This window comes from Mugil cephalus, chromosome 18, assembly GCF_022458985.1.
Source record: "Mugil cephalus isolate CIBA_MC_2020 chromosome 18, CIBA_Mcephalus_1.1, whole genome shotgun sequence".
NCBI classification, from domain to species: domain Eukaryota; kingdom Metazoa; phylum Chordata; class Actinopteri; order Mugiliformes; family Mugilidae; genus Mugil; species Mugil cephalus.
In genome coordinates this window covers 7,133,520-7,194,467 of record NC_061787.1, presented here as the reverse complement: position 1 = coordinate 7,194,467, position 60,948 = coordinate 7,133,520, and the positions used below count along the sequence as shown (strand labels likewise).

The 60,948-nt window shown below is 42.0% G+C and overlaps 3 protein-coding genes across 8 annotated transcripts; 1 reads left to right on the top strand and 2 right to left on the bottom strand.

Moving 5' to 3' along the window:
* Positions 1 to 689: 689 nt before the first annotated feature.
* Positions 690 to 33,250, bottom strand: zbtb47b (zinc finger and BTB domain containing 47b). Its single transcript, XM_047568363.1, has 6 exons — positions 33,007 to 33,250; positions 10,625 to 12,016; positions 9,642 to 9,789; positions 9,027 to 9,142; positions 7,038 to 7,182; positions 690 to 6,540 (listed from the first exon to the last, which is right to left on the bottom strand). Exons 1-6 carry the CDS (start codon positions 33,007 to 33,009, stop codon positions 6,077 to 6,079), a joined length of 2,268 nt encoding a protein of 755 aa, XP_047424319.1. The 5' UTR covers positions 33,010 to 33,250; the 3' UTR covers positions 690 to 6,076.
* A 2,306-nt stretch (positions 33,251 to 35,556) lies between these two features.
* On the bottom strand, positions 35,557 to 53,541 carry nktr (natural killer cell triggering receptor). 6 transcript variants are annotated; one of them, XM_047567938.1, is made up of 17 exons: positions 53,442 to 53,541; positions 49,743 to 49,815; positions 49,062 to 49,136; positions 47,598 to 47,705; positions 46,618 to 46,662; positions 45,201 to 45,288; positions 44,332 to 44,361; positions 43,398 to 43,543; positions 42,048 to 42,270; positions 41,781 to 41,948; positions 41,589 to 41,676; positions 40,802 to 40,950; positions 38,036 to 40,702; positions 37,845 to 37,928; positions 37,698 to 37,757; positions 36,584 to 36,688; positions 35,557 to 36,306 (listed from the first exon to the last, which is right to left on the bottom strand). In XM_047567938.1, the coding sequence occupies exons 2-17, from the start codon at positions 49,798 to 49,800 to the stop codon at positions 36,237 to 36,239; spliced, it is 4,164 nt and encodes a 1,387-aa protein (XP_047423894.1). In that variant the 5' UTR covers positions 49,801 to 49,815; positions 53,442 to 53,541; the 3' UTR covers positions 35,557 to 36,236. The 6 variants fall into 6 exon arrangements, with proteins under 6 accessions (XP_047423894.1, XP_047423892.1, XP_047423893.1 ...); XM_047567936.1 differs by having other exon boundaries at positions 38,036 to 40,726; positions 53,442 to 53,540; XM_047567937.1 differs by having other exon boundaries at positions 36,584 to 36,685; positions 38,036 to 40,726; positions 53,442 to 53,540.
* Positions 53,542 to 54,881: 1,340 nt separating this feature from the next.
* Positions 54,882 to 59,844, top strand: sec22c (SEC22 homolog C, vesicle trafficking protein). Its single transcript, XM_047612079.1, has 7 exons — positions 54,882 to 55,137; positions 55,854 to 56,065; positions 56,217 to 56,380; positions 56,525 to 56,704; positions 56,835 to 56,953; positions 57,584 to 57,649; positions 57,731 to 59,844. The coding sequence occupies exons 2-7, from the start codon at positions 55,884 to 55,886 to the stop codon at positions 57,929 to 57,931; spliced, it is 912 nt and encodes a 303-aa protein (XP_047468035.1). The 5' UTR covers positions 54,882 to 55,137; positions 55,854 to 55,883; the 3' UTR covers positions 57,932 to 59,844.
* Positions 59,845 to 60,948: the final 1,104 nt, after the last annotated feature.

The window sequence follows — 60,948 nt, the reverse complement described above, 5'->3', positions numbered from 1 at the left end:
TCAAGGTTGGTCACATTTGGGGCTCCATAGATTTGGCCAAAATATGGGTACATAACAGACAAAATAATAAAAAATACAAATATAACTCTTTCAAAGAACAGAGAGAGAAAACATATTTCTTGAAATTCTTCCATACAATACTTTCGCTCAAATAACTCTAAGGAATTTTAATATTTGTTTCTAAAACTCCCAAAAACTTTTCTCGAAGGTGAAGGCCACAGAATTAAATAGAATTAAATTCTTCTGGACACACACGACAGCTTTAGCAGCTAAACACGAAACCGAACATCATAGCAGAGTAACCAACTCATCAGCACTCCGCTTTGATCCAAGTGCCATTTCCTAAGCTTTATTATGTGGCGAACGTTTGCCTTGGGTGAAGTGCAGACTGCACCGTCACCGTGGCGTTCCAGGCATCCACTTAATCACCAACAAAATCCCTCATTTAAGGACAAGGGCAGGTCCACCTTTTCCTAATCTAATACAAGCCTTTGGCTGCTAGCCTTAGTAAAGGAGAGTTTGGCTAATTAAAAGACATGCAGACCACCTGCCTAGAACCTAGGACTCATGTGCACTGTGCAAAAATTTCCCTTCTCAGTTTGTACAATCTCAGTTTTACTGCCATTTAAACACATGGTTGAAAATCACTTAAACAAGAAACATTTGATGCAATCGTTTTTTTGGGGGGGGGGATTTGACAGCTGTCAGGGACATTGAACGAACTCACTCGTGTAGCAGGATGAAGTGTCGCTTTAATAATGCTACAGATGGGTTTTGTCTTTGCGGATGGGTTTAGGGAAGACTGGTTCAGTGAATAATCCAAGACGAGGATTAACATACAAATTCTGCTTTCTAGGCTGGATTTAGAGTTTTAAAGCCATATTCTGCGGTTACCGTGTCCTGCGCTACACATGTAACATAGTGTGTAAAGAGGGCTCAAAACTAATAATACATCTATAGTTTAGACATGTGTGTAGATACGTTTGGCCTTAAATAAAAAAAATCATCTGCCTAGTGTCATTCACTTCCAGTATGAAGGGTGTGATGCGGTTTGTTTGATTTATATTAATACTACACTGGTTGGAAGCCCGTAGTCAGAGCAGATCTCTTGATCTGTTTCCAAACAGGTACATTTAACAGGAATTATTTTTGCAGGGCCTGAACAAACACTTTTGATGTCCCTTTTGTTCAAATGCTGTTTCAGAGGACTGAACACCTGCCAAGGACACATTTTTTTGTCAGAAACTGCATTTGGGTAATTTCCTATGATCTTTTGCCAAGCTATAAAAAAAAACCACGTGCCATCAGCAGATTTGATTTGAATAGCTGCCACTGTATCAGCCTTCAAACCCTACCACAGCTGAATTGAAGTAAAGTGCTCTTAGAATTAATACCTTTCTCATTACTCAATTTGGCAACCGACACCTTCCTTCACTAGCATGAAATTTAACAGTCTCACGTCAAAGCTCCTTCTTCAGGAGCAAACTGCAAAAAAAAAAAAAACTGCAAAAAAAAAAAAAAAACCTCAAAGTGGCTTCTCTCTTGATTGTGTTGGTGATCAGAGAACTAACCAGGTGAAACTGATGGAGCAGCAGCTGCTCTGAACGCACCCTCAGGGAGGAGTCACAGATAGCTCGTGAAAGAGTGGGACAGTGTAAAACAGGCCGGCTGAAACACAAGTTTAGCTTCTAAGTCACACACAACTGACTCCTCACGGCCGAGTTACCCTCAGCGCAACGCATTACAGCAAGCGAGTTATTCTGGGATGCAAAAAAGCGCCGCGCGGGCTCCGGTCTGACGCCTCTGCAAGTTACGAAACTCACTTTTAAGCAAATTGCACAGAAATTTACTGCAGTTTTAAACGAGTGTCGGTGGCTATGTTTACATGGACGATACTTCTTAAATCTGATTAAAATGGTTTTAACCAGATTACAACTGAACTGTTTACATAACTTTAATGAAATTATCCGTGTTTAAAATGTAACGTTTGTGGCATGTGCTTCACTCTCCCAGAATAATAACAACAAGAAGACAGACCCACAAAGAACCACCTTTGCAGCAACACTGCTCACACCGATGCCAGCTTTGTTCATTTTTTCACATTTGTTTGAACAAGTCGTTGTTTTGCCACCTCCAAAATCTACTCTCCACAAACACCAGGCTGATGTTTTTTAACTCTTTAACTGGGCTTTTATTCCTTTTTATTTGTCCATGTAAACACAGCCGATATCTGTGTGTGGTACATTAAAAACCATAAAAAATACCTTTGGATTACGTTTTTTTTTCTTTCCTTTTTTTCTGTAAATATTTAATCTTACGGACATAATTTTTCTTTCAGTACACTTCATCTCCGCCATATATTTTCACCTTGTATATCTTCACGGCCCCATTTGCGGGGCCAGTGTGGCAAACTAATTCAAAGTGCATAAATCAGTAGCGTTCACTACTATTCCTCCTGCCACCTCTCACCACCAGCTACTATCACTACCCACGACACACAAAACACATTCAAATCTCTCCATTTATAAGGCAAATACACAAATTACCAACACAGTATCTCAGTATTGTCTGTCAGGTTAGTGCTTCTCGCAACAGGGAGGCGGAATTTATTTAGCTTTTTCTCGTTTCCAGGCTGCTATGGGCTTAGCCGTGACAACTAGAGACACTCTATGAATGATAAAGTACTTTTTTTTAAGGGACCATCTCTTATTAGTGTAGCATTTCAGACTTCAGGTGCCTCGTGTGTGTTTTTTGTTTTTTTTGCATTGTGCAATTTTTTGTCATTTATTATAGTATAGTGCTACATCAATAGACATTTTGCACATTTAACTAAGAGAAATGCCATTATGTTCAAGTCCTTTGACAATTTTGGCAATTACCTCCTCATTATAGCCCGTTTTCAACCTCGGAGGTCACAGGCCAGTAAGACTAAATTGGATTTAATTTCAATGACAATACAATCCAACAGCTCTACATGTTTCATTTAAAGGGCAGTCTCAAACTGGACCCTGTACAAAAGCAGCAAATCAAACTACAAAACATGTGTCTGACACATTGAAAAAAAAAAAAAAAAAAGAAGAAAAGAAAGAAAGAGAAATGTACCGCAATTAAATAAGTTTAGACGTGGCCGTGGCAGTCGAGTACAATATCTTGGGCAAGCTTAGACGTAAGACTACACGAAAGGTGCTTAAATCCGTCTTTTAAATAAAACAATTAACAGCCTGTTACATTTACAAAAAGCATATCCACAAACTTTCCGTAGTACCAGCCAAGACACATTTCGGGGGGCGGGAGGGGGGACATTCAGCTGACTCTCCAAATGTAAACATGAGGAATTAATCACGAGGGAGAAACACGTCTTAACAGTATTTACAGGTTAATGCTACACTACAAGTACACAGAGATAAAGTGAGCTGGAGCGCGTCGATAGTGCACAGAGACTCTTCATCCGAGACGAAACCGGTTGAAATGCAAGAGAGGAATTTCTTATCTGCCGTCGCGTGCGGAGTTGAAGGAGAAGATTGATATTTTTAGTTGGTATTTGTTCAGTATAAAGCCGGTTAGCTTAGCTTAGCATGACGACTGGTAAGCAGCAGGAAGTGGGGGCAGTTACGCTCCATCTATCGTCACCTCTAAAATAATTCTACACACTAAACATATTCCCATATTACACAACTTTGTGTCTTCGTCAAGTTAAGGGAAGTTTCTCTCATTGGCCACAAGAGGCTACAAATCCAAGTTGCACTGATCAGCCACATTATTAGAACCACTTACAGGGGAAATGAATAACACTGGGTTACAATGCAACTTTCAGCTGACAAAACCTTTGGTGAAGGATTCATGTGGATGTTTATTTAAACTGATACCACCCACCTAAACACTCCTTTATGGCAGCAGGACATTTGGACCTCCCACACTACAAAAACAGCTAAAAATCCCATCACCGAACATCTGCAGGATGCACTGGAATAAGTCTGATCCTCAGAGGCTCCCACTACCAATGTCCTTGTGCCAATGTTGTTAATGTTGTGGCTGTCAGTGTATTGGTGCACAGGTAATAAAATGGAAAGTGTCGCGAGGAAAGAATGATGAAAGAGGGCCTAAAGATGCCGTTTTACCTCGGTTCATTGGCTGTAGGTTGTCCCTGCTGAACATATTTCACTACATTCATAATTTGGACTCTACGGTGTATTAGAGTTTGAACCTACTGAATATCTCTGGTCTGCGTCACAACTCTCAGATTATGTCTTTTAAAGACGCCTTTGAGTGACCATTGCTCTTTTCGTAGGCGATCTCCAAATTCAGTCACTGATAAATTGGGCCTAAAGTTGTGTTGCGTAAACTCAGCATAATTAGCTTTTTCTTGCTTATTTAATTCGTGCAAGAATTATTTTCTTTCTGAACCTGGTTCACTACTCCCAGTCCGTTTGCAGACAACATGTGTGTTCATATTTAATTGGAGCGGCATCAATTTTCTCCTTAACTCTCGATAAGAAGGCAAATAAGCACATTTCCAGAAATGAGAGATTTTTCCTAACAGAGCTTTGATTATGTATTTTTTTTCTTCCAGATCTACTCTTGTAGATTTATGACAAACGCTTTTATCAACACTTATTGAAATAGTCTGCTACAGATAATCGTTTGAACAATAACAACAACAACAAAAAAAAGAAAAAGAAATCACATTTAAACAGTGATATAACAGTAAGGTGCCTTTTTAGTAACAAGTTCCGTTGTGCCAAAAGTAATCACTGTCATTGCTCTTTAAGAGATTTGGTTAGATTTTACTATTTAGCCATATTTCACAATATGGGTTCCACCTTTTCAAGATGAAATGTGCCCATGTAATTCAGCTACTTAAGTTTGATATTCCTACACTCGTATAATACTCTGCGAGACTAATCACACAGTTTCAGTTTAGTCAGAACAAAAAAAAAAGCAAAAAAAAAAAAAAAGCAATAACGTTAACAATAACATTAGATTTAAACCTACAAATATACTGTAGGTCGGAGTACATTAGGTTTTACTAACAAGTCACAGAAAAAGTGCCGTATCGTCACAAAGCCAGATCTGCAGGAGAGGAGCGCGCTTTGCTTAATGTAAGCAAAAGATGAGGGGCGACAAATTTCTCCATCTCCCGACTCGGGGGGGGGTGGGGTTTGGGTGGGGTTAGGGGGAGCTCAAGCTTAGCTGAACATAAGATTTGAGGATTCTCAGATCCGGTCTCTTGCCTCGCATCTCACACGCACACCGTCACAAACACAACGCACTGCCTCCCCACGCATCGCAACTTCTCCTGTGTCCACAGAAAACCGACGTAACGTGCCACGAATCACACACGATCACATATTATAAAAAAAAATGAAGACGGTTAGGAGTACACTTTAAATATCACTGGAGTTAAATGTAAGGTGCAGGATCGATTATAAATGCTGTATAAGGACGTCTAGCTAGAAGCGGGTGAGCTAACAGGATTTGGTTATTGGCGACGCCGTACACACGTAATAAGCTCGAAGACAAATCAGCATTTGGTTATTGCTGGGGTCAGGCCAGAACCACTCGCTACATCTTGGCGGAGAAGAAGTGGATCTTCTCAACGTGGTGTGGTTCAACTGATGACCCCTGACTGACGTGAGTGAAGGTTTTTAGGAACACTCCCACTTTGTAAAAAGTCGCTACAATCAACGCGTTGTGCAAGGCTCTGGAGAGATGCTTGGGGGAAGTTGGAAAATCTCAAATGAAAACCCGGGGGAAGAGTTGTGAAATTCATGAGTAGAAGAGTGATCACGACACGTCCTACTGGACTCTGAGGTTATCTATTGTATTCAACAGAGTAAAAAATAATTCTTTCTTATTGTGGTAGGTGTATGTGTGTGTTTTTTTTTCTTTGTTTTTTTTTTTTTCAGGAGGCCTCCGTGTAGCGTGTTTTTTCAGTTTTTTTTTCCCCTTCAGTGGAAATGTCACCGAGGTCTTATCACTCTCCCGCTGCAGGAGTCCTCTTAAAAGCTCAAAGAAAAAGAAAGAAAAAAAAAAGAAGAAGAAGTAACAAAGTGCTTTGAATGCTACAGAGATTTCGTTAGTTGTTGGAGTTCATCCTACCAGCAGAGAACAGGGGAGGCGGTGGGGGTAAATGCGGAGTGGGAGGCAGCCCCCCCATGGAGTGCAGCAGGGGGAGAGACAGCTGGGTGCCGTGGAGCGGGTGGGGGCTGGAGGCAGCGGCGGGCGTGGTCACAGATGTGGCGGGGTGCGCCGTCCCCAGCTGCGCCTGACCGGAAGAGTCCACGGCGGCAGCGGCGGCGGCGGGGGGGGGCGCCAGCGGCCGGTCCAGGCCGAGGGGGTCGCTGCCGTCGGCGACCATGGGGTTGCTGACGCGGAAGCACTTCTCCCTGTGGGCCTTGAGCATGTTGGAGAACCGGAAGCGCTGGCCGCACACCTCGCACGGGTACGGCTTCTCCCCGGTGTGGGTGCGGCGGTGGCGCTTCATGTTGGGTCGGCTCGTGAAGCTCTTCCCGCAGATCTCACAGATGTACGGCTTCTCTCCTGCAGCGGGAACGCAAACACACCTGCCTGACACACTTTCACACGACATTCATCGTAAAACGCAAAGCGGCCTTAATATATTTTCTATTGGCAATACATCAAATGACCACGTCTAATGTGGAAGGGGATGCTAATGGTGTGAAGGGCAGTGAATTATCACCAGCTGCATTTCTCCTTTATAGCTTCCATCAGAACATAAATTTGATTTATGGCCTGCGAGTTTATTGTTTTCATTTACTCTAAATGTTCTCCGTCAGAATTCCTTCCAGCTGCAGCCTGCGACCCGGGAGATAGAATGAGTGAATATAGTGGAGAATTTACCACTTATTTTGTTTGGAGATGAGCAAAACAAAGCTAAATCAAAAGTGAATGTTGGTCTTGAAATCACGGGGTCACAAACCGAATTCTTAATCTCTTGAGCTTGCCAGCAGGCCCGCCATATCGGCTTCATAAAGCTTAAAGTTTAAAACAGGTGGCGGTGACATGAAGACACTCACCGGTGTGCGTCTTCATGTGCTCGTCGAAGTACTGTTTCATGTTGAAGTCCTTCCCGCACCACTGGCACATGAACTGCTTGTGTCCGATGTGGATGCTCATGTGGGAGCGCAGCTGGTATTTGTACTGGAATCGCTCGCTGCAGTTCTGAAACGGGACACATGCAACACATTTACAGTCTCGTTACAAACAGTGGTTCAAAGAGCAAATGAAGGGACAAGGAAATGAACAATGAAACCTATAAAAATCATTTCAATCTTAGCTATAACACAATGTTTTTTGTACAAACATTGCGAAAATTGCCAGTTCAAAACTCCTTATTTTTGGCCCTGCAACGAAATTAAAACGTATAAATACTAAAGTCATTTAAATTTCCAACTCACATAGCCGAATAACAGGATTTATTCAAATTAAATGAAGTCAATTTCTTGCATTTTCTGTCATGCTTATATGCCAGGTGTCTTCCACATTTGTATGGGATTAGAATCACACCATAATTTAAAATAAATATAAGTTTTGAAAGATTGAAATATAAATAAAGAAAAGCTTGAATATTGCTTTGAACATCTGAAAATAAAATTAAAATCTCTGGAATTATTAGATACTGATGCCCCAGTCATTATTTTCTAAAATACTCCGCTTTTTGCTTGCAAAAAATAGTTAAACTGTATTTTGTATTTTTGTCTGAAGGACGTATGTTTTTACTCGCGCTGCACGGTTCTTTCAGAGATGACTTTACAGCCTCTTTTAAAGATTTGACCACAAAGTTATGAGCTTCAGAGCCTTGTGATTTTTGGCAGCGTCCTCTCGCTCCTCCGGCCTGAAATAAATCCGGTTTAGCGGAGGCAGGGTCTTTTGCTTTTAACCTTTCGGTAACACTGTGTTGAAGTGAAGTCCAAACACATTCGTGATTTACAAGGACAGGTGGGATTGACAGACGAGCTGCTCCGTCAGCGACTGACGGGAAGGATGTAGAATAAGGTCATCAACACTTTGAAACTAAAAGACCTAGTACCTCACAAAATACCCAAAGTAATTTAACGAAAAATCTAGCGTGGTAGCGTAGCATTTAGGTGTTTGTTTTCAATATACAGTAGTAGCTTCTATCAATATTGATTTCAACACCTAAATTTACAGTATCTCCATCACAACATATATTACGCCACCAGCCATAAGTGCGGTTATTATACTGTGCTGTTGTTAGCATTGAGCCTAGCTTAGTCATTATGCCATTCCACATCACCTTCGTACTGCATAGGTCTTCAACAGGGGGTCTGCGACCCCTAGGGGGGCCGCACAGGTACTGCAGGAGGGGGTCGCAAAATCTTTGGTTGATTACACGTTTTTGTGTATTTTTTTTAATTATTTTTTTCCAACTAATTTAGCAGTTTGTTGGTCCTTGGCCTGAAAAACGCTGAAGACCCCTGGTCTAGTGGATGTGTAAGTAAGCTACACTGAATGCAAAATCCATATTTCCAGTTATTTTAGTGAAAGTAGCTTAAAAGTAATGCAATAGTAATGTAATGCCTTACAATTCAACGATAGTAATATTATAATGTAACTAATTACTTTGACATTACAGTAACAAGTAATAAGTAATGCATTATGTTTTTGATGTAACTTTACAATGTAAAACTTTAAGCATCACACAAACGCAGCAAAAGCTAGAACCAAATTCAAAAAGTATACGAAGACTATTCAGTTAGGAGTTAAATGTGCCGCGGCAGAAAGAAAAACCATCAGAGCCATCGATATTCAGTTTACCTTCTCGTTATTTGCCGAAAGTCGGATTTACGCCGCTGCACGTCTTCCTCGTTAGGATTTGTTAACCCTGACACGAGCATTTTACCGTAGAAGGACGTAAAAACACCAGATACCAGTAATTTGATTGGCACTCCTAACACAAATATACACAAATAAATGTCGGGCCCAGACTGAGAGCCTTCATGCGAGTGAAGTGGAGAGCAGCGGCGCATAAAAGGAGCTCAAACCTCACACTTGAAGGGTTTCTCTCCCGAGTGCTGCAGAGAGTGAACCTTCAGGGACATGCTGCGCTTGAAGGACTTCCCACACGTCTCACAGGTGAACGGCATGTCCTTCGTATGGGCTACACACACACACACACACACACACACACACACACACACACACACACACACACACACACACACACAGTACAAGTTTAGTTAGAGCGGTTCAGTATCGAGCCACTCTTCTAATGACTAAATGGCTGCAAGAGGATAAACAATCAACAATAAGATGCTTTTTTCGTTGGCTAATTACAATGCCAAGCACAACGGAGGCCTCATCCACTAAATAATTAATTTCCTCATACATTGAACTGTCAAGGAGACACAAACAGGAACAATTTGACACACAGCTCTTCATATAAAAACTTTCTTTAACTCTAGAAGCATCAGTGCACACAAGGAGTGATGTAAGCCCTCCGCGGGAAATAAGATGCTTATCTCCACAAAAAGTGGGAAAGGAAAGCAACACCCATAACAAATCCTGCACAACAATCAGAGGGATGTGGAAGAGGAAGCTTAAACTAACACACGGGAACAGAGTGGCCAATCGGGAGAGCTGGTTCCTCTGTCACTCACCGACCATGTGCTTCCTGACGTGAGCCATGGTGTAAAACTTCTTCTCGCAGATCTCGCAGGAGAACTTCTTCTCGGCGTAGCCGTGCACGATCTTGTTGTGCTCATGCAGCGACCACAGCTTCTTGAAGGCCTTGCCACAAGTAACGCACTAAAACACAAAAGATGGCAAAAATATAGTGAACACTGGAATGTTTTAGGTATGCATTTTGGTATAAGATAAACTCGGCCTAGTGCTGTTTAGAAATATACATTATTATCATCATTTTGTGAATTTATATATATATGTATATATATTGCAGCATGTTTTGGATTTCACCTGTGGATTTAACAGACTCTCTGCCAACTGTGGGGAAGCTGACAGTCAGTCTGTAATATGTGGCCTTGTGATTGGCTCTGCAGCGAAAGGGGCGGGGCCTGTGTACAGGAAGCTTAGATTGACAGGTGTGTGCTGAATGAGTGAAGGGCTGAACTAAAATATTAAAATTAATCACATTAATTTGTATTTAAAAAAATATTTTGTGGGGGGAAATAAAAAATTAATAATAATAAAATATATATAAAAAATATCTAATCAACCAAAGATTTTTTGACTCCCTCCTCTCCAGTACTTCCACGGACTCCCTGTTGAGGACCTTTGGTTTATTCAAATCAAATCCAGGTGTGTGTTTACACAGACACTTGAACATGCGCTGTAACAAAAAAGCAATTAGAGGCAGTAGATTAAAGCTGCAAATGATGTTCAAAACCACAGCGGGGGGTCAGCGTCTCGGTGCAGAGGGGGTGTGCAGAGGTAGTGAGACATATCAGAGTTGATTATGACTGACTGAGTTACTGGCTGGTGCTAATGACTGCAACTGTGCTTCTACTAATTAGAAACTAAATATTGAAAGATGTTCAATAACAGGATTTGTTGTACGTGCGCTGATCCAAGCAAAGCTCGCAAATTCACGCGGGCGTCTCAGAGCGTCACAGGCGAGTCGTACCTGGATGCTCTTCTCACAGTCGGTCTGTTGGTGCAGCAGCAGCTCGCTCTCCAGCAGGAAGCGCTTCCCGCAGTTGTTGCAGATCTGCATGCGGTTGTGGGTGACGTTCATGTGCTTCTCCAGGTACCAGCGGTTGTTGAAGATGCGGGGGCACTTCTTGCACGGGAAGTGCTGCTTCTCCTCCAGCCTCACCTTCTGGCCCGGGCCCTCCGCCTCCAGCGTCCTCTTCCCGCCCTGCCGCTGGTTGGCCAGCGTGGCCTCTGAGAGAGTCTGTCGCATGGAGGCGGTGGTTCCCGCCACGGACAGGGCCCTGGTGCCCCGGCGCGGCCGATCCACCATGGCCGGCTGCTCCAAGCCTGGAATGTTAAGGGTGTTCTCCTCCTCCTCCTCCTCGTCCTCCTCCTCCTCGTCTTCCTCGTCGCTGCTGCGCCCCAGTATGTCGCTCCTCTTCAGGTCCTCGTCGTCATCGTCCTCCTCGGCTGCGTTGTCGTTCTCCGCCTCGTTCTCCTCGTCGCCCTCCGAGTCTTGCTCGTCGTCGCGGCAGCGGCCGAACATGGCGGCGGCCTCGGCGCCGGTGGCCGCTTTTCCCTCCGACCCCTTTGACACGTTGAGGGTCTGGTTGTTGAGGTTGACTTCAACGATGATCTGGTTTCTGTTGAAGGAGGCGTGACCATCTGTCGTCTTGGACTCCTCACCGTTGCCCTCCACTTTGCACAGGGCGGCCACACCTGTGCCGCCCCCGCCCCCCGAACCCTCCTCCTTCTGGTAGTACTGCTTCGCCTGAGGCGCCGTCTTGCCCGCTTCCTCCACGCTGACAGAGAAGGGGCTGCTGCCTTCTCTGGTGTACACCCTGCCCAGCTCCGACTCCTGTTTGATCTCCCGGTACAGCTGGCCGGGGGGCATCGCTACAGCAGCTGGGTCACTGCCGCCGAGCCCTTCGTGATTGGCCATGTCGGCGCAGGTGGTTCTCAGCGAGTGGCTGCTTATGAGGTCGCGACAGGAGGCCGCGATGTCGCTCATCTGAAGCAAGGTAGCGGCGTTGAGCACGTCGCGGACGGTGCGGCTGCTCACCAGCAGTTTGGAGGTGTAAATGAAGTTGAGGATTTGCTGCAGGCCTTGAGAGGTCAGGGCATCGAGGGACAGGTCCACCCGCCGCAGCTGTTTGCTTTGGGCGAAGAGGGAGTGGAAGAAAGGGCTGTAGGCAGCCAGCACGCCCTTGTGCGCCGGGAACGTGCTGTGCTGACGCACCAGAACGATGTCAACGTCGCACAGGTCAGGCTGGAAGAGGCGCTGCTCGTTCAGCCTGTCCATCAAACAGGTGAAGTGCAGAGCCACATCCTCCACCAGAGAGAACTCAGCAGAGGGGAAGTCTGTGGTCTTCTCCACTATGAGCTGGAAGAGAGACAGAGGGGAAAGGGCTGAGACAGGGACTTTCACATGGCAATAAATACTATTTGCTTATCAAGTCTCACCACTCGCCACATTCTCGAGAGGTCAGATTAGGTCTGAGGCTCAAACCTCATTCTTGAGCTTGGAACCGGCAATTGAAAAAACAATCCGAAGGCCATTTAGAAGCATTTCTGGAGCCTTTTCATCACACTACATGATCTCGATCAGATAAACTTTTGCGATGGAAATGTGGATTTCAGCCAACATGTACAAGAAGTCTTTAAAGTGCCCAAGGCTTCCTCAACTAAATCCACAAATAACCAAAGAAAAAACAAAACAAACAAAAAGTCTGACTTCTGTGTTGCTCAGTGACATTGAAAAACCTTCTAGGGTCTTTCAACCTCTGGGTGGGCTCTTAATGGGGATTTGTGTTTTCATAAAAGCGCCTCTGGACAGACGTTTTTACTCTTTTCGGCGGATCAATACGCGCAGCTCCTCAGCCACAGAACTAAAAAATCGATCATTAATGGGATCGTTTAAAACTCAAGGTGAGAGAGCTTTTGAAGAGGGATCAAAAGTGTAGCCGCGGGTCAACGAGTTTCCATGGCGTCTTTATTATATTGTGTGTTTTCTTGCCGAGCTTGTGTGTATTTGCATAAAAGCCAGCGTTGGGAGGGGCAGCGCAAACTATTTGAGGCTGCAAACGCCGTGGTATTTGGCACCGGTCGATGTAATGCATTTTTTCATTGTTTTTGTTATTTTTTGGTAAGATTTAAAAAAAACAAAAAAAAAAACAGAGTTACTCATTAAGAGCCGAGAGCACAAAGTTACGGACTGCACGCACGCTGCGCAGCACTAGTCGGTGCAAAATCAAAAAGGTGTAACACTCGGCGCTCTGTGCAAGGTCCTCAACTTCCCAAGGTGGGTTTATTTTAGCACAGGAAGGGCAAGGTTTCGATCCAGACGGGATGTGAGTGGGGACAGAGCGGCAAACAGAGAGCGCACACACACACACAAATGCATGCATGTGAGGTGCAATCATGCACAAAACACACACACACACACACAACAAACACAAACACGGTGTCTGGTCTCTCTGCAAGGACTGACTGGTTTGTGCATTGGTATTCAATGCCATTTCCCCCCTATTAGCCGCCTCTCTCAGCACACCCACTCAGCTACACTGTCCCCGAGGAATGACGAATTATGCACACGACAAAACACGTCCAGAGAAATAATTAGGGAAACCATGCTGAATAAATACTAACTAACCCTCCAAACAATTAACGGAAATTATCATTCTGGGCGTCTTTTGAAGGTTCGATGCGAGGCTCCTTTTGGCTAATATGTAGCCGGAGATGATACAGCTCTCAGCAATAATTACATATCTACATCTCTTATTTTTTTTTAAATTACTTGCAGTTACATGTGCAGGGCCAGACATGCAACAAAGAAAAGGTTAAGCAAATATATTACAATTGCAATTATGGTATTAGGTCGAATTTGAATGGATCTGATTCACTTAATTTAAATTTAGAAATAAAAAATAATGACGTCCCAATGTATTTTCTCTGTAAGATAGATGAAAATGAGTCTTCATTGTTCAGGCTGGAGAATGGATTTGCATCTGGGCCTAACCTTGAAAATCTGGTCTGTTTGAAGAATTCAATTATGGGGTGTTAGATTTATTCATAGTTTTGAGCTGCTAAATTGGACTCTGGAGCTGGAGGAGAGGAGATCGGGTTATCTCTCGCCGTGCAAGGCTACAGACATCGCCCAAGGGCAAAACGCAGCAGCCTTAATCAGATCGAGTATAAGTTGCAGACTGGAAGTTATGCTCTTTAAGCGATAGCAATCTGCTTCTTCATCTGGGACTGAAATAGGACAACGCAGTCAAAGATTACATTCTAGAGGATGAGTATAAACAGATTCAAGACAACCCCCCCCCCGACTCAAGGCAAAAGGCCCGACGACACGTTCTTTTAATTTGCGGGTTCAGTTTGTGTTCCTTTAAACAAAACCAGCCTGTCAGCAGCTTAACTTCACTTTTCCTGCGTGTTCAGGATCAGTGTCTGACCCATCATTAGTGAGTCTGGAAATCTGTTCCCAGGGATTTGTACACTGCGAATTCAAATGAAAAATAATGATGTTGCGCATATGCACCTATAAAACAGAACCTAAAATGAGTTCCCCAAAGAATTCCCTACCGTCTGCACAAGTCAGTATGCTGCATGGTTGCTGTGCTCGTTGACTTAATAATAAAGAATGTGCAAAGAGTCGAGAGCACAAAAATGTTTTTGCACACAGACTTATGTTATCCATACAAATGCACAGCATGTGCTATATTTTTACACATTTACTCTTTCTCGACATCTTAGCACTCTTAGAATTATATATATATATATATATAGTATAGTATATAGTACATTGGTAACTAGTTATGGTACAACAGACTGAGCTATTGTTGCTTTACTAGTTTTGAATGCATCAACTAGTGAGGAACTTCATGCACACTTGCCATTTCGGTTGTTAAAACGAATCTGATGGGCGCATTGAGAACACTCAAGAAGGTAGCACTAAAGCAGCACCATGTCACCATTTAGCAGCATCAGTATCCTCTGGTATAGTTGGTCAGGGCTCCATCCTCATACAGCAAGATAATGACCCAAAATTTTGTCCAAGCTCTACCAGAACCAGAACTCCATGGAGCTGGTTTGTAATGAACTGGACAGAAGAGTGAAAGCAAAGCACCCAACAAGCGACACACATCTCTGGGAACTTCTGCAACAAAACTGCATTTGATTTCCATTTTAGGAAGAAACAATGTCCCAAGTGTGTTCACATGTGATCGTCAAAGGTTCAGAATGCATTTTGGGTTATATATTGATCCCATGTTGTTTATTTGGTCTATGTTTTCATTCAGAGTAAAATAAGACATTAAACAAGACATTAAAGAATATAATATAATATAATATAATATAATATAATATAATATAATATAATATAATATAATATAATATAATATAATAGACCCAACAAAAGTCTGGACAAGACAAAACCCCAGACTGGCTTTCGTCATGTGTAATGGCTTCATAAAAATACAGTTGCAAACCAAAAAGGCCATGTTCACAAGAAATGCCCCTCTTTAGGTGTTCACAACCTCAAAGGTGTAGAATTTTCTGAAAGCTTAGAGTTCGGCAGCGTTTTCTGGCATTGTCAGAAATAACAGGGGCTGTTGATGTTCCTTTTTCCGCAGATCTCATCTCATCTTCTAACGCAGGTCGCCAGCCAATCGCAGGGCTAACACAGAGACAAACAACCAATCGCCTTCTCGCTGGGAGGCATCAGTGCTAACCACCGAACCGCTGTGCCGCCCCTTTCGGCATGATTAATACGTTAAATTTTAAAAACTTTCTCAAAATGCTCCTACTCCCAAATCCCTCATCCTCCTCATGTCTTTACATTTCCTTTATTACCTCACTAACTGCTAAACTGTTAGCATTGTTGGCTTCTAGGAATCAATAGCAGCGTTATTCTCTCAACTCACTATTTGACGGATTATACCATTTGCCATTTAAACAACAAGAATTTCCATTTGAAGGCAGCATATAGCCAGTGAGTAATATTATCTGGATAGCTATACGTTGTGCTGTAGCATTTGCTTCATGCACGGTAGTGTCATGGGTTTAACTAGCTGGTTAAAGCAAACTGTATGGAGTTTAATGCCTCTTTCTAGGGTGAAATAGGGTGAAAACCTTCAAAAGTTCTCCTGGAGGCTGCTGAATGACAGATGGGTTGCAGTCAGAGAATAATGACATAATTTCCATCCAGACAGATGCTTCATAACTATTTAATCCGGTAACAAACAGCTATAGTTGCCATGCAGCTGCTGTAGATGTCACATTGCACATGAAAGACAAAGCCACTCTGTCACATTTCATCATACTTGAAGCCAAACAAACCGAGTGAGCACTTTGGATTGAAAGACTAATCTGACTCCCCCCACATCACCTCATTACACCCCCTCCATCCTTTCCTTGGAAATGTCACAGAGAGCTTGTTTGCTGTCATTAGACGGAGCGCCACCTTTAACCAGCCTCTCAGTCAGATGTCTCTCAATACATTATTCATATGTGGCCTGACCTGTGACAAACACACCGCGGGGGGATTACTGACGCACCCAACAAGAGGCGTCATTTAAACTGGCTTCAATCAAAGCTGTGCGCACCCTTTACACGCGGATCATTTCATCAGCTTCCAAACACAACAATGTGAGGGCACACTGCTGCATTGTAGAGACCTCAGTGGGACACTGCCACGAGGCAGATCTCAAGGTTTCAGTTGCATAAGAATACTTCGCTTTACTGTACAAGATTGAAATGCCTTTTACATGAGTCATCGTTTTAACTCAATGTTGCTTTTCATACCACATGTTCGCCTTATGATACCTCGAAGTCAGAGCTTGTTGGCTGGAATACTTGTGTTCAACACTTAATATTAAAATGTCTCTATTCATAAATACACAGGATGAGATGTTACAATCCCTTGTGCCATGATCCGAGGCAAAACACATGTAGAAGCCCAGTCCAAATGAAAAGCCAACAAGCAGGCTAGCAGTCAGCTACTAGCTAGCATCCAACAAGAAGACACCAGCTAACTAGCCTAGCCAACAGCAGCAGGTAAGAATTGATGGGATATGCGACTACACTTCAACCAACAAATCTAAATATCAAGGTGGATCCTCAACTGAATTTATTGCCTATGTATAGTAAATAGAATCATGATCAATATACGTTAAGAAGTTATCCTCTTTACTGTCATAGTGAAAAGATATTTCTACACAGCGATGTCAGTTAATTAGAAACACATAGCGCATTAATATTGATCCTTTTAAAGTCAGTATTTAGTATCACAATCACAGCACTGACTCTTCTCAATCAAATTGAATCTTGCACGACTGGACACTGCAATTTCATTCCATTCTTCTTTGCAAAACTGCTCAATACACTAGCTGGGTTTACATGGAGCCAAATAATACGATTACAATTGGTTTAGAAGCCCAAACTGAATGAAAATGCTCCATATAAACACCTCAATCGAATGAAACTTCATTCGGTTTCACAGGGCTAGAATATTCCTTTCTCCAAACTGATGTAAAGTCGTGTAAACGGTGAATCAGAATGAAGTCAGGCTCCGTTCTGTCTGCACGTGCTCTGTCTTGACGTAAATGCGCAGTGACGTTCGAGAGAGGTTTCCTCAGCTCGTCTGAGTTTGTTTTTAATAACAACTCTGAAAGAACTAGACATTATTGCACGCTTAGACGGCAAAAAAAAAAAGAAAAAAAAGAAATAGAAATATCTAAGGTCCATCATAAATTCACTGAAGCCAGGACAGACTGAATCATGGAACAAATTCGGAAACCGCTGGAAAACCTTGAAGACCGGCTACTACAAGGCAAACAAAATAGCAAAAGTGGATACGACCCCACGAATGTTGTGAATCACTGTAAAAACAATAGCAACTACTGCTGATTAGACGAGAGACCTCCATCTTTGATTGGTCACATTATGTTTTAAGTAGAGGCACGCGTAAACATCAGATCGGAAAAGATCTCCTCACATGTAAACAGTTGACCTGAAGACCTTCAATCGGAATGAGAAAAAAGTCTCCATGTAAACATGGGCTTTTCAAATCCAGCCACAAATTCTCTACTTTCTATAAAAGCTTTGATTTGGCCTTACGAGAATATTCGCCATTTGTCTTTGAGCCAAGTCTGTGTAGATTTCAGTGTATGCTTTGTTGTCCTACTGGAAAATAAATCTTCTCCTGAGCTGTAGTTCTGCTGTAGGCTGAGTTAGAGACTGTCCACCAGGATTTGCCTAGATGTCCCTGCGTTCGCTTCCAGGTCCTGCAGCATGATGCTGCCACCGCCATGCTTCACAGTGGGAATGCCGTTTGTAGTGATGTGCAGTAGAGCCTCATTTTGGTCTCATTAGACCCAAGAACCTTCTCCCACATGCCTTTCAACAATCTCTAATCAAGGTTTAAAATGACCCTTTGCCACTTTCCCACAAAGCTTTGACTGGTGAAGAACCTGGGCAAAAGTTGTTATATGCAGAGCCTGTCAGCTGCTCAACCACTTAACACATTCAGAGTGGTCATAGGTGTCTTGGTGGCCTCTCTCATTAGTCTCCGTCTTGCACTTGTCGCTCAGTTTTTGAGTATGGCCTGCTCAAGGCAGATATAAGCATGTGCCATGTTCCTTCTGTTTGCTAGTAATGAATTTAACTGAACTCCAGGATATGTGTTGCCATTTTTTGGTATCTATCCCCTGACTACTTCTCAATAACCTTCTCTCTAAGTAGCTTGGAGGGGTCTTTTATCTTCGTGGTGTAACTGTAGCCAGGAATAATGATTAACCAGTGACTGGACCTTCCAGCCAAAAGCTCATGCATTTCACTTCAGTTTATTTCTTGTTAAATGTTGATCAATTAAGCAGGTAAAGGTCGTGGAATTGATTTAAAGTGTGGCATTTGGAAACCGTTTCAGTGAACTTGCTGGAAACTTTGGTGGATGATTGCAGGATCTTTTCCATATTAAAAGAACAACGGCTTCATAACATCCCACCAAGTGAGGAACATTCTCCACTAGGTAGACCTGTCATTATCTGGGTTTATAATAAAGATAATCTTAGCAAGAGTTCATGCAGGAGATCCGCCATTAAGGTTCAGGCATCTGGATGAAATTGAGTTTATTTGAATAGTATGGCTAAGGAGCAAATACTCACGTACTGGAGAACAAACAACTATTCCCAGGGAGATAACCCATGCACAGAAAGGCTGTGAGGTTATCAGTTCCAAACATTATACCGCTGTACCGTCCAGTAACAACATTACATGCTAAACAATATACATGCCAAACACAGGCATGTTAACACTGGGAGCATGCCAAGTCAATGCACCAAAGTCCTTGAATACTAAGCTGTGAGCATGCACGTCGACTATTAGCCCTCTTTCGCCATTTTCCACTCAAAATATTACACTAATTGGCCTGATGGAAGCTCTGTAATTAAATGTCAAACTCTGAGAGGCAACAGTTCATACAAATACAAATCCAGCTATTGTTTAACTGCTCTAATGGGCTGCCGCTGCATTAGAGGAAAAGACATTTCATTCAGGAACGTGTCAGATGTCAAATTGGCCCACATTTGGAAGGATGCTGCATTCTGGAAAGATAATCAGGCAAAAAAAAAAAAAACTGGTGGAAATTATTTAAATAAAATTCAGGGTTTCAAACTCTGCAACTACTTCACTGGAAATTCAGTTTTGATGAAGCTGTGATTGAATGATGCAGAGAATTAGAAGAATTATAGCTTGGCCCAAGAGGAGCCAGGAAGTTTCCCCATTCATTGTTGCGAAATGGGAGTTGCTTTAGGAGGTGCAAGTCAGGACCACAGTTAATGTGTCAGTCAAAGTGTTTAAAAAAGTGTTGAATTCTCACCCAGCTCAGCCATGTCAGGGCTGATGGTATGCTCTTGGCAGAGCCTGTGCACCTGGACGCCAGCCAGGCAGGGCCGAGTCCGAGGATGAAACCCCTCTTTCTAATTTGACTTTCACTGGTGAGAATGTCCCTGCTCTCCCACACTGTTTTCACTGCATGGTCCATGCAGATTTACAGCTCTATAAAGCCTCCATCACCACAGACCGAGGTCGAGCTGTGACCTCTGCAGAGCCGCCGTTATAAAGGATCCCGTGCAATGCAGTTATCAGTGAAAAGTGAGTCGTGCAAACTCTAATCCTGAGCAAAACTCCATCTGATTTCCTTTCCGCATCTATGTTAAAACAAGCGGACCGCATGTCATCCAACTGGAATCTATTTTGCACACACCTCAGTTTACGAGCAGAGAACAAAGCAACATCTACCATGGCTGTGTTGTTTGTTAACTAACCGGAGAACAGACTGAGCCATTAGCAGGGGCCAATTTCAGAGAACAGGTCTGAGTTATGGGCGCATCAATAGTACAAGAGTGGGCTGGTTGTATTCAGGCAGGAGGGGAGTTCCACAGGGGGGAACACTGCAGGGGGTTAAAGCTTTCTATCGGTCCACATAGAGACTGAACCCGGTGTCCTCTTCCATCCCATCCTACCCCGTCTTTTTAAAGAGACACGTTTAACTAGAGCCAAGCAATGTGAAAACAAATCAATAACACTACACACTAGCGTGTAATATCTTGGCAAACAGATGCTTTCCAAGTTAACGGGGTAATTACAATTCTCACGTTAATACTGATTTCTGCACATGTGGAATTAAGAAGTCATGTTGATCATTGACCTGTTCTATTAATGATTCACAAACACATCAATGTGTCTTAGCATTAGAATTATTAACTAAAAATCATGTCATTAGGCTCATGAATGGAACATTAATTTGCAATTAAACAACTGGTTAAATGGAGGTTTATGCAGTTTTGATCTTCCAGCATCTCTAATGTGGCATTAACTTAAAATCTTTTGGTTTTGAACTCTTTGTCAAATCAATAAATGCAATCCCAAGAGGTAAAACTAGGTGTTAAGAAACTGCGCTATGGGTTTGATATGTTATAAAGCAAACAATTATTTGGTTTACGGAGTAAAGGAAACGCAGGTTGATAATAAAAAGGAAATGTTAGTTTCAACCCTCATAAACAACATTAACATAATGTTGATTTACACTGTACCTTTACAATTTTATCTCATTTCTTTAAATCTCACAAAAAGCACATACTCCGATCAGGCGTAACATTATGACCACCTTCCTAATATTGTTTCCCTTGTGACCAAACGGTTGTTAGTGGGTCCTGTGGGTTGGGGGGAGAGGCCTCTATGGATCATTCCAGAGATACTTGATCAGTTTGGGATCTAGTGAATTTAGCTGTTTTTCATGTTTTTTTTTAGTTGTTCCTAAAGCGTTTTTGTGGGTGTGTGTGTGTGTGTCTGTGTCAGGCTGCTGGGGATCACTGCTGCCATCAAGTAGTGTCATTGCTATGGGGTGGGGGTGTCTGGTCTGGTCCCAGTGGGTGGTACACGTCTAAGTAAAATCCACACCAATTCCAGGTCCAAACAGTCCAAGCAGAACTCTGAATTGTCACAAGATGGTCTATTTTTATTCACTTCACCTGTCAGTGGTCATAATGTTAGGGCATGATCGGTATATTTGTGAAGAAGTGAAACTTGCTGCCGGACAAATGTCAAGCTGCCCATATACACAGTGAAGTGAAATCAGGAAAGAAAAGAGATCCCCCAGATTAGCCTCAAGAACAGCAACACAAGAGCTCAGGCTCCGATTGCCTTGTCACCCACTGGGGCGATGGTGGTGGTGGTGGTGGTGGTGATGGGGGGGTGTCAGTGGAATGTGACGTTCCACTTCCACCCACAGAGCACTTCAACCTGCAGTAAAGAGCACACTCAGCAGCCCTCTTCAACAGCGAGGCCTCCCGGTGAGGGGGCCGTGGCTGAGCTCGACGTGACTGACACCCGGAGGAAGGAGATTGGGCACCGTGTCAGGCCTCATCTCACTCAGTGGCATGGAGATGGTAGGAGAGCAGTGGCCACACACACATATCCCTGAGTCATCATCAGAGGAGTCGACAGCGGAGCGTGACGGCCGTGAATGCAAACCCCTCCACACAGAGATCGCCGAGTTCCAGCAGCTAGTCTGGTCTCGCAGTTAACGTCACGGGGCTTTTACGCGGCTCGAACGGCACCAAACAGAACGGGACAAGGGCATGTCATTTCCGGCGGAGTCCAATCAGACAGCCATTAAAAAGTCATCAGGGTAATGACTGACACCGTGTCCTCTGTGTGCTCACCAGACCAGCCCCTGCTGCTGACGACAAATGGCAGGTTCAGTCCCTGAGATCCTGAGCCAGAGATGTGAATTCTGACTCTCTGGGCGAGAAACGCACCGCGGCTTAATCCTCTGATGTTATCTAGTGTAGAACACAGGCTGGGCAGGACCGGCGTGGATGGAAAACAGAATGCCAATTTCAGCGTTTGTGTCTTATTATGGACAGATTATGGATTGAGTAGGCCCACCAGAGACAAAACATGACTATGAAAAGACACAAAATTGCTAGAAAGAGGCACTAAACGATCACAAACAGACTCTAAATGGCTCCAATAAACCTACCGCTATCACATGGCTGCAATTCAATGCATTTAGTCATGTAGAGGTGATCAAGACAACTTGCTGAAGTTCAAACCAAGCATCAGAATGCAGAAGAAAGAGGATTTAAGTGACTTTGAACGTGGTATGGTTGTTGGTGCCAGACGAGCTGATGGTCTGAGTGTTTCAGAAACTGCTCATCTACTGGGATCTGCAGGGTTTACAGAGAAAAAAGAGAAAATATCCAGTGAGCAGCAGTTGTTGATGTGAGAGGTCAGAGGAGAATGGGCAGACTGGTTGGAGATGATAGAAAAGCAACAGTAACTCAAATAACCACTGGTTACAACCAAGGAATGCAGAATACCATCTCTGAACACACAACACATCCAACCTTGAAGAAGATGGGCTACAGCAGCAGAAGACCACACCAGGTGCCACTCCTGTCAGCTAAGAACAGGAAACTGAGACTACAGTTCACACAGACTCACCAACACCGGACAATAGAAGATTAGAAAAACATTGCCTGGTCTGACGAGTGTCGATTTCAGCTGCGACATTCAGATGTCAGGGTCAGAATCTGGTGTAAACAACATGAAAGCATGAATCCATCCTGCCTCGTATCAACGGTTCAGGCTGGTGGTGGTGGTGTAATGGTGTGGGGGATATTTTCTTGGCACACTTTGGGCCCCTTAGTACAAACTGAGCATGGTTTAAATGCCACAGTCTACCTGAGTATTGTTGCTGACCATGTCCATCCCTTTATGACCACAGTGAACCAATCTTCTGACGGCTACTTCCAGCAGGATAATGCACCATGTCACAAAGCTCATATCATCTCAAAATGGTTTCTTGAACATGACAATGAGTTCACTGTACTCCAATGGCCTCCACAGTCACCAGATCTCAATCCAATAGAGGAACCGTTGGGATGTGGTGGAATTGGCATCATAGATCATGATGGCATCATAGATGAGTAGCCGACAAATCTGCAGCAACTATGTGATGCTATCATGTCATTATGGAGCATAATCTTTCTTGTTGATAGGATGCCACAAATAGTTAAGGCAGTTTCGAAGGCAAAAGGGGTCCAACCTTTTACTAGCAAAGTGTACCTAATAAAGTAGTCAGTGAGGGAGTATACAAAACAGCCACAAGAAACCACACGATCACTAAGAGAAACAAGATGATGTTAAGGAGACAAAGAAAAAACTGCAAAGACATGAAAAAACATCACAAAGAGTGACGAATCTGAAGATATTAAAATTACCACCAACAAATACAAAAGGCCTTGAGCCTCTCGCTCTCATCTAGAGGCCTTTTACTTGTCTGTGCTCAGGGGCCCGTTGTGTCGTAATCCATCCATGTGTCTATTAAGAGATATCTCCTCTGTCTGCAGTCCCTCCTTTCCTGTCTAAATCCAATCAGCAAAGAGACCCAGCACTGACCTTGAGGTAGAACAATATACAGTAGCGCATCCAACCCCCACCCACGCCTGCGCCGCTCCAAAAGCCTATGCATGCACACCTTCATCATCATCATCATCACGCCCACGTCAATAACCAGGAAATAAGGAAGTCTGGCATACGTACGCGATGATGCTGCAGATGCACGGGGATGAACGAGAGTATCTAAATGCGAGTGGGCTCCCATCATCCTGTCATCAAAACATGTTGCTCGTGCACAGACGAGCCAGACTGGTAATAGCACGAGAGGAGAGAAGGTCTCACTTTTAACGAGCCACGTGGTGATCGTTACAGCGCTATGATAAAAAATGCTGATAAAAATCAATGTTCAGTGACTAAAGGGGAAGCCAAAGCAGCGGGTGGCGGCACACTCACTGCCGAGGTCACACACGGCACTGTCACATGCACAGTCACATTAAAGCGGAGTTAAATACTCAGTGGGAAGGCAGCGTTTATCCGATAATAATGGTATTAAGGCTGACAGTTACACCTTGTGATATTAGGCTGTGAGATTATATAATCTCGTAAACTAGCGATGCATGTGATGCAGATTTTTCTTCGTGGGGGGGAAGAAAAACACAATCAGAAATCCCACAAAGCTGCAAAATTCTGAGTCTGAACACTTATTGGCGACATGCACCGAACATACCCGCCAATCATTCAGTAAGTACTTAGTCTCCGACTTGAGCAAACATTTTTTTTTTGCATGTGTATTGAATGACGTGGGAAGAGTTTGACCCATAAATCAGGAGATCTCATCATCAGACAGAAACATCAATAGAGACGGTTCTGCAAACACCATTTTGCATCCAATGATAACATTTTAAAAAGCTCTGGGAAAATCTGCAGTTATTTGCAAACTACCAAGGACAAGCAATTAAGACATTATAAGCTTCTTATTCTGAGGGGATCATCCTCACACTTTGGTACATTTCATGTATAAACATGTGGTACAAAATCAGTACACATGTAATTCCTTGGCTAGAATCTCCTGATCTTTGTTCTTAAAATATGTAATTACAGGTTTTATAAATCAGCCAGAAAAAAGCAAGTGAATCCTTATTAATTAGCACATTTCTTTAAACGTTAATCTTACAATCTGGAGAAGTTTTTAACAATGTTACAACTCTGACAACGTTGTAACAACAAATTAGTTAAGCTAACTGCATCGACAAACTTGAACAAAGCTGAATCTAAAGTTTTCTACTCACAGCAAATATCTGCTAAAGTTCTGGAGATCTGAGAAGGCTTGAAGCCTTCTGATGAATTATAAAGTGAGTCAATTTAGGCTTCAAGCTAAACTTCTTAAAAGTGAGGGTCCAGCTAATATGACTCAAAAACTGAGTCACTGTTGCACAGGGGAGCTCTCTCCCCAGATCCACCATACAGTATCCTGGCGATTCACATAAGTAAAAGAATTCATGTATTCAAAATACTGCTTCTTTTATAAACCTTCTTTAAAAAGCTTTGTATAGTCAACAGTTACGCATATCAATTATTTACAAACTACAAACATTTGCTACCACCCTCTCCAATTATTCTAATGGTCTCTCCCGGGTGTTCAGGCCTCCAGGGGAAAATGAAGCCAGAAGTGGGTGGAGCCCGCGGTCGCCATGTTGGATGAGCTTTACTCCGCCCCCGCTCGGATACTCCATATATGGACATGCTACCTGTTAGCTCAGGCTACCTCCGGTCACTCAAAGCAGGGACACGCTTAATTATGCAGAATTTTAAACCTTCATAAAAATAAACGAATGAGCAAGAAAAAACATTCACCCCACAAAACAGTTGTCATGAATGTCATGAATAAACTACTGAAACCAAAATCGTTTTTTGTACCAGGCTGTAAACATGTTTAATAATGCTGTAAATTCGTGCTTTTTAACGTGGTGGTCTATGGGGATTTTCTGGAGCCTCAAGTGGCCACTCGATGAACTGCAGTTTTTTGCACTTCCACATGGGCTTCATTGCTCAGATGTTCAGAGGTTGCCGCTTGTGCTGAACACCTTTTTTAGGCTGAATAATTCCACAGGCATGGCCTCCATTGCAAGATACCACAGACAAACGTGGAAACACCATCCCAAAGTGAAGCACGGTGGCAGTAGCATCATGCTTACTGTAGGTTTATCTAGTGGATAATGTCAGTCTGCCAATATATCAAAGTAAATTGAAAACAAGTCTGCTCAGACCTCAATCCGAACAGAGACTCTTTGGCGGGATCTCAAAAAAGCTGTTCACATCAGACATAATGAAAATATGTCTGAGGCGAAGCAGAAGAAAGGTCCAAAAATCCTCCTGAGCCTCAGCTTTGACTTTAGCTCAAGTAAAATGTGTTTGTTGTGACCTTTTTTTGACCTGTTTTATGGCCAATTCATGCTGAAAATTCCACAAAAAGATTCCACAAAGGACCCGATGCTCTTTCTTACCACTGTATATGTGTGGTGCTAAATCACAGGTGAAATTAATCTGACATTTAATCAATAATTAAAATAATTGTGAGCTGCCGCTCGGTCCCTGATGAACATTTGCATATTTAAAGAACAAATAAAAATTAAAAAAATTCAAAATAACTCTATATGACTGAGCTCCGCAACCTGACAGGCCTGAACACATGAAAACTGAATGAGAATTCATGTAAAATATACAGCAGGAACAATTCAGATGCACCGAGAGACAAACCCTAAATTACTTCACAATTTGCCGTTGGTTATTCACTTTTCTCCCCTCGACCGTTTTAGCTAATTATTTTATTCCCTCCAGCCCATTAAAACACCCAACTTTCTTAACCACCGCATTCACTGCTGGCTGCAATTAATAAAGACAATATTATCAGCGTTAGCGCCGCTCTAATCCCAGACATCCAATCTCCCCCCTCCTCAACACTGTAGGCTTTTCCCTGTCCTAATCCAGCGGTTTGGACTTGGCCCTGCTCTGCCCTGGTGGAGCTAAACCAGGTTCCACCATTAGATCTAAATACATTTCCATCTATATGTTAATGCAACCACAGGTGACAAGCCAATCTACAACTGATATGCGTTTACCCGAGCATGAAATTGGGATGCACAAACAAAAATAAGCACGGGAACGCAGCGAGAGCAGCCTCCTGGTGATGTACAGTGCATTAAAAATCTGAGATTTGCAAACTCCTTTAGGTCCTTTGAACAAACCGGACGACGATGTGTTTTAACAGTTTGGTGAGGAAGCCGAGGACGGCGCGTGTGTGTGCATGCGTGTGTGTGCGCGGTCCCCAATCAGAAGTAATGTTGAAAGAAGACATCAACTGCAGGTCGTCTGGAGTTGAAGATGACGAGTGGTTGGATAATCAAAGGAGCTGCCTGGAGGCGGGGGGGGGGGGGGGGGGCGCAACGATGAGGTTAGAGCGTCCGCACTGAAGCTCTGCCAGGAAGTTTGTGTCTGGGCCAATGAGCTGGGAGAGGAAGCGCTGAGTCAGGAAGCCTGGCCAAGAGAGAGGCCCGTGGAGCTGGCATCTCCTCCTCGCGCACACGTTACAACGCTTCACACACCACCGCTCTGCTGGAGTCATAACACACTGCTCCCAAGCCAGCACCGCACACACGTGTGTGCACAACCACACACACACACGCACGCACATTCTCCTCTGTGCATGCATTCATCAGCAAACACACTGATGCGAATACCTGTGGCACAGCAAAAGTGTGGAGGGGCTGCACAAACAGAGATATATCCATGTGCGAAAAGCAAACAAGACGTTTGCATTAAACACAAATTAAGCCCGTAGCGCCCAAATCTGAAGACGTAAATGATACAAAGGGTGAAAGATGCACCTGCGAGCAGATAACTGTGGTGGTGTGCAGCAGAGAGCAGGTGCAGACATACCCGGAGGCTATCGCACCGAATGAAACTGTGATATCTTCATTATCCCTTTCATAGCATGACACAAAGAGAGAAGAGGCTAACACAAAACTCTAAAGAGCTCCTTATCTGAGGGATCTCTCTGGTGTGTGTGTGTGTGTGTGTGTGTGTGTGTGAGAAGGGAGTTGACATGTTCGATGAGAAGGTCAGAGAGGACAGAGTGGTGGTGGTGGTGGTGGGGGGGGGATACAAGGTAGAGGAGGAGCATCGGCTTTCTGCAGGCGCAACCAATCAGTGGACCTCAGAGCATCGGTGAACACGAGCTTAAAGGAATAGCTTGACATTTCCAGATATATATACACACGTATTAGCTTCGTGGTGAAGATGAGAACGCCGATACAACTTTGTTTTCATTCTTTCATTATTTCATAACCTAGGAAACAAAACGTGGGGGAACAGAAGGAAGATACGGCCGGCCCGGTCCTGCCCGGAAAAGAAACAATATCTGCCTGCAGCACCTCAGCAAACTGCTGCTGTTAAACAGAGGTTTGTGATGGACTGTTTCTTGGCTGTGAGCGGGAGCTTCCAGCTGGTAAGTCAACAGAGCAGAGATATTTTCCGAGACAGAGCTCTGTGCAAAAGTTCAAGGACTCAAAGTAAAGCAAGGATACATTAAAAAAACAAACAAATACTTTTTTATTTAGCTCATCATCTGTGAACATATAAACCACGCGCGAACAGAAAATCCCACATCCCAAATCAAATATTTGGCTTTCAAACCTGCATCATTTCTCGTGCAGAGAACGGCTTGTTCATCAGTATCATCTGTCTCTTCTTCTGTCTTCTGTCTCTTTGTATAATCCCTGACTGACTCTATAATCTTAAGATCGGGGCTCTGTGGTGTGTCAGAGTCTTGTCTTCAAGTTTTTGCTCCTCCCAGGGAAAATGTGCGAGAAAAACGAGCAATCCATTATTTCATAGCATCAGTCCGACATGTGACGACAACAGACAACTATTATTATTATTTAACAAGGAAAAAAAATCATTCATTGAGATGAAAACCGCTTTTTCAAGAGTGACGTGGCCAAGACAAACAGCACAGAAAACGGAACGGCTTCAGCAAAACACACAAAACGCAAATAAACTACGGAGGCGCACCACAGAAAAACAAGCGTGGGATTACATGACTACACGGTGCACACACAAGATCCAACTGAACTTATTCCCCCCATCTTTTAACGACTTGATGTCAATGAACTTCAGTGAGACGTTTCAATGATGAGAGGGTACCGAGTCAAACTAATCTCAACTTTGAGACGAAGCAACTGAAGCGATGAGCAGCTGGGACGATAGACCCGGTTGGTTTACGTGCGATGCAGGTTCAGGCTCAGCCCATGAGTCTGGTTCCTACCACCAGGTCCACCGGGCTCACAGTGAGAGGCTTTAAGGGCAAGGTGAACACGGGGGAACCCAGGTGGTGCAACCTCAATTATCTTCTTTTCAAAACTGGGAGCTAGCTCTTAGCGATCAGTCATGCTAGTTTGCATTCTACTTGTTTCACTCAGAAAGGTTGGATGGGAAAATATACAAGAACATGCAAGTTACCTGGTGAAAAAGCCTGGAAGCTACAGACGTCCACAGAGTTCCTTACATAAAAACTCTTTTACAACCTGACATGATTAGATCCTGCCCTTGATGGTTTTATGTGATGGATAAGAGTCAAAACATCTAAAGCGCTTGAAGCTTTCTGTATTTATACTTTGCGTGCTAGCTGTTTGACTTGTTTCCAGTTTTTATGCTAAGCTAAGGTCTGTGAAGGTTCTCAGTCATCCAGGTCATTTTAAGCTCCAGAACCAAGAAGCTACTCGGATGAGTGGTGAAACGTCTTCAAGAACTTCTACAAAGTCCAGTTGCCTTTTGGATGCTAAGCTAAGCTAACCACCTCCTCATCTTTGACACACAGACGGTGGTATCGATATTCTCCTCTTCCTCCTCTCACCTATGATTTTATTCCTCTAAATGGAAGGATTAAAACTTACTTTGATTTTTATTTGCAACACGTGTTAAACTCCAAACGCAGCACGGCGGCTAAAAATAGTGATGTCATTCCTTTGTAAAACCCAAACATCATTCGTCTTGCGTCCAACAAATATTTGTGCCGACTATTAGATCAAGGATTCCTGCATTTCTGCCTGGCAAGTCCATGAAAAACAGCATGAAATCTCATTTACATGCGCTTTAAACTGCTCCTAAGTCACACTCCCCCCCTGTAAAAAAAAATAAAAAATAAAAACTCTCCTAATATCCTACAAGGCCTGCCAATGAAAGGCTAATAGAAATCTTCATACTGCGATTTATTAGAAGAAAAAGGGAGTTTGGCCTCTTTGATAACGCAGATCAAAGTCATTTTAAGGAAGTGCCACAGGGTTAAATTAGAGAGGCTGTTTTCCCTCGAAATACAAAGACACCGACGCGGGCTACTGAGAAACTATAAAAATGTGGATTTATTCAAAGAGCGAAAAGAACCTGAACTTACTTCAAACAGGCTTTTAACATTTGAACAAACAAGAACAAAAGAAACCTTACATAAGCCCAGAGAGTTTGACCTTGCTGTCTGCACGGCCTTGTCCACTGTTCTTAATCTCAGGGGCATAAATTAGCTGCACCTACAGTACGGCTGGAGTTTCCAGGGAGAACAGGCCTCCAAGCAAGGGGCCAGAGATGTCTGCTGTGAGTTTGTTGCCGGGTCTCGGGGATTGGCTGCACTTGTCACAAAGACTAAAGGCAGTTTCCTCGCTCAGCACCCAGAGACAGCGAAGCCTCAAAGTCAAGGGTGGGCAGGAATGCCCTGAATAGGCAGTTACGTAAAACTCACAGCACCCTGAGAGGACAGAGCAGGAGCCGCTCTGGACCTCACAGCGGCCCGACCGCGACGCATCGCGCGGCCAAAAATGTACAGCACAGACTGTGGATTGGCGTGCGTGAAAGGGAGGGACACAAAACAGGCACAATCTTTTCATTTCAATAAGAGCATGCATGGATTAAAAGACATCTGCCCCTCTAGGCACACGCATCCACAGTACGACGACGACGACTACAAAACAAGAGAACCAAAGAACATGTCCTGCTTGTTGTGTTGTTTGTCCTCTTACGTTTTTTTTTTTTGTTTTTGTTAATTTGTGATCTGCTTTGACTCGTTTTGACCTCTGTCGATGCTCATTTTGCATCTCTTTGTAATAGTTTAATATCTTTTTGGTCCTTCTGTGTCCCTTGCAGCCTATCCCTCTGCTTCAAATTTTAAAGCAGGAGTCTTCAACGTTTTTCAGGCCAATGACCCCAAACTGATAGAGAGATAAAGTAGAAACCCCCAACCTACTGTATGTGTTCTATATTAAACTCGGCTTAGTGCTTTTTCTAAATATACATTATTATTATCATCATTTTTCAACCAAAGATGTTTTAAATCATTAAGAGTCTTTTTCTAATCTTCTTGTAACTGTATAGTGCAGCTTTTATCTCTTGAACTCTCTGGCTGAATCACTTCTAATCTTAGTTTTTGTGGTTGCTCTGCAAATGTTGCGTCTCTGGAATTGTTTGAAGTCTTTTTTTGGTCTCTTTGTGTCTGTCTGTCTGTATTTTCTTGTTTTGAACTCTACTTATTTGACTAATTTCTTCTTACAGTGGGTCTTTGTGTGCATGTTATTTTGTGATTTTGAGTTTCTTTTTTCAATTTTGCATCTCTTGGTAACAGTTTTATGTCTTTTTGTCGTTTTGTTTCTGTGAGCAGTTCATTTCCGTCCCACAAATTTGTTTATTTGCTGTTTATTCTGCTTCTAATTTACCTTTTGCATCAAACTTTACTCATACATTTTGCATCTTTTACTAATCATTTTGCATCTCTTTGAGGAATACTTCTGTCTGCTTCACCTCATTCTGGTCCCTCTGCAGATACTTTGCTTCCAGTCTCTACTCACCGTGGGTATTTTTGTTTTTATGTTGCAATGTTTTTTTTTTTTTTTAAATCATTTTGTGCCTCCTTTCACTCAGCTTGCATCTTTCTGTGACTGCCTTGCGTCTCTTTGCGATCAGTTTCTGCCTCCTCGTCACTCCTTCGTGTCTGGTTGCTCACTTTGCCTCTCTGGATTCATCTGATTGAATTTTTAATCCTTCAAACATTTACAGACATCTTATACAGAGGCTCTGGGTCCCGGGGTTTCATGACTCCTTGGGCCTGGAGGCCGGTGCTGCTGCTGCTGCTGGGCCGGCCTATCTAGTAATCCATCCAGTGATTGGCTTCGTGGGATATAAGGTGAAGCCATTGATTAAAAACAAAATTAGCCGGGACTAATCGGCTTTTGATGTCAGCAAAGTAATTGCAGAAATTATCCAGGGCATGTTTACCAAAACACCGAAAAAGATACACTATCTCCGATCGCCATTCATCATGCACACTCGCTGTTTGCTCTTGTGCACTTTCAAAACGGTGGAGAGGGGAAGCAAAACACAGTGATAACCACCACCACCCCCACCACCTCCCTCCCCTCCTCACTGTATCTCTTTGCTTCCACCAGAAGCCACCCAGCGAGCACCAGGGCTAACCCCGCTGACCTGACCCAGATATTAACCCAAGCCTCCAGATGTGAACGCGCGCTGGGATTACTCCACCACTGCATCGAGCTCCACATGCTTTCCTAATGAGGCATCCTAAAATGACCCTGGAGACAGAGCGCGCTGTCTGTCTGCCTCACTATCTGCCCCCCTCTCCCTCTCTCTGTCTTCCCATAACTCTGTGTCACAATCACCTTCATATGTGCTAATGCAGGGGGAATGAAAACATGGATTCTGGTTGAAAACACCAGCCACACTACTAAGTTATCCACAGTGAGAGGCTATTTTATCTCTCAGCAAAAATGACCTTTCCCTCCAGCAACTCAAGTCATGCAGTAAATAAAACAGACCAGAAAACTGGCAAATAAAATATGAATTTGTAAAATATAGAAGCCTTGATTTTAGTATGCAGCTTCAGACAAACCTAATACCGCCTCACCTCTACTTCATTCCAACCACGTAAAGTTATGAGGACAAGAAGAGTGACACTGATTCTTTAATGCATGCATGAATGAAGAAGCCAGACCAAGTAGTTGTCCTGCACCGGCTGCCTGCCCGCCCGCCTGCCCGCCTGCCTTGCCCGTCTAGTTTCCCCCCTCATCCCGTCCACATTTGCACCAGTCACGACCTGCGCCTTTTGCAGAAGCGCCCCGATATGAAAGAATTTAACTCCTTCTCCGCATCAATGTAGCTATTGTAGCCATCGCGTTCTTCCAGGCGGCTCCGGCGTCCAACTTGTGCCGTGTCGGCAAGTTCCAAACTTCCCCGCAAACGGTACGAGGCGCAAAAGACGCGTGTGACAACCGGTGGCACCGAACCGCGACGAGGCACAAGTGTGGCAAGTTTGATCGGCCTGCTGAGAAGCTCTAAATTTGCAAGAGATCAAGAAGGGACACACATAGAAAAAAAAAATAAACAAAAATGCAGCGCTGCTCCGGAGCCTACCATTTTGATCCAGCGTTTCGAGGCTCAAAGGAGTCCCAGAATAACTCCTTTCGCACCAGTTTTCCCTTCGCCATGAAAATGAGCGTTGAATTGTCACATTTCTTCAGTTTTTGCCTTATCCTCAATCTTTTTCCCCCCGTGCTGCTGTAGCATTCAGCCAGACAAAAAAAAAATGCAGAGGCTGCTTTTGCAGAAGGAATTGGTGATTGGAGCTCGGGGATCATATGGGCTTTTTGTCAGACGGTTTTAAAGGGACACGGTACTGTTTAAACGTGGAGTTACGAGACGGGCGCATTGCTCCCTGTGTGTGCGTGCTCCTGCTGCGCCGCGCCGCGCTGTGCGTGGACGTTTTGTGATCGAGGAGAGGAGAGACCGGGGGAAGGACGCACGGACATATGGCGCAAAAAACCCGCGTGCGCTTCCTCTTCGCCGTGCGCTCCTGCAACACGGTGACGTCACGCGGGCAGACAGATGCGGAGGTCGGGGAGTTCATTCATTTCCCACATTACAGAAGTCAATGCAACTTCATTTAACGCGCTACGTGACCCCTTCACGGGAAATCGGCGCCAAATAGAGCAACTTTTCCACGGCTGAAATAGAAAACATGCGCACATTTTTTTAATTATTTTTTTTTATTAAGCAGGATTATCACCACATTGACATAACATTAAACTACAGCTCCATTTTCCACAGGGCCCTGATTAAACCGCTATGAGGGCTAATTCATAGCGACCAGATTCTGGTTTATTTGTCATGTGCAGGATTAACACAGGGTTAATAGTGCAATGGCTTGTTGCAGCTGTAAATAGCACATTGCAGAATTTACAGCTTATTCCCAAAAGGAGACATGTGGAAGTGGCAGTCACATTGCACATTGTAGTGTTCCGGCTGGTAGGGTCTAGTCTGATGGCCCACTGGTAGAAACTGTCCTTCAGTCTTTCTGTGCGTGCAGGCAGGATCCAGGCGATGCTAGAAGATGGGCCCTCAGGACCTGAAACCGACATCATGATTGTTGTGGTGACTCTGGATCGGAAGCACAGGCGAAAACTTAGACCAGACCAGACCAGACACCCCCACCCCATAGCAATGACACTCCTTGATGGATGCAGCAGCCTGTCACAGGTACACACACAAAAACGGTTCAGGAAAAAAAAAAAAAAAAATCATGAAAAAAAAATTCACTAGATCCCAAACAAATCAAGTATCTGTGGGATGATCCACCAGCTCTCATTAATGAAGAACAGAAAGAAGACGACTGTTCCTTTAAGGCCCTCATGGTCTGGGTTCATATCAAGTTTAAAGTGATGCATACCTATTACCAGACATGAAACAAACACATTCTTGACATTTATTTTCATTATCGATTCATTTGCTGATCATTAACAATTTGGTCTAAAAACATCAACATAGTGGTGAACTTTTTTTTTATTATTCTGCAAACACATCAAAAAAAAAAAGTTGAAGGCGTTGACATCAATTGTGAAAAATGTATCAAAATAATTGCCTTTTTCTGATGGTCGAAACGGCCACATAAAAAACCTTCAGGCCTCGGGCCAGTTGTCCACTTTCCACCGGTGGTTCCAACCTTGTCTCGTGGCCTCCTGAAGGGTCCCCGGGGCCGCACTGCCACCGCTCCATCCCGAGCAGAAGTCGATATATATACAAGAGGGGAAGGAGGACATGAATCACAACCTGGAGCAGGTCCCATTTATCGCGTGGCCACTCAGAGGAACTGACGCCTTCACCTGTATAGTCATATACTGTACAGTCTAGGAAGTGTTTCAGGAGAATTTAAAGGCCGACACATGATGAATGTGTCAACAAATTAGTGACTTTCCCTCATGAGCCTTAGAACATCAAGTGAAAGTGACAAGTGGATCAAGAGAAACTCCCATGTTTTGAAAACGGACTTTTTAGCCTCGTATGCTGCAGAAGAAGTAAATCCTGATCTAGATAAAATAATCTGATAAATTAAATCTGCTGAGGCCCCGGTTTGTCATTGCAGCTGGATTATTTGCATGTTGGAATTTAGAGTTTTTTTTTTTATGTTATGGCTTTGAGCGCGGTGGTGGAGGAGGTGATATTATCCACTAATATATGAGGAGAAATCTGAGAAATGTATTAAACGTGCTGAAAATTATATATTATTCAATCACTATATTAATGTGTGTATAGTTGTTTTATATGGATTTAATCTCCTTTGATCCTTTAACATATAAATTTAACAGAAATATCAGGAACATGAAAACATTGCAAAAATATTAATAATAATAACTATTATATGTATTGTTTCCTCAGAGGACTATTCATTGAGATTTGTGCTCAGATATAAAAGGATTCATCACAACCTGTATCTGATGAGACCGTGGAAAGTGGAAAGATAAGAGCTGTCATATAATGATTGTGCGCTAATACAAAAAAAAAGAAATAAGAAATCTGGAATCAGTGCAGCTGTTTTTTTTAAAGGTAGATGGCGCCATTGTAGAAGTACAAATATTCCAAGAACGCATGAGGGAATAAATAAAGACACACAAAAAACAGTACAGAGGATTCCTGATAAGGTGGTATTTATTAAGAGTAAACATTCAAACGTTGGAGTCAGTTCTAAATGACAGATCCTATACTTTGAGTACAGTTCGTGGTTTGAACATTCGTGGTACTTTAATGAAAGGAAACACAGTAAAAGTAACGGGTCGCTTACATGACGAGTAAACAACTCACAAACAAACCCAACAACTCCCCAAACGTGTGACAGCGAAGCTGCTAAAAACGTTTTACATTTCAGTGTATAAAAGACGGACGTTAAAAAAATTATCGACAACTATACAATAATCTCAGTTATTTACAGCTCATCTCTCGTGTTCTTTTGTAACAAGTATAGCATGAGTATCAAATCTGCGCGAGCGGCGCCACCGACAGATCTGGAGCCAGTTGTTCTCGGGAGACTTTTAAAGTGGCTTTTTCTTTTCTTACCTACATTCATTTCCTCGTTGTCAGCTTATGTGAAGAAGACATACAGACGCCGTGTTAAACTAAGTAACAGGACGGCGTGAGACTCGCTGATCATGTGATCTCATGAACTCCCTGTATCTAGTCTGCTGGAAATTAAAAGATCACACCGCCTATGATATTCGTTAATTCCACGTATTAACAGGGCAGTATTTGATGTTGTGCTAGCACAGTGTCCAGACTTCGTGGTTGTTCCCTCTCAGTAGATGTGGGGGTGAGACTTAGCTGTAGCGGCTGCTGCGACTGTGACTCCTTCGCCTTGAAGAGCTACGACTGGAGTATCGGTACGACCTGCGGGCAGAGATTACAATGAAACATTTCAGTAGCTATAGAGACGGTGGACATGGAAAGAAAAAAAATAATAAAAAAAGTGTGCCGGCACATAAACCTTAATAGCTAATATGTAATAAAACGTGAAAGTGAATGAAGCAGAGATGTGTTGTAAGTGCATTTTAGTGTCACACCACAAATCTGATGTTCGCCCACAGGATAAAAAAGAGGCTAAAGAGGCTTAAGTGAGACCTGACACATTGTTGGTGTCTGTCACCGTTGACCAGCGGAGTCTCACCTGGACCGGCGGTCTGAGCTCCTGTAGCTGTCGCTTCGCCTGCGCCCTCGTCTCCGGCTCACGCTCCGACTCCGGCTGGAATAGCTGTCGTAGGAATCCGACCTGCTTTAAGCCAGATGACGACAGATTTTTAGTTTGGAAATGTCTGCAGATGGTGGCGGCACAGAGACGTGTTGGCTCCTAAGGTTCTACAGCTGATTTATGATCTGCCAAAATACAAAAACTAAACCTATTTTTTTTTTTTTTTTTACCTTAGGTTTTGCTTATCATCACTATTGAAACTAGGACATATTATTCAAAGATAATGTCTAATTATAGCCCCAAATAACACAAAAAATATATATTTGAGTGTTCAGCAGCCAAGAAAAGATATTAAAATCTATTTAAGTGAGTAAGTATTAAATGTAAGTCTTATCCTCGTCTGATAATCTTATTGACTTCTCTGTATGGATTTATGTCTTCAAGCAAATACCTTTAGTTAGGATTGCAAAAATTGTTATTTAAATTACTAATGAATCTGATAACGAAGAAAATAATACTTCAGCCAATTCAATTTCAGAAAGAATCACTGTATCACACAAAGAATCAGTCCAAGAATCTGATGGTTTATATTTAATATCCTCAAGTGAGACAATAATCAAGTAAATTAGAACTAAAAACATCTAATGTATTCCCTAACTCCATGGTTTTATTCTTCTATAAATCGACATTTGATTCCTTCAAACATCCTGACTGAGATACAGTGTTGCCAGATGGGAAATGACAAATTATCACACCAGAAGCTTAAAATTATTGCATTTTCAGAAAAAATTTCATAAATTGCTGATGCGACACTGCTCAGGACCATCTGCTCCAGTAAAATATTACCACAGACCATCCAGTACAGCTTATAATGCAGTTTTACCTTTAAATAAACCAGCTGCACTCTTTGTGTTTGCTAATTGCCACATACTGAAGGGCTCAAATTATCACACATTATGGGATTTTTGGAATTACTGATCGTACAGAGGGTGATATCATCGTACTAATACGTTAATTATTGTACATCTGGCAAAGTTGTTTAGATAATATATATAAAAAACTTTTATAAAACAGATTTATGAGTCTCACACACCTGGACCTCCTATGGCGATCGTACGAGTGACTCCTGGAATGACTTCTACTGTACGTCCGACTGAATGAGAAGAAAAGAAACAAAGGTTGGACTTCATGCAGAGTTTTGGGGACATGACAGATGTTTGTGACTGAGGGTAAGAGGAACCTGTGACTCCTGTAACTTCGATATGTGCTGCTGCGAGAGCGCGATCGTCCTCTCCCACGTCTCCTGTGACTCCGGCTACGACTCCTTAAAGAAAGACGAAAATATAAATCACATTTTAGCCGAGGCAGAACAAAGGGTGTGTGTTTCAGACATACATGTGGCTCCTCCACTAAGCTTTCTTTTTCTTTTACCTGGAGGAGTAGCTGGAGCTGCGGGATCTACTTCTGGACCTGCTGTAGGAGTGGGACCAGCCTCTGGAGCGCGACCGGTGACTGGAAACAGAGCGAGACTTTCTAGACACGGACCTGGACTTCTTCAGGGAGCGGGTGTGCGACGTTCCCTTGGACTTTCCCACGGAAGGCGACCTTTCTTCACTGGAGCTCTCCTGGTTTCTCGGCCTCTGGTTGAGCCGCGCCGTCTTACGGACCTCGTCGAACAGAGACCCCGGTCGCACCCGGCTTTTACTCTTGATCTCCATTCTCACGCCCTGCGCGCTGGTGGTCTGGCTCTCCTGAATTTGGATGTTTTTCACGTTGACAGGAGGCACGCTGACAATCTGCAGGGCCGACATTCCTTTCAGCGGCTTCCATTTTAAATTAATCACAGCGGCGGAAGGTTTGCAAGTGGTTACTTCATCTTCCAGTCCACTATCTGTGGGTGCAGAAGTAGCACCGGGCTGCTTTTTGCTATGAGCTAAAGCACCGTCGTTGCTTGTAACATCTGAAGACTTTGAGGTAGATTTCACAGCAGATTCAGAGGCGCTGTTTTGAGAATCATGTCCGAGCGGATGCTCAGCGACATCGGCGTCATGCTCCGGGGTGCAGATGTCCATATCGGCTAATGCTTCTTGCTCTTTGTTACTCAACGAGTGACCGCCGCTAGCACCGCTCCGCTTGGACGCCTCTTGTTGAGGTTCACCGTGTTTTGCATTTTTGTTGATACATTCTTCTTTTGCAGGATTTTCATGTAAACCGGTTACATTTGGGTCCTTCATCTTCATAACATCTACATCTGAATTCTCTTTTTTAACAGCCCCACCAGGACTGCGTCTCTCCCTCTTGAATTCGTTTTCTTCTTCCTCCTCTCCAAACTCTAAAGGTGGCTGCCAGTGAAAAGTCTCTTTCAGCTTCTGATGTTTTCTCTTAGATTTCTTGGCCTTACTGCGATGGGAGCCCGATTTACTCTCGCCTCTCCTCTTATGTTTACGCTTCCGCTTGGCTTTCTTCTTGCTCTTGTGCTTCCCGGCCTCCGCAGACTTTTTGGGACTTTCCTCCAACTGATCTGGGACCGAGGGAGCAATTGCTGCCTCTGATGCCTTTCTACAAGTCTCATAGTCGGATTCTGAACTGGCTTCCCCTTCCTCTTTTTCAGATATAGCCAATGTCCTGGCTGCTAGGTTTTCAGAATCGCTTTCTGAATTCCACCCAGTAGGAGCAGACGACTTCTTGTCCTGAACCTCACTGGACTGAACCGCCGGTTTCTGCATTTTTAACGGGATAACGCTGTTGCTTTGGCTCACTTTATCGCTGTCACTATCCCATTCAGACCTATTAAGGCTCTCAGCCGGCAATGCACTGTGGGGTTTTGTCTCAGAGTCTTGTGAGCTGCCTTTCTCTTTTACGTTCTCCGCAGAGACACTTCTTCTTGATGCACTGATATGAGGACTACACTCGCTGCCCGTCTTGTTCTCTGGTCCTGAGTGAGGATCTTGAGTGGTGAGTGAAACGTACTTATCTAAATTTTTTATTTTCTTCACAGAGGTGTAATACTTCTTCCAATCCTTGTCTAGTGAATTCATCTTGTTGCTGCTTGTTTTCTGGGAGTTTTCAGAGTCCGATCTGCCGTAGGAGGACGACCTGCTCTTGTACTGGTGAGAGGATCTAGACCTGGATCTGGACCTGGACCTACTATAACTTCTACTCCTTGAGCGACTGTAAGAGCGAGTGTTGGACCTTCTTCTGGGCGACCTGCTGTGTGAGCGCTGTGCAGGTTTGAGTTCCTTGTTGCCTTCAGCGTCACCTGGCAGAGATGTTTGTGCAACTGAAGTCTGACCTTTTACTGCAGTACTACCAACCTTTGGCCCAGTGGAGGAACTATTACTTGGAGTTACTTTAGCTTTAATCTCTTGAATATGGATGTAGGAGGGCTTCCAGGGTTTTTGGCCTGGCTTCCAGCGTGAGGGTGGAGGACTGTCACTCAGCGGGATCACAGGGACAGTTTCAGTAGGCGTGACTGTTGGCAGTCTGGAGACAGGTGTGACTTTACTCTCTGGAAGCTTCTCAGTCGCATGGATCATGACGTCAGGTTTGGGCTTGGTTGTTTTTCTTTTTCTTGGAGATCTGGATAAACTCCTTTTTCTGGATGGTGTAAAAGACCTGGATCTGTATCTGGACCTAGATCTTGATCTCGATCTCGACTGAGAATAGGAGCGAGACCTGGATCTAGACAGGGATCGACTTCTGGACCTAGAAAGACTTCTGGATCTTGAGTACGACCTCCCTCGAGATCTGGACCGACTGGATGTGTAGGACCTAGAGTAGGATCGTGAGTCTCTGAACGACATCGAGGACCGACGCCTCCTTCGGGTTGAAGAATGATGCGGACTTGAAAAGGACCGACTTAGGGAACGAGATCTTCTGGTCATCTTCTCTGAAGACACTGACCTTTCGCCATCTGATGGATGAGGTTTGTTTTTAGAACTTTTCTTTTTCCCATGTTTGCGTTTTTTGGCCTTCTTCTTGTGTTTGGCTTTCTTCTTCTCCTTTTTCTTTTGGCGGCATTGGCTGGACCTCTCTGAGCTGCGGTCTGAAGAATGCTCTGCAGACCGGGACCACGCGGAGTCGCTTCTGTTGTCCCATCTGCTTGAGGAATGGTCATTCAATCTGTTAAGTCAAAAGATGTATGAAGGAAAACAAAGCATCTCATGTTTAAAGTTAGGAAATAAAGTGAAGTCATACTTGTCTCCTTTGCTCCACCTCTCGACGCTCGGGGGTTGATACATTTTGGTTTTCTTCATTTCTTCTTTCCAGTGTGGTGGAGTTTCACTGCTTCCACGCTCCTCAACGGATGCAGAGCGCGATTTAGACCTTGTGGGAGTGTGATATCTCTGCAAAAATAAAAATAAATGATTGACTTATCACCCGTTCAGCCAAAGTTTGATATTTCAGCATTAGCTGGAGGCAAAACAGCCTGAGGCTTGAGGCTAACACTGTCAGAGCCAACTGGGGAAATGTCATCTTGCTGTATTTTTGGGGGCAAAAACCGAAAAAGCAAAAACACTAACTTGAAGTGTTATTGCAGACCAGCCACTGCCAGTCATTGACAACTTTGGTTGAATTATTTGGAAGATTCTTGATACATGCTAATGCTAATCCTAACCGCGAGCTAACTCACAGTTGGTCCACTTACTTCTTGTAATATCTTTGTTGCAGAGGCTTCACTTGATAAAGATTTTGTCCTCTCTGTATTCTCCTGTGGTCAAATTGTCCATCCAGTGAGTGAGAGTGTAGGGGTCGGTGAATGTACTTCCATCAGTCGCAGCGTATTAGTATACTCTCTAAAATATATGTTTTCCTTGTCCATTCATGCCAAAATATGCTAACCGCCGATTACAGGCTACAGTGTTTGAGATGTTTTACCTCCAGCTAAGCCCCGCCCCTCAAAAAACATCACACTGTTTACAAACTGTGAAGGGGTCTATACCCAGCATTAATGAATAGTTTATTTCAGTTGAGGTGAGCCTACCATTGTTCCTCTGCCTTTGATTTTCCGTCCGGACTTTGACACCGCAGGTTTCAGGTCAGTTGAAACTGGGGCCTCTTCTTTCACAACTCTGAAATGAAAACATTAAATAATAGATCAAATTAATTTAAACATCAAATATGATTAATATTCATGGTATTCTGTGTATACGCTCAAATATATACTTAAGCTGACATTTCTGTTTTATCTTCCTGCGATGGCATGTCCCGTCGCAGCAGGAATCGATTCTCTGGAACAGGTGGGATTTCCTCCGGTCGAACTACAAGCTTCTCTCTCTTCCCACCGTGCTCCTTCTCTTCTTCCTCCTCATCCTCTCCCTCAACCAGCTCTTTTTCCACAGGACTGTGAGAGCAGTAAAAACACGACCCAATGCAAAACAATATTCTGAGAGAGAGTATTTATGTAAGCAGGTAAAAATGTGGCCATGAGGATAAAAATTACCTGTGTTTGGAGGGGAGAATCTCAGAGCTGTTTTCCTTCTTTGATTCCCTTCGCTTCTTTTTAGGCCGTTTGTTTTTTGAATGTCTCTTGTGTTTGTGATGTTTGTGCCTTTCATCTGATTCACTTTCAGATCCAGACGAAGAGGAGAACTGGGAGGACGAGTCATGGGAGTTGAGGGAAGAGTCAGCAGAATGGGAGGCTCTTTTCCGCTTGCCTTGAAGCACTAAAAGAAGGAATATAACACAATAATTGATATTAAAAGAAAATATGTTAATTTTCCAAGTATACTATGCATGTATGTTCAGGAAAAACAAAAAAACTGCGTGGGAAAGTTCGAATGCCTCCAAAAGGAGTCCTTTTCAGGGTGGCATGACTCTGCTGCAACAAAGGCTTTGTGTTATTCAGCCTGGTACATTAGAAGCAATGAAAGCAGGCCTGGCAGAGGAAAGTGAGTTGAGGCCGACTGAACTCCATCGAGATCACTTCACTGATCCTCATTAAGCAGAAGCTCAGGTTACATGCCCTGTGATAATGCCAGCAGGGAAAACGCTGGAATCCAAATGCCAACTTTGTACAGAATAAGCAAAAAGCACAATCACAGGCAACATACATTATTCCTCACTGAAAACTAAAGAGAAAACAGGTATAGGTAACTGACAAACAATGGATAACATCTATTTATATGAATGGGGCAATGGTAGGGTCTAAAAACAACAATTTTGATATTTTACCAAAAAGCAGTGATCCTACTTAACAACAGCAAAAAAACAAACAAATTCAAGCTAAAAATAGATCAAAATTTATTGTCATTGAAATATCAACTCAGGACATCCCTGGGGCAGGCTCCACTAATGAGAAACAGAAACATAATAGGCCGGGGCCAGATTAAAGACTTGACTAAATGCAATTTAAGACCAACAATGCAAATTATGCTCGTATTTAAGACTTTTTAAGGCCTTAAATTGGGACTTTTTAAGACTTTCTAGCACTATGTAGAAACCCTGTCACCTGTGCGCTGGTGTCTCTGTATTGTTCTGTAATTACTTCATTAGATGGTGAGTATTCAGCTGTAGTGAGTTTCACTCTGTACTTGTACATAATGGTGAGTTAAACTGAGCGTTAAAAAGTTAATAAATGCAGATTAACAGTTAGTTTCTCTTAAATCACTGCAGAACAAAACATGGAGAAGATGACGTCTGAGCAGATTGTGTGAATGAGCCTGAACAAAGAAGAACGTCCTGTGCTTGGACCGTGGGGTCCGGAGCTGTGTATTACGCTACATCTTTATGTCTGTAAATTATGCTTAAAGACAAAGGTTACAGGGAAAACTACATCCGTTGCTAAACTCACCGTCATTTGCGGACTTGGTGATCAGCTGTCCACAGTCCATCACCCTCACATCAGCATAGGGTCTGCTGGCTGAATCAGTCTTCAGCCCCTCGATCTTCTTTATCACCTCAAAGCCGGAGATGACCAAACCAAAGACGACGTGGACTCTGCACAGTAGCAGAAAACATATATATACATTTTTATATTTATATAGTTATCAGGCAGATTAACTAGTTGACGCCCTCTTCATACCTGGTATTAACATGAAAAATGAGATCTGATCCAAAGCAGCTTTAAGCAGCTTTCATAGGGACAGATGCAAAGAAAATACTTCTTCCTTGTAGCTGTCAACCAACTAAATCAATAGATAAATGCATTGAAGAATGAATTTGAAAGTTCTTAAAGATAGCCATGCTCATGTATTAAAAGTAGCCATGTGGAGTGAAGTTACATATTTCCTGAATGATGACTAATAACGACAACGGAAAATTTTCCTTTGCTGCTAAAAACAGCATGTAAGAACATTTCCTGATTTATAATAAACATTGGGGGCGGGAGGAAAAAAAAAGAAGAAAGAATATATGTTTCCAGTGAATTAGAGAGAATTCACAGCTCATTACGTCCCACAGTTTGTATCAGCGCACACACACAACAAACTGGTTGATACAGCGGTAGGTAGCAACCCATTAGACACAGCAGCTGTTAAAATAGTCATCTACGCCCTAAACGACATTGGGGTTTATTTGCATAACTTTGTAAAACTGTATTCGGACAACGAGTGGTGCCGTGAGACGCACGTGGAGACGGATTTTAATACCGGGTATAGCGCCTGAGGCTATATCTAATGTTGCATATAAATAGTTTTCAAGCTGAGTTTGGCTCTAAACTCTAAGAATTGAATAAAATGTTTGCAAATGAAGACAAATGATAAAATGTCACTTTAATGTAGACCTACCCGTCAAGATGAGGTGCCGTCTTAGTTGTGCTGTTTATGGACAATCCAGCAGTTAACCAGGCGTGGAGTCGACCAGTGGTAGTGGTGTCCGTCATGGAAAAAGGGAAGAAACGGAGACAAGAATGAGAATAAACAAATAACTTCGACAGAGTGTGGGTGCTACTGTACCGCAGGGGAAAATTAAAAGAATGTACAGAATGTCTAAGACCAACCCTTTGCTTTAATGATATGTGATTGCAAAAAAACACTTCAAATTTTAAAATGATAACACTCAACAGCAGAGTGTGGGCAATTAGTTACAGAATTTTCTATAATCAAATCAAGTCACACAGAGAAAGACAGTGTATCTACAATTTCCTCCATGTTTCAAGATTTGATTGTAAAAGTAGTGGTGACAAGTTTTTTTTTTTTTTTTTTTAAGTGATGGAGGAATAACACGAATCACCTCAAAGCCATTTGTGAAAAAATTTAAGGATATTCAAAGTAAACACTGTACTGTGCAGAATGCTTGCAAATACAAACTACTGAATGATAAATACAGTCAGGAGAGAGAGAAACACAGCCTTTGAGACACATTACCTTGGAGGAGCAGGATGCTAGAGTTTTCTGTAAATTTTACACAAAAACGGCAAGAGAAAAAATGTAACACATTTGTAGGTAAAAAAGAACGAATCCAATGTTTCTCTGCACTTTGAAATCTAACTGCACACAGAGAGGGGACTGCTGACGGTCAATGACTACTCTACAGTTTCACAAAAACAGAAAAACGGGACAGAAAGCAAAACTTCATTCAGAATGACAGTTTAAATAGTTAAATAGGTTATTTAAGCTGCAAAAAATAAGGGACTGTTTGACTTAGAGATACTCACATGAAGAACTGTGAACCGTTGGTGTCTTTCCCACGATTGGCCATCGACAGCAGGAAGGCTCTGTCGTGTTTGAGAGTGAAGTTCTCGTCTGTTGGAGGCAGAGAAAGAGGGATCGAAGTCTCAGAGCGCGTTCTCTGATCAGCGGCAAGAACGCTCCAAGGACGCGGATATTGATATTAATCCATTGAATCTTTTCTCTGTCCCGCCAGCCTATTCTCTAATAACCTCAGCTGTTTAGTAAAGTTTTTCTTTTCTAGTTAGGCCAGTTTTTAGAGCAACAAACCAGCTGTCTACAACTAATCACTACTGATATTTTGGATTCTCCTGATAGCATTTAACCAAAGAATACCGCGTTGTTTTCCCATTAATATCAATATTACTTGGCAATTCACTCACTGATATGTGAAATATACGACAGTAAACTTTGAACTAGTTACGTTATGAACTGTGAATTAATCATACAGGTGTGCTTGAAGACAGAACAGGGGGGAGAAAAAAAAAGAAAAAGAAAGAAAAACAGATGACACTGCTCATTGAGAAAACACGTCATTCATACCCAGAGGTCACCATCAACATAGCAGGGAGAGATTAGTAAAGATTTGTGTCTAAAACGTTTTGAAAATCGGAAAAAGGGAATTCTATGTGATAATATGTTACAATATGAGAAAGACAATACAAAAAAACAAAACAACAAATAGGTATTTCAGACTTATAAAATGATAACAATAAAACTAAAGCATCTTTATTACATATCTGTATGCGTTCAAGTCATGCTTTCCAGTGCCTAAATATTTGTTTCCATGTATCTGCATATATTACATCCACAGTTGTATTCTAACGAGAAAAGCCACCTGTCTGTTTGTGTCATGGCAGCCATGTTCATGGTACTGTGGCTATTAATACCACATAACATTTAACATAAAATGTAACTTGAGCAGCTCAAGGCTTTGGGCCTCCTAATGGGAAAGCTGTATGAACGGAAAACCCGCCGCTAGTAATGTGCATCTGTGCCGTTGCGAGCGTTTGCGCGGCTGTCGCTGATCGTTGAAGGTGGTGGGGGGGGCGATGTTGACATGGTGTTTCTGAGCTGTGTACATCTCTTACCTTCTCATTTTGCAAAAGACCACTCTATAAATAAGAGAATATGTTGAAAATTTTAGGCAGGAAGACCGGAGTTTTTTTTTTCCTTCAGTAAAGAGTAGTGCCTACTCTCCATGCTGATTTGATAAAGCCCACAACTCTTACTACACAGAAGATAGCACTACACAATGGAAAAGTGAAGGTCAACGGAGTCATACACAGGAAAATTTAAAAGAAACCCATGATTACTACAGTAGGCACATGCAACATCGTGCTAAGCATTTAGATACATAGTTATTAGATATCACTGCTTATTAGATAAAATGATTATCAATACCTTCAAAGTAGCCACCATATATGGACTCTCCTCCTCTTCCATTTCCTGCAGAGAGCAGCATAGTAAAATATTATATTAGAACATAATAATAGTAACAAAACCACAACATTTAATGAAAACAAACATGCAAAACATGTTTATGCAATGTTTCCTGTGTGGGATCCCATGAAGACTAGTTTAAGCCTCAACTAAAGCTGATAATAAACAATAAACAATAAAACACTAAACATTAGAGATTGACCGATATATCGGGCCGATATTTGCATTTTTTATTACTGGTATCGGCCGACACTGATATCTTTCACTGATACATACAGATTTTTTTTCCCTGGCAAGACTTACAGACAGGCACATCCACAGGCAGCCCTGTGCTGCTGGAGACGCTGCGGACCCATGCAGCCCATACATTACATGTATGCAGTTCAATAAATGTTTACGTTTTTGGTTAAACTGAGATTTCTAACATTTGTTATCAATGTGTAACTTTTATCATATAAATGGAGGGAGAAAAAGCAGTATCGGCTTCAAATATTGACTTAAAAAAAAAATCCATATCGGTCAATCTCTGCTAAACATATTCCCGAAACAGTTTGTTCTCATCAGGATTTAGCCAATGCACATAGGCACATTTTTAAATGACTGACACTTTCAGGAAATAGTACATTCTCCAACAAAGCACCAGCAACAACTGCACACTGAAAAATAGCTTTAATCATATTAGGGCTGTTTCAATTTTGTTTTGTAATGATTGCAGTTAACGTCGGCCATAAAAACCACGGCAAACGTCACCATTATTGAGAGCCAATTTCTACCTTAACAAGATTTTAAAATAAATCAGACAAACAATCTGGCAGCTTTGTTCTGCTGCTTCTTGTCAGTTTAAGTTAACCTGCAGTTTACAGGATGTGACACATTGTGCACAGAGGCTAATTAAACGCCACTCGACGCCAATTTTACTTCAAAGTTTAAACGATCGTTACCTTCGGTGAAGTCGCCTCCCTGAATCATAAAGTTTTTCACGACTCTGTGAAAAGTGGAGCCTTTGTAGCACAGCTTTTTCCCTGTGATTTTCCCGGTTCCCCTTTCACCTGCAAATACATGTATGTTAACAGAGCTGGTAGCAAACGCAACAACATGAACGGACCTTCTGCTGCGCAGAGCGCTTCCGTCCGCACTGAGGTGTTAAGCCAACTTCACGCTTTCGTGTTTGATCTAAGCAGAAACTAAGCTGTCACCTACATGAGACATGCATGTCGTTATAAATCTTTATACTTATGCACTGGTTGCCTGGTGGTTTGGGTTTCTGTTCTGTTCTATTGTGTTGACTATCTTTGTGTGATACTAAACTTGTGCGTGCCCTCTGAACTGAATTTTCTGTCACAGACACTGGAGAAGATAATTCATTTTAGACCGATCGTTGTCTGTGTGATATTTCTGGGTACCTGTGTGTCAGATAAAGGTGGAGGGTGCTACGCCATATCTACAGTGTGCACATCTAATGCAGAAGCACGAGTTTAGCTTGAGAAACACATGCATTGTTACCACATAATGTTTCTTCTTACCACAGGAAAGAAAACCACAGCAAACCATGTGAATCACTCAAGCGCTCTGTAGTTAATTCTCCGTTGCAGGATGGCAGAATTATTAAAAATTCTTCCACGGGGCTTTAACTGACTGGGGACACAATATTGGAACGAAGCTATTACCCTGTGGATTCCCCCTCTCCCCTTGTATGGAAGAAGAGACACGAAGGCAGACGTTTAATTAGGTGTGTTGATGTGTTTAAGGTGGCATTTAGCAGAGCGAAGGCCGGCTGCTCAGGTTGCTAATCTCTTAGTAATTTGCTTCAGCGACGTTCCAAGGGTTTGCGTTTTGATGGTGTGAACAGGTCCTCTATTCTGAAAGGACACAGCAGAGACTCAGCACAGCGGACCAGCTGAACTGTGTGTGTGTGTGTCTGCTGCTGCAGCATGTTGTGTTGTCCGTGTGTGTGTGTGTGTGTGTGAGGATACAGGAACAGAATAACCGGCCATCTCCAGTGTCTGTCCTTGCCAGCCTCACATTCCCATCGGCGAGGCAGGTTGAAAAATGAGAGGGAGGATCGATCTGCTGCCTGTCTGCAGATTTATGGGTATCTCTAGGCAGACCACTGCTACTACAGTACACGCTGCTCCATGGGATGAAATATCCAAGGAGGCAAACCAGGACACCTCTAGTCATCCAGTGATGCCATCTGTCACCGAAGTGTATCCACTACATATTCCACAACATATTAAATAACCACAGAGGGAGGTGAACCATGGTTCTTGTTTTCAGTTAAATTTACTTCTTTATTTAGCGACCAACTTTCATTATCTTACAGAAGAAATTCAAATCCACAAATTACTGGTACAGCTTGACCTTGGCCATCGTTAAACCCCCACACACTGTAGTGAAATACTCACCGGTGCACAAACAGAGAAAGTTTTTGCTTGTCTTGGGGCAAATATCCGAAAAAAGCTGAAAGACTATGCGCCCAACTACAAAACAGAAAAAAAAGAAAAGAAACAGATCAGAAAACAAGAACAGCTTCAGCGTGGAATATTTTTTATATAATACAGGACATCTCACATATTAAACCCCTGCCTCTGAAAATTAATTAATGCGGAACAGTTTTATAAGCTTAATTAGAAAATGAAATAGCCAGCGCTCTCTACAGTACACACTTTTAACTGGTTTCCCGGGACATAATTACAAGAATCCTGTGGTGAAGCTCAGGCATTATAGGAACTTTTTCCATAGCTGGTAGCAAATCTGACTTCAGTCTTACAAGTGTGAAGCCTCTCAGCCAAAATATAAACCAATCACACTTCTCAGGCGAAGGCCAGTCTACTTTTACTTCCCCATTTACTTAACATATAATGCTATTCGACTCTAAGAACTAAAGATCACCACAGTCATTCAAACCATGTTGATGCCAAACCAGTATTGCTGGGTGTTCTACTTTCATTTTGTCCAACCAAATGAAAAATAATCTAAAACTACCAAAGCTACAACAACAAAACACATGAATAAATGTCTTTAAATGACCAGTTTACACGAATAACCAATCCACTGGTCTGAAAATCCATGAGGAATTCCCTTACCTGGCTCCCGGTTGAGCTCCACATCAAAGTAACACTGAGGGCGTTCTTTCACCCCCATTCTGATCCAGATGACCTGAAACGCAGAAAGAGGAAAAGAAACCCCAAGTGAAGAAAATACTGCAGCTTCAATATGACGGTTTAAGCATCGGAAGCTCTACAGCCTATTGAGTTAAGAGTGTGTAGGAAAACAGAGTAGAGGCTAAACGACAGCAAGGGAGGAAGAAAATGAAAGGGGAGGTGAGAGTAATAGGGGGAGGGCGGAGAGAGAAGCCTGCGGGGAAATTTACCGGCTATGCAAATCCAAGCAGAGCACATCACCACTTCCTCACTGTACATGTTTAACCCTACTTTCACAGACCGGTGGACTTCAAAGTGTTGCACAAATGTCACAGCTGCAACCGAGCCCGATCAATGACATAGAATTGGGACACTTATTTTCAACGTGTGAAAATAAGTCAGCAGACTGTTTTTTTCTACATGTCGCCAAGTAACAAAGAAGGAAAACACCATCAGTTGTACAGTATTGTCCTTTTCTACTGCGCAGACAAGCAGAATATTTTCAATCCATACTAAATGTCACTAAATCATCTTCAATTACTTCTAAAATCCATGAAAATGTTTGGATTGTCAGCACTCTGTGTAGGGTGAATCCCATAGTAGAGATAATGAAATATCGACTGTCTTGTCCAGCTGACTTTTACTTGTAATGTGCAACACCACTGAAATTTAAAAAGTGCACTGGCTTTCATGAAAAAACAATTTTCAGCTCCCAAAGTAAATATACCGTGTGTGTTTGGGGAAAGTGTTAACAGTATAAACAGCGGTCTTACACGTGGAATAAACGGATTAGTGCACTCAGCCTCACTTCAGGCCACTTAAAGCAGCACGCCAAAAAAGAAAAACATCCAGCTCTCACTTGATGAAAACGATTATCGAACGACAGTAATGCACCGTGAATGAGCGCGCTTGTCAGAAGGACAATATATCCGCAACCCTAATTTAGCAGCAGCTGCCTTCTGTGTGTGCAGCTGCTTCTAGTAAAATGGTACAGGGCTAGAAATTATACATCTTTCAAAATATGATCTGGATTATTCAATAAAAGCTCACTTAATGAATGTGTAATCACCTTACTCCATTTACTTTCCATATATAGTCACCTGCCAGGACCTTAGGTGCACTAGTGAAGGTGAATTCACTCTAATATAACAATTCAAAAAGGCCAAATAATAGAAACACTATTCAATGCCGTACAATGTAGTACAGAATTTAGTGCAGGACTATTACATTGTTATGCAACAATTTTCAACAATGAACTGGAAAATAAAGCCCTATTTGCACGGGATTAATTTTACCTGGGGACCTCTGGTAATTTCTAGTAATCACGTGAAGGACGTCTGTGACCTTAATCCCGCGTGAATCGTCCACGTCTGTGATTTGTAAAGTAAAAATTACACCACAAATTACCTACCATATTTCTCGCAACACTGAGGTCGTGCGATAATACAAATCCAGTGAGAATCGACATCTCTGTGAAGGTGACTTTTTAAATTTGTCCCGACGTTTGTTTGATTTGTGGCTTTTTTTTCCCTGGCTCTTGTCACTTAAGAATGATGAAGGATGTGCTATAATTCAAAGTTAGCAGATGTTACAGTGCAAAGTCGAGAGTCGCTAAACTATTCACCTGTTTAGACAGATGAAATCATTAAAAGATCATTAAAGTGTTGATCTGCAAAGGTGGAGCAGGTCATTGGTAATTTCTTCCCCGGGATAAAATAGCATCAAAAATATATTTTTTTATCATCCATTCCAATTTGCAAAGTAATTAAAACTGTCTCTGACACGCAGTGGAGTGAGACGGAAATAACCATAATCATAACCATATACCGTGTGAATGCGCCACATGAAACACAGACGTAGGGGGTAATATTTGAATCACGGGACATTCTCAGGAAAAACTAATCCCGTGCAAATAGGGCTTAGGTGTATGTTTTTATTTTATAAAACATCTTATAACACTTTAGACATTTGGCAGCTTGAGATCAACAGAAAAGAAAAGCAAATGCATAAACATTAACACAGTTAGGTCTATATTTGGCAATGGTATGGAGACAGATAAGCAGCTGGGAGCACAGTGCAGCTAAATTGATCTCAATGGGTCAGTTTATGCTAACGTTATTCTTGCATATCCCCAGAAGAGAACTGCATTGTTTTCATAGCATCACACGCGTCACTGCTAAATATAGAAAACTATAATGGACCTTAAAGTGCAAGGAGAAGCCCCACAGCTTTTACTTTTGGAGGTGGAACTTGTTTTATAGAATCAAATAATATCCCATGGCACCAGCTATATAACCGACGTGACAATGATACTGAGTCGGAAAGAATATTTAAATGCAACCAAAGTATAAAATCTACAGAAATGGCATCAACCCAAACTCCTCAGTGTTTAGTCGACATTTCTGTCGCCTAAAATGTCCTCACTAACAACTTGTACAAGCAGACAGTTAAGTCGACACGTGATTTGGTTGCGTCTGACACCAAAACATTACTTTAAGTAAATGGTAAAACCATGTTGAAAGCCATAACGCAACAGCTACACATCTATCACCTTCAACCTCTCCTTCATAAAGTGCTGTACAATAACTTTTATATTTATTTATCAGTCCACCTACTTTCCGGGATGTAGATGCCATTTGCACTATTGATTAATAAAATGATAAAATACTGCAATAATTCTTGCGTTAGTGTGTGCTTTTATTGTATTTTATTGCGGGTAGCTATTATAGTTTTTATGTTTTTATAGTCTTTATCCTGCTACAGTTTCTCTTTTTATTGCTCTTGAGCCAAAGAGCTTTTCATCAGACAATGACAATAAAAAACTTTTTATTATTATTATTATTATTCTATTTTATTCTATTCTATTCTAAATAGCTAACGTTTCCAACCACAGCTAAATACCTAACAACAGCTACATATCTTTTTCTTTCTTTTTTTAATGGACAAAATATATACATAAAAAGTACAACAATGCAAACCCGCAGGATAAAATGCAGTTACAAAACTAATAGAAATGAAGCAAAACTGCAACAAATAACCAAAAACAAACTAAAAGGGCTCCAGGGTGAATAATTTGGGCGATACTATATTTTTCACGCAAACTTCTTGTTTTTTTGTTTGTTTGTTTGTTTTTGGTCACTTGGGAGTTCAACGTTTATCAACATTTTCTAAACAGGACATCAGTGTGGCTTTAAATATTTGGTTGTTGGTTAGCACAATTGGAACAATAAATATGAAATTTGGCTATAATTATGAGAAGGTTTAATTACATAACAGCTAAATATCTAAAAACAGTTAAATATCTAACAACAGCTATATATCTTAAATATCTAACAACAATTAAATATCTAAAAACATCTACATATCTAAATATCTAACAACAGTGAAATATCTAGATATCTAACAACAGTTAAACATCTCAATATCTAATACCACATAATATCTAAATGTCTAACAACAGTTAAATATCTAAATATCTAACAGCAGCTACATAGCTAACAAACGGTTGAGCTAACAGCTAAAAACTAGCTAAAGTTAGCTCAACCGTTCTTAGCTTTCTCTCATCTCCGGTGACTAATAACGTGTCACTCACTGTGAAAACAATCCTACGTTTCATCAAACGCTGTAACATACATGTCTTACCTGTGTACAGTAGCTAGCCAGATAACCAGCTAGTCACTGACGGTCGGCTTATGCTAACTTCCCTGTTTGATGAGGAGGAGGAGGGCTGCTCTGCTAAATGAAGTGTCATACAAGATCCGATGTTTGGTAGTGAATCAGAGGAGCCGATTCCCAACGAGTGAGAGCCGGCTCCCCACTATTTCCCCCTTTCCCCGTTTCACTTTCATGGCCATGGGTATATGAAATCAAGCGCCTAGCTTGGTATTGTAATAGGATGCCACCTGTGCAACAAGTGCATTCATGAAATTTCCTCGCTACTAAATATTCCACACTCAACTGTCAGTAGTATTATAACAAAGTGAAAGCAATTGGGAACGACAGCAGAGCAGGGTCAGTGGATGCTGAGGAGCATAGTGCACAGAGGTCACCAACTTTCTGCAGAGTCAATTACTACAGACCTTCAAACTAAAACTTCAGATTAGCTCAAGCTCACATCTCATAGAGAATTTCATACAAAAGGGTTCCATGGTCAAGTAGGTGTAAGGTGTGAGCTAACTTTAGCTAGTTTTTAGCTGTTAGCTCAACCGTTTGTTAGCTATGTAGCTGCTGTTAGATATTTAGATATTTAACTGTTGTTAGACATTTAGATATTAGGTGCTATTAGATATTGAGATGTTTAACTGTTGTTAGATATCTAGATATTTTACTGTTGTTAGATATTTAGATATGTAGATGTTTTTAGATATTTAGTTGTTGTTAGATATTTAACTGTTTTTAGATATTTAGCTGTTATGTAATTAAACCTTCTCATAATTATAGCCAAATTTCATATTCACTGTTCCGAATATGCTAACCAACGACCAAATATAGTTAAAGCCATACTGATGTCCTGTTTAGAAAATGTTGATAAATGTTTGAACTCCCAAGTGACCAAAAAAAAACAAAAGTTTGCGTGAAAAATAGAAAAAATATAGTATCACCCAAACTATTCAACCTGGAGCCCTTTTAGTCTGTTTTTGGTTATTTGTTGCAGTTTTGCTGCACAAAGCAAAGTTCATATTCATTCAAGACAAGAATGAACAAGTTTGGTGTGGAAGAACTTGACTAGCCTGCACAGAATCCTGACCTCAACCCGATAGAACACCTTTATACAATTAGAGAGTTATTGTTATTGTTCATGTGAATGGTCTCACACTCTGTAGCTGCTTTGTTTGATCTGTTTGCACAATTAAAGTGTTATTGAAATATTAAACTGCACAAAAACTAGACAAGTATTGGGGTTCTCATAAAAAAAATCTGAATGCAAAACAGTTAAAATATTAGGCTACAAACATACTTTTGCCACGGCTCTTTTTTGAGAGCCGTGGCAAAAGAGACGACTCTCAGAAAAGAGCCGTACTTCCCATCACTATAGAGCGAGAACGCGAATCTGGGTCTCGGTTAATTTTGTCCTTTCCGAGTTCCCGTAGCAGATTTGTTGTGTTTCTGTTGTACCAGGAAGCATATTTAAAATTAGCTTGCAGGAGCATTTACATTTACCGTCTTACGCATATGTTATAAGAGGTTATTTCGATTCTCCGTATTAATCGTCAGGGCCACATTCGTGACACATACGTGAAACTGGTGCTGGCCGGTGTGTTTGTTTGGTATCATGCTATAGTAAAGTAACATACTGTAGCTTAGTAGCAAGGTGCAGCATGAACCACACCATAATGAGGTAAGGTGCAACGACGTGTTCCTACGTATATTTAATTTACGTCAAACTAAAAGCTCACTGATTTCCGTTTAGCGTTCAAAGAAGGAAACTGAGAAGAGTTTTCAAACATGCGCAGTTAAAATGTACAGATGCTTGTTTGTTGTACGTCAAATGAGAATAATACAACCCAAGACAACAGTATAGTATTCAGTTGTTAGAGAGGTGGTCACTGAATTTAATTCTAATCTTGAGGATTGTACGCATTTGTTAAAATACAATTAAAATACAAAAGTTACTTCGAAAACCAACATATATATTCATTACTCGTACTACCTGTAATCCCTGTAATTCCTGTTTACACTTGCACTTTAGTCTCTTTACTCATACAGTCATATTTACATCAACAGTTTGGGAAGTTAAAACATATATTATTATGTTATTGGTTATTTGTATATACTTTTTATGTATTTTTTTGTTATTTGTTAGTTAAAAATGTCTCGTACTTGCACGTCATGCTGCTCACTTGTGCCTTAAACTGGCCTCTGGGGACAAATAAAGTTTTCTGAATCTGATCCTTCACATATGATAAAAGTAAAAAGTCACTCTTAAATACCGTTATATAGTATTAGAAAGAATGAACCACAGACTACTAAAATCCCCCGTGGAATGGATTTATTGTGAGGCTGTTGTGACTCCTAATACAGCCACGATCTGATCCTGTTTTCTACCCCGCGTAGGCAGCGTCTTCTTCACGGACCCAGTGGACCATGTCTCTGATCCTGTTCGCCTTCGTGGTCCGGGTCAGGGATGGACTCCCCCTGTCTGCCTCCACAGACTTCGAACACAACCGAGAGCTCCAGGAGAGGAAGCAGCAGCTCAGGACCGCCAGCAAGGCGCTGGCCCGCTTGCCCGACAGAGGCACCGTCAACGGCCAGGAGCTCAACATATAGTAAATATGATTCGTTTCGCCCTCTGTGACAGAAATCGCAGTGGAGTGTGCGCTTGATTTTGTGATGCGGAAGATGAACGCAGGGGCATCCATGTCACGCTGCGTCAGGCTGTTTGTTTACTAAACACCTTTTCTCCTCTCACCTGTTCAGCTTCGTCTCTTCGGAGGGTGTATCCTACATGACCGTGTGCCACTGCAGCCTCCCTGTTGCTAAGGCCTTCTGCTTCCTGGAAGATCTGCGCTGGGAATTCACAGCGTGCTTCAATAGCACTGTTGTTGCCTTGGCAGCCAGGCCATATCCATTTTTGGAATTTGGTGAGGGAAGAGAAATGGTGGCATCTAGGTTTTGATGATTTTGCAAAAAGGATTTTGCTTTGGATTAAGATGCGACGTGTTGAATGATTAAAAAAGAAAAAAACACGCATTAATGCAAATCTACACCTTTCTCCTAATTGACAGACGACACTATTCAAAAGTTGAAGCAGCAGTACAACCAGAGCGGTGGTCCAGCCTTAGAAGTGACTTTAGCGGAAGTCCAGGAGGATCTGAGGGTCCGTCCTCCACAAGTAATTAACTTGGACGAGGTGGAGCTAAGTAATGGACTTGCAAATGGGCACATGGAGCAAGGACCTGGATCTGGTAAGACAGGCAGCATTTACAAGTGTATAGTATAATAATGATGGTGTTTATAGAGTGATCTCTTTCATGCTCTACGTTGTTGAAATGTTTTTGTGTATAAACTCTTATGGCACCTCCTTTCATTTAACAGGTCAGAACCAGAGACTTGAACCAGTCACGGCACCGGGCATCCTTTCCCTCGTCCTTAATATCATGTGTGCATCTTTGAACGTGATCCGTGGCGTGCACCTCATAGAGTACACATTCCAGGTACTGCAAGCTCCTGAATTACAGGGCTTAATTATTCAAGCACCGTGCCGGATTTCTGTCGTGTGGCGTTTGATTGCGGTTAAAAAAAATGTTGATGCAGGACAATGTCAGGTTCAAGCGAGTTCATCTACCAATGGACCTACAATGACATTGAGGCGGCTTTCCCTCTACAAACTAACATCACTAGCCAATCAGAAGTAGGGTGGGGCTGATGCTGCATTCATGACAACTTGGGGAAAAAATGAGCTCAGAAATACTGCTTCAGGAATACAAATAAGTAGATGCTGCACATATTTTAATGTTCAGCAAACCGTGACAATATACCAAACATATTTCTTCTCCTCTGAGTTAACCTGTAACTCTATGATATTGGAAGTCTGAAATTTCCCAGTTGGAATATAGAATTTCCTAGTTTTCATGAAGACATCATCTAAGACGTTTTTTTCGTTGCTAAAATAGTAAAAATAATAATAACTAATATTAAATATTAGGATGTAGATTTTGCAGTTTAGCTTTAGAATAGGATCTATAGTTGTTTTTGTATAAATGAAGGTTTTTTTTCTTGAAGCCCTGTGAATTTGATCACAGTACCATAAACTACAATAATTTGACTTGTTTCTCTTTTCCCAGGATGATTATGAAGGCGTTTGGAACGTTGTTGCGTTCCTTCTGGCATTTGTCTGCTGTGTTCTTCAGGTAACTATCTCGCCATCCTAACACAGCTGTTAAGTGGAGGCCGAAATGAGCTCTATTCGAACTCTCTCTTTCGCTCCACAGTGCCACCTCTACCTGTTCCACTCGTCCCACAAGAAACTGAAGTCCTTCGCTCTGTTGGCCGTGATCGTCCTATGCAACCTGCACCTGCTCGGCATGAGGAACGCGTGGCAGCTTCTGTTCCACATCGCCGTCGCGTCCCTTTCCACCGTCCTCATCCTCGGTCGCAAACTCCAAGACAGAACCAATGACTGCGGGGTCTGAGGGACGGGTTTAAGGTGTCGCGCAACTCCAGGTTTTTTCAGCGCAGGCGAGAACAGCGGGGAAGTAAACGGCTTGATCCACACGAGTAGCCAGGATTTAACAAAAAAAAAAAAAACATTAATGAAGCTCCAGCCGTCACGGCTCATTGTATTCACAGGTTCATGTTTTCATGTATACAGTTCATATTTGTGTTTAAGACTTAAAGGAAGATACAGTGAAATTGAGATATTTCTGAAAGAAGAAGTAGTAGAACAAAATTTCGCTCACACTCAGTCAAACCAATGTTTTGCAAAAAGCTTTTAAAGGCGGTGAAAGTGTTTATTCAGCCAGAGTTGCCGACCAAAGTTTTTCACACAGAAATAATAATAATAATCATGTTGAATCTACTTACAGGTTTATAACTAATATGTATTTGCTTTGTATTTTTTTTTGTTTTTTTGCTTCTACCAGATGCCATTGATTATCTTTGCATGAAAAGGGATTTAATCATGCTTTTAATATAGGCACACGCGACTCCACAGTCCGTGTTGCCCTCATAGGAGGAAGATTCTTAAATTAGTAATTAGCATAGTCTGAATAAATATGAGTGAAATCTGAGAATAGTGGGAGTTGAAGTGGTAAATGTAACAGCCAAGGGCTGTTTCGTGTGTGATAATAGAAATGCAGTTGATCAGTTTATGAAGTCCATTGCTTTATAGATTCACCAGAAAGTGCTTAGCTGCTCATCACAGACGTTCAAACGTAAGGGCTCTGTTATTTAATGACTTAATTCACAGTCTGTTCTTAGGGGAGAACATCAGTCTCATATTATCTTAGAACAACTTACTTAAAAATCTTAATGATTTTATTTTTTTTTTTGTAATTTTACTGCATATTTATATTTAAGTTCCATCTTCTCCTGCTTATTTCTGCATTGTGACAATGCAAACTGAGAGGAGTATGAAAGCACTGACTCGTTGGTTAAATAGGGATTTGTTGAAAAAAAAAAAACTGCACTATCGGGTTTATTTTGTGAGGGTTAAGGAAATCGTTCTTGAATGTTTTGGGTTTAGCCTAAATTATATGTATACCCTGTTTTCTGTTTTATTGGTTGATTTATTTTTTAATTCCGCATTTTCCTGGCTATGTTTGAACATAATGACAATAGTGCTGCTAAATAGCTAGACTGAGTATAATTCTCCTATTAGTTAAGTTTTCACTCTGTGCTCGGTGTCCGTTAAGCGACTGAAGTAAATTTTATAGTTTTAGTTGTACGTGTAGCATCGTGGCTACTGTTGAATTCTGTAAAACCCACCCTTCGTGTTTTTTTTAATTAATATTTTGTTCCTTATTTGACAGAGAGTGAAGGAGTTACATCTCATCTGACAATCCACATGTAATTTACTGTAATGTACCTTTTAATTGGGAAAGAACGTCACTCTTTTAAGGTGCAGTCGACACATGTGATGCCTCCAGATGTTATTTGCGGTGACTCTGAAATATCCAAACATGTTAAATGAGTGAAACTTTTTGCAGGGCATTTGTGATTCTGCAATATTTTTGATATAAAGGAGGTTTTACTGACGACAGGCGTACATGTAACTACACTGCAGACCAAACCAACCATTAAAAAAAAAAAAAAAAAAGTAATTAATGGCTGATTGAAGATGTGATGTTTTAGCTCCTGAAATACAAATGAAGGGTAATTCTGTTTACTATGAAGGTTTTTAACATGAACAAGCAAAGTTTGTCAAAGCAAAACGATTTGTATCTAATTTGATGTTTTTCAGTCTGTTTATAATGATGGGAAGAGTAGTAACCTTGTCATTCATTGTAACTGCCAAAAAAAAAAGAACACTGGTTATTACAGGGCTTTACTTTTTCCTGCTGTGGTAAAACTGACATTTCATTAATAAATAGTGTCTTTTTTTCCATTTGTTGGAGTTTGATTTGACAGAATTACTTCCACCTGGACAAGAAATGTGTTAAAAAACAAACAAACAAAACAATTAGACCTGGGAAGAAAATCAAACCAACATCCAACGGTTATTATTGAATGCATTTCCCAAGATATCCACAAGGTGGCACCGTTTCATAATATTGAACTTTGGTCCCTACGTAAGTCTAGAAAATTATAGCAATGCATACGTTTTACGCCCTTGCACAGACTGCATATAGCATATGTTCTTGTGATTATTAACATAATGTGGGATAATAAAACCTGGTGGGAAAGAGCTGGAACAAAATGCAGAGAATAGCTTTAATTTGTACTGGGAATAATCCATTTCTTACCAAATAATTCATGCTGTAGTTGAAATACAGTAGTTTAAACAGCTGGTTTCATTTAATAAACTATTTCTACCTCAGTCATCTTTAATGACAGACCAAGTAGTTTTTAATATAGATTCAAGTTTAGGTTTATTCACAAACTGCTAATTTTCATCAGATAACCAGATGATGGCATCAGCAATCAGTTTCTTTTTGTCAGTATTTTTAATGGGTGTTTTAACAATTTGTACATTGAAAGCCTGACATATTCTTTGATAAAAAATATATACTGTATATATGTAGCTCTTCACAGTGTTGGGTACATCTCACATGTTGCCAGAGAGTCACGGGGTTTATTAAATCACGCAGCCTTTTGAGGGCGATGACTAAAACTCCCGAGTCTTCCATTAAAATAAAAATAGGGCGCTTGTACATGTGTGTTCTTTTCTTTTGATGCTCTAAGCCTTAAAGTTTGTCCCAGTCCTCATTCAGCCTCAGCGCAAGGCTCTCCGCTCATGAGAGCATTACATAGATAATGCACTTTCAAGCCTCCTTAAATCAAACCAGTGCTGCACGTGCTGAGACATGCGCTGACCTTTAATGACCAATGACTGTATATCACTCAGGACTTCTGTTTAATATCTGGAGGAAAACCATAAAATAGTCCCATAAATATGACATAACGCATCTGTGGCACCTTTAATTTTTTGTCGATAGATAAAGCATTGTCAGCCTATTTTTGTGCACATTGAGGGAATTTTTAGGTTGCA

Coding starts and splice junctions, on each gene's coding strand:
- zbtb47b (XM_047568363.1), bottom strand. Junction 9,790..10,624: donor ACTGTGAGAAGAGCATCCAG/GTACGACTCGCC, acceptor TTTGTGTTTTAG/TGCGTTACTTGTGGCAAGGC. Junction 9,143..9,641: donor CGTCAGGAAGCACATGGTCG/GTGAGTGACAGA, acceptor GTGTGTGTGTAG/CCCATACGAAGGACATGCCG.
- sec22c (XM_047612079.1), top strand. CDS start 55,884: ATGTCTCTGATCCTGTTCGCCTTCGTGGTCCGGGTCAGGGATGGACTC. Junction 56,066..56,216: donor GGCCAGGAGCTCAACATATA/GTAAATATGATT, acceptor TCACCTGTTCAG/CTTCGTCTCTTCGGAGGGTG. Junction 56,954..57,583: donor TCATAGAGTACACATTCCAG/GTACTGCAAGCT, acceptor CTCTTTTCCCAG/GATGATTATGAAGGCGTTTG.
- nktr (XM_047567936.1), bottom strand. CDS start 49,800: ATGGGGGTGAAAGAACGCCCTCAGTGTTACTTTGATGTGGAGCTCAAC. Junction 43,544..44,331: donor ACGGCACCTCATCTTGACGG/GTAGGTCTACAT, acceptor GCTACTGTGCAG/AGTCCACGTCGTCTTTGGTT. Junction 41,677..41,780: donor CAGGAAGATAAAACAGAAAT/GTCAGCTTAAGT, acceptor TTTTCATTTCAG/AGTTGTGAAAGAAGAGGCCC.